We start from the raw sequence: 60,948 nt of genomic DNA on the forward strand, positions 1-60,948 counted from the left end.
CTGCATTGTACAAATACCTTTCTTCACTCTTTCCTCACACTGAGAAGTAATTACACTTGTTTTCCAACTATTTGGTACAGTTTACTGCTGCTTTTCACTGAATTTTCAGTGGTTTCTAACACTGTGCTATAGTGTGCTTACTGCTCTATTTCAGGGATTTCCCCGCATTGTACACACACCTTTCGGTACTCTTTCCTTAAGTTGAGAAGTGATTTCCACATGTTAAGAAACTATTTTTCCAGTCTACTGCAGCTTTTCAGTGAATTCCTAGTGGTTTCTTGGACTGTGCTGCAGTGTGCTTTATGCTCTCTACTATGGCTTTTCCCATATGTACAAACTGCTTTCTGCACTTTTTCCTGATGTTTACGAGTGATTTCCAGCTGTTTTGCAAGTATTTTGTACAGTTTAGTACTGCTTTTCAGTGAATTCCCAGTGGTTTCTAAAACTGTGCCATAGTGTGCTTTCCGCTCTTTAGTACTGATTTCCCCACATTGTCAAACACCTTTCCAAACTCTTTCCTGATGTTTAGGAGTGACTTCCACCTGTTTTATATTGTACAGTTTAGAGCTACTATTCAGTCAATTCAAAGTGGTATCCAACAGTGTGCTATAATTTGTGTACTGCTCTTCCTCACTGATTTCCCCTCATTCTCAAACACCATTCTATACTCTCTCTACATCGTCAAAAGTAATTTTCAGTTTGGAAGATGGCAACTAGCAAGAAGGTAGGGAGGGAGAATGTGTGAGAGAGTGAGGGAGCGATAGAGGAGTGTGTGGACGTGTATGGTGTGTGTGAGTGAGAGCTAGGGCCAGCTAGATCCTACAGGTCTTTCAAGGGGCTGCCAAACCTGGTAGTCTTAGACGGCGAAACCTCACTGCCACTGCAAATACTCTGGGGAGGACACTGCCAGCACAGAGACCACGCCATCTTGAAGAACATAACTGCTTGAGACTAGGATCCTAGCCTCGCCACTACCCAATCTGGTCTCAGTCGCAAACCAGGACTCCTACAGCCAGTTGGGTAAAAGACCTGTGACCACAGCTGCAGACGCACAGACACCAAGACCCCAGGCACCCCGGCCACAGATTTCTGTGAGTCACAAAGCCAACTCCCTTCCCCTCCAGCCCCGTGGCAGTGGCATAGAAAGTGCCAGACCCTCTCCGTTCAAACAGACCTCCTGCCCACACACAACAGCAGCAGCTCTACCTGAATTTGAGCCTGGTGTGCAGACACAGAAAGTTGTTTCCTGCGACCAGAATCCGTGCACAGGCAGGGAGGCTGTGCTGAATTTGAGCCTGGGGTGCGAACTCAGGGAATTTGTTTTCTGCAACCAGAATCCGCACCCAAGTAGGGAGGCTGTGCTGAATTTGAGCCTGGGCACGCGAACTCAGGGAGTTTGTTTCCCATGATCAGACCCCGTGTCCACACAGGGGGGCAGCGCTGAATTTGAGCCTGGGTGACGGACACGGAGAGTTTGTTTCCCACAGAGCACATCCGTGTGACAAGACCTCACACCCACACTGGGCGGCAGTGCCACCGGACTTTGATTCAGGGCAAGCGCACATAGAAGGCTGTTTTCTGCAGCACAGGAGTGGACCTCCTGCTGACACAGTGCAACTGTGCAACCCAGTCCCCCAAGCAGTCCGGCAATGCTGATTCTCCACGCAAGAGGCAGAACTGAGCACCAGTGACTTAACTCTGTTTCCCATTGCATGCACCTGAAATCCTTGATTCCCAGTGCATTCACACTAAGAGCTAGTGACTCCAATTCTTGGCGCATGCCCACACAGGGACCCTGATTCTTGGTACGAGACTGCACCAAGCAACAGAGACTCTGATACTTGATTCTCGGCGCAGACACAGGGGGTCTATGACTCCTGACATGCACTAGGGTGCCGGGGTCCAACCCCAGCAGGTCCAGGGGTCCCCAAAGGTGTGGATGGAGTCGGCGAAGAAGGAATGACACAGAGACAGCGTTCAGTTGATCAGCAGCCTAGCCAGGATCTCTAGCCAAGTTCTGGTCTGGATCTCCAGCAAAGTTCTGCTGTTTATTGTCTTGTTACATCCGTATTTATACCAGTTGATTTTAATCCTGTCAATTTCTATTACAAAGGTTAGGGCATTTCTTATCTCCATTCCAGGGAGTAAAGATTAGGTAGCTTAAGCATGATTGTTTGTAGTTAAAGTGATTAATTACCCGCCTGGCACTTAGTTAAGGAGTTTCATCCCCTCCCTAACTTCAGGGGAAAATCCCTACCTGGGGAAACAACCTTTCTCGGAGAGGTGACCTTGGTTAAAACACACAGCGCTAAGGGGAGCAAACATATTAAGAACAGTATGCTATATACGCCAGGTCCCTTGAAACATATGCTGTGCAGATGTTTCTTTCCTGCAGCGACTGTGTCAAGCAGCAAGGATGGACCGGCTTCCGGCAAATTCCCCCTTTTTTATTTTTTAAATGATAGCGCATGCAAATCAGTGGCCACCTCTCAGATTGGGCCGTTTAAGACTCGGAAGAAGACTGGCAAGCAATGACAGTGAGCATAACTATAAACATAGTGGATGGAGCGCACAAGGAGCCCCATTCCTTTAGAAGGTTGCCAGCCTCTTCAGTCAAGGGATTACAGCTGTCCTCAAGTTGTTGGTTTGATTGTCTTTGTTGGTCTGGTTAGCGGGCGGCATCACTGGCGACGGGCTTCCCGAAGCGTCAGCGAATTGAAGGGCTGCATCAAAGGGTCCATCAGGGCCGTGGTTGATGGTGGTGTTGGTGTCCGAGGAGGAGTAAGTTGTGCCCTCTGGGTCAGCTGATATGGAAGATGGAGGGTAGTAGAGAGAAAAAGAAGAGAAAGCAAAAGAACTACAAGGCATGGAAGTGTTTAGAAAAAAGAGGGAGAAGAAATGGAAGAAGGCAGCATCCTGACACAGCCCTTTCCTTCAGCTGACCCTTTCCCCGTGGTCCAAGGTAGAAATGGGAAACAACTCCTGTTGCAGTGAGAGGGCAGCTGCTGTCAGCCAGTCTCTGTCTTTACCTGTGTCCTGATATGAGCTGGGCATGGGAAGCAGGAAGCAGCTATGGGGACAGGAGACCTTCCTCAGAAGGGGCAAGTGTTCAAGCCCCTGCACCATTGGGGAAGGGGGTCTGTGCCCCACCTTTGTTGCACCCCAAGTTTTCTCCTACTGGCCCCCGACTGTGCCTGTCTTAGGTTGCCCCACCCTGTGGAGTCTTACCCGTCTTTGACTACCAGCCATCTCTGGGCCAAGTAGGGTGATGTGAGGTTCAGTTTTGTCTCCTTGATAGCCTATGTCCCTCTGGCCTCCATGACCAGCAACTGCCTTTGGATTCCCTCGCCTGCTGGCGGTGCTCTGGCATTGATCATAGGGAACCCAGGTTTCTTCTCTAGAGAGGGCCCAGCTTATGCCATTGGGCCAGAGACAGATCCATGGTACCAGCCACCATGAGGCTTCAACCTCAGCATGAACAGAGAGCTCAGGCAATAGCTATGGGCAATTGGATTGTAAGAAGAGGGTCCCTCTTGGCACAAGGGTAACAGGGGCCAATACAGGACAAAGGAGAGTCCTGGAACAGGGCTTTCTCAGCCCAGGATGTCAGGCTCTTGGCACAAGACAACTCCATGTATGGGGCATATACCAAACACCCCTAGTCACGGCATAAAAGGGAGGTGCCCTTCCTGGAACAGTAGGGTAGGGAGATTCTAGAAAAAGCTGTGTTCAGGAAAGAAGGAGAAAGGCCAAAGAACCAGCAAACAAGTAGTTAGATTTTTAAAAAAAGGAAAAAAGAAAGGAGATGTGGGGCAAAGCTGGGACATGTGGAAAGACAAACCGGAGGCACATGTGATCCTCCCAATGGACAGATTGTTCCAGCTCAGGGCTGCACATCTGCTGCAGACGGGCACTGGTCAGGTGTGCTATGATGAGGCAGAGATGGCGGGCGGTGAGACATAAGGTCGGACTAGATGGTCTGGAATCCACACAGGTGAGTCTGCGTCCTGTGGAAATATACAAGCATATCCTCTCCCCTGGGTTAAAAGTACATCAGGTCCCTTCCAGGCTCCTGTAAGCAAGTCTCTCCATTTGACGAGGGCTTTAGGTTTAGTTAGATCAGGGTTCCAATGCCTTGCCTGTACATCGGGGAATTTCCCTCAGAATCTACATTTAGTATATTAATTACAAATTGAGCATGTTGTAGAACATGATGAGGAGAGGAATATTTAAACTCATTTTCTTGTAATTTTTTAATTTGTGTTTTTAAAGTTTGGTGAGCCCTTTCTACTATTGCTTGGCCTTGAGGATTGTAGGGTATTCCTGTAGTGTGTGTGATGCCGAATGTAGAGCATAAGTTTTTAAAAGCTCTAGAGGTATAGGCAGGCCCATTGTCAGTTTTAAGTGCCCTTGGTATTCCTAGGTAGGAAAAGCATTGGAATAGATGTTGACTTACATCTTTAAAGGCTTCTCCTGTACGTGCAGAAGCAAGGATAACATGAGAAAAGGTATCAATACAAACATGCACATAGCAAAGTTTGCCAAAAGATGGGACATGAGTAATATCCATCTGCCATAAGTCACAGGGTCTAAGTCCTCTTGGATTAACTCCAGTAGCAGGGCTAGGAAAATGAGTAGGACAATGGGCGCAGTCACGCACAATACTTCGAGCAGCTTCTCTAGATATGCGATAATATAGACGGAGAGCAGAAGCATTTTGATGGTGAATGGCATGAGACCGCCGGGCTTCTTCTAGAGCTGTACAAACTACTGGGCGAGTTAGTAAATCCGCCTGATAATTTCCTTCGCTTAAGGGTCCTGGTAGGCAGGAATGAGCTCTAATATGTCCAATATAGAAAGCCTTTTCTCGTTTGTGAATGCAAGTTTGTAGCTGAGTTAACAAAGAGAAAATGGCTGTTCTTCCTTGTGGGAGAGAGGCGGTCTCAATATGAGGAAATAATTTAACTATATATTGAGAGTCAGTGTACAAGTTAAAGGGAACCTGTTGCAATTGTTCAAAAGCATAAATGACTGCCAAAAGCTCTGTTCTCTGAGCTGACGTCTCTAGAGTTTGTTGAACATGGGTTGAGTCAATGATTGTTACTGCCCTACCATTAGAGGAACCATCTGTGAATACTAAGGAGGCAGTAGGTGATAATGGTTCTTTTGAACATTTAATAGGAAATATAAACGGATGTAGGGAGAGAAATTGCAATATAGGTGATCTTGGTAAATGATGTAAAATTTGTCCTGGGAAGTTACCTATAGCTATTTGCCACTCTTCTTCAAATTGTAATAGTGTGTCTAATTGTTCTCTTTTATAAGGTATTATTATCTCAGTAACTTCTCTTCCAAAGAGTTCGATACTGCGTCGTCTACCTTTGATAATGAGAGTGGCCACTAGGGAGGGATAGGGTGGTACAATCTTCCTAGGAGTAACAGGTAAATGTATCCATTCTAATGGTCCTTCCTGCCACAAGCATCCTGTAGGAGTATATTTAGTGGCTAGAATAATTAAAGGCCAAGATTTGGAATAATCTAGATACTGTAGTTGCTGTTTATTGATGGCCTGTTCTATTTTTGCTATAGCCTTTTCTCCTTCTACAGTTAATTGTCAGGGAGACTTAGGGTTAGAATCTCCCTTTAAAATGTCAAATAGAGGTTTTAAGTCAAGAGTGGTTATTTTTAGATATGACCTGACCCAGTTGATATCACCTAATAGTTTCTGATAATCATTCAATGTGTTTAAATGATCTTTTCTTAATTGTAGAAGCTGATGGGTGATAGTAGAGGTATGTAATATTCTGCCTAAGTATGAAAAAGAAGGTTCAGTCTGAATCTTTTCTGGGGCTATTTTTAGACCATGTTCTTCTAAAGCAAGGACGGTCTGAGTAAGAATTTCCTGTAAAGTAGCCCGATCTTTATGAGCTAGTAAAATATCATCCATATAATGAATAAGATATAGATCTGAAAACTTCTTTCTAATAACTTGCAATGCCTGATCTACAAACTTTTGACATAATGTAGGACTATTTTTCATCCCTTGTGGGAGAACCTTCCATTGATATCTCTGATAAGGCTGTTTAAAGTTTTCTGATGGTATGCTGAATGTGAATCTTTGACAATCAGCTGGGTGAAGAGGTATAGTGAAAAAGCAATCCTGTAAGTCAATAACAACAACAGAATACTCCTGTGGAATTGCCACAGGGGAGGGCAATCCAGGTTGTAAGGAGCCCATATCTTCCATGGTGGCATTTATGGCTCTTAGATCTTGCAAAAGTCTCCACTTGCCTGATTTCTTTCTTATTACAAATATGGGTGTGTTCCAGGGACTATTTGATGGCTCTATATGTCCCTCTGCTAATTGCTGATCAATTAATTGTCGGGCTGCTGATATTTTCTCAGATGTTAAGGGCCATTGCTCAACCCATACTGGTTGTGACGATTTCCAGACTATGGGATCAACAGTCCTAAGTGCAATGGCCCCAATTACAGATCCTGTCGAGGAGTGTGAGGTATTACTTTCCTTTCCTAATCCCTTTCCTGGATTAAATCTCGTGTCTAGCATCTGTGATGTTACTTTATCACTGGGGCTATATAATAGAACTCCCATTTGAGACAAGATATCTCTTCCCCATAATGTAAAGGGGATAGTCGTAATTACATAGGGACAGAATGTTCCTGAATGTTGATCTTCATCAGTCCAAGTTAGAATCTGAGAACTCTTTTTTACATTAGATGCCTTGCCTAGTCCTACTAGGGAAGTGGAGGTGGTGTGTGTGGGCCATGAAGAGGGCCAATCCTTCTCTGCTATGCAGGAAACATCTGCTCCTGTATCCAATAGACCTTCAATTGGTTTTCCCTGAATTTGTAAAATTTTTGTAGGTCTAGTAGCATGGATTTCTTGTATCCAAAATGCTGCATCACTAGATCCAAAGCCTCTGGCCCCTCTAGCTTCCTGGGTAACAGCTGTCCCTATTTTATGTATTGGTAACAGGATTAATTGGGCAATTCTCTGGTTGGGCTGAATCTGTATAGTTGTGGTGGGTGGGGAAAGTAAAATCTGTATTTCTCCTGTGTAGTCTGCATCAACAACTCCTGGGATGACTAAGATCCCCTGTAACGAGGTGGAGCTCCGTCCTAATATTAAACCTACGGTTCCCTCAGGCAGCGGCCCAGACACTCCTGTAGGAATGGCTGCTACTGGCGAGTCTGGGGTTAGTACTGCATGGGTGGTTGAGTGGAGGTCCAATCCTGCACTGCCTGGGATTGCCCTGAAGAGGTCACTGACTGATCGAAATCAGGAGAGGGGTTGAAGGTTGATGCCCCTATTATTGTAGGGGCCTGGGGCTGGCCCCTTCTCAAGTTTCCCAATTGAGGTGATGGGATATAACCTCCTTGGGAGCTATTTGTAGAGTTTAAAGGCCGACCATTTTTATGGTATTTTGATCTACATTTCTTTGCCCAATGGAATCCTTTCTGACATCGGGGACAAACGGTTTTTGGAGGATTAATATTATTCCCTGCTGTATTTCCAGGCTGTCGAGGAGCTTGCCATCTGGCCTGAGTATTATTATTTTTATTTGGGCATTCTCTGCTAAAGTGCCCAGATAAGCCACAAGAGTAGCAGTTCATATTTCTTTTATTACCTGTATTATTGCTGGCTTGTCCTATACCCTGTACATATTGAGGGTATGTCTCCCCTTTGAGAGCTGCAGCTATAGCTACACCCTGTATAAATGCTGGACTTACATCAGCACACTGTTTTATAAAATCATTTATAGTTCCTGTTCTGCGAATCGGCCTTAATAAAGCCTGACAGGTATTATTAGCATTTTCAAAAGCCAGTTGTTTGATTAGGATATCGGCTGCCTCTTTGTTATTGATTACTCTCTTGACTGCCTGTATGAGGCGAGAAAGGAAATCCTGATGTGGTTCCTCGACCTTCTGTTTAACCTCTGTAAGGGTGGTTGTTTTTCCTGCTGTATAAGGTAGGGATTTCCAGGCACTTACTGCACAACCGGTTACTTTGGTAAGTGCCTCTGTGGGCATATTCATTTGCTCCTCAGCCGTGTTAAAATCACCTTCTCCTAATATCATGTCTAAGGTTATTCCTTTTCTGGTTTTTTTGCTAGTGGCTACAGCTTTCTTAGCAAGATCTTCATATTCAGTTTTCCATAATAAGTAATCGCCTCCTGAGAGACAGGCTTTACAAACCTGTGACCAATCATAAGGAGTCATCCATTTACTGGCTAGGGTTTCTACCAAGGTTTGTGTGTAAGGAGCTAGAGGTCCATATTCAGAGCAGGCCAATTTTAATTCTTTAAGTACTTTGTAAGGTATAGGCTCCCAGGTGGGGTTTCCGTCCCCACCAGACTCATTCTCATATGCAACTGGGAAGCAGAGTGAGAATTCAAGATCTCCATTAGCTTCAGCTTCTCTTATCGCCTTTTGAAATTTAGACATGGAGCTCATAGGAGCCACAGGACCTGGTTTAGGCTTCCTTTCTAATTTGGGGAGCCTGTTTTGAATGGGAGGGCCACTCTCCTCTCTACTGACTGGAAAGGACCAATGTTCATGTTTATGATATTTATTCTCCTCCCGATCAGTAGGCATAGCTAAATTGCTTTTAGATTGAGCTGAAGACAATGATGATGTATCCTCTCTGGGTGGAGCCGAGGGACTATTTAAATTTTGAGAAAGTTCAACCGTTTTTGCCTCTGGTGCCAAGGTGTCACAGATTGAATCCCAGAGGGAAAAGAAACATGGCAGGACCTTCTCAGATCCATGGTGTTTCTTTAATTGCTTTCCTACTTCAACCCAAGATTTTAAATTAACAGTTCCATCCTCTGGAAGCCATTGACATACTTCTTCTATAAAACTTTCTGTCTGACTGGGAGTAACCTTAACTCCAATTCTGCTAGTAAGCATATGCGTTAAAAGATTAATACAGAATCTTTTTTCTTTAGACTCAGTATGACCCATCTTGTCAATCTAAGTTCTGTACTAACTACCCGCTTACCCTACTTATCCTCTATAGGGGGGGTCTGAAGCACCCTACGGTGCAGTCCTATCCGTCCCAAGTACGGGAGGACTTACCTAAGGGAACCCTGTTCGGGCGCCAGATGCCGGGGTCCAACCCCAGCAGGTCCAGGGGTCCCCAAAGGTGTGGATGGAGTCGGCAAAGAAGGAATGACACAGAGACAGCGTTCAGTTGATCAGCAGCCTAGCCAGGATCTCTAGCCAGGATCTCCAGCCAAGTTCTGGTCTGGATCTCCAGCAAAGTTCTGCTGTTTATTGTCTTGTTACATCCGTATTTATACCAGTTGATTTTAATCCTGTCAATTTCTATTACAAAGGTTAGGGCATTTCTTATCTCCATTCCAGGGAGTAAAGATTAGGTAGCTTAAGCATGATTGTTTGTAGTTAAAGTGATTAAATACCCGCCTGGCACTTAGTTAAGGAGTTTCATCCCCTCCCTAACTTCAGGGGAAAATCCCTACCTGGGGAAACAACCTTTCTCGGAGAGGTGACCTTGGTTAAAACACACAGCACTAAGGGGAGCAAACATATTAAGAACAGTATGCTATATACGCCAGGTCCCTTGAAACATATGCTGTGCAGATGTTTCTTTCCTGCAGCGACTGTGTCAAGCAGCAAGGATGGACCAGCTTCCGGCACTAGGGGACTCGGATTTTTGGCACACGCCAGCGGGGTCTCTGTTTCAGCGTGGCGCAGGCAGGGTTCCTGATACTAGGTGCGCAAATGAGGCCACACCAAACACCTATGACTCTGATCCTGGGCGAAGGTGGCTCTCACCAACTCACGGCAGATACACGTCTTGGTATCAGAGCTCTTCAGTGACACTCAGGGGTGCGAAGCTCCCACTGCACACAAACCAGGCCCCCACAACTCGACGTTTGAACCTTCTGGTGATAGTCAGAATGGGGAGACAACAAAAAAATCCCCAGAGGCAAGAAAAAGAGGAATTGCCAAGAAAAGAAATAAGTGAAATAGAAGCATGCAACATGACAGAAAAAGAATTCAGAGTAATGGTCGTACAGTTCATACACCGGATGGACGAGCATATCAACAACCTATGCAAAAATCAAGAAGAAATGAAAAGTGATATAGCTACAATCAAAAACACAATGGAAGGTTTCAACAGTAGACTAGAAGAGCAGAGGACCAAAAAAGTGAGTTAGAAGATAAAGTACAGAAACAAGCCCAATCTGAAAAGCAACTGCAGAAAAAAATTAAAAATCAGGAGGAGAGCCTAAGGGAGCTTTGGGACAATGCAAAGCAAAATAACATACATATAATAGGGTTGCCAGAAGGACAAGAAAGCAGCAAGGATTAAAAAATCTATTTGTAAAAATAATGACAAAAAATTTCCCTAATATGGGGAAGAAAAAAGTTACACAAGGGCAGAGAGTCCCAAGCAAGATGAATCCCAAAAGACCCACACCAAGACACGTCATAATTACAACAGCAAATGTTTAATGACAAAGAGAGAATCTTAAAGGCTGTAAGAGAGAGACAGAGTTACCTACAAAGGATCCCCCATCAGATTATCAAATGATTTCTCAACAGAAATGCATCAAGCTAGAAGGAAATGGAAGGAGGTATACAAAGTGATGCAAAGCAAAGGACTGAATCCAAGAATACTCTATCCAGCCGAAACCGGTTTGGCTCAGTGGATAGAGCATTGGCTTGCAGACTGAAAGGTCCCAGGTTCGACTCCGGTCAAGGGCATGTACCTGGGTTGCGGGCACATTCCCAGTAGGAGATGTGCAGGAGGCAGCTGATCGATGTTTCTCTCTCATTGATGTTTGTAACTATCTCTCTCTCTTCCTCTCTGTAAAAAATCAATAAAATATATATTAAAAAAAAAAAGAATACTCTATCCAGCAAGACTATCAATCAAAATTAAAGGGGAAATCAGGAGCTTCACAGACAAAAAAAAGGCTAATGGAGTTTATCACTACCAAGCCAGCAATGCAAGAAATGCTAAAGGGAATGCTGTAAAAAGAAGAAATAAAAAGGTAAGCAGGAACAAAGGCACAAAAAATAAAAATGGCTACAAACAAGTACCTTTCAATAATAACTTTGAACATAAATGGACTAAATGCTCCAATCAAAAGACATCAAGTGGCTGAATGGATAAAAAACATGACCCATATACATGCTCTCTACGAGAGACCCACCTCCAAACAAGGGACTCACACAGACTGAAAGTGAAGGGATGGAAAAATATCTTTCAGTCGAATGGAAATGTAAAAAAAGCTAGGGTAGCAATACTTATATCTGACAAAATAGACCTCCAAGTAAAGTCCATAACAAGAGATAAGGAAGGCCACTTCATAATACTAAAGGGATCAATAAAACAAGAGGATATAACCCTGATAAACATACATGCACCCAATACGGGAGCACGAAAATACATTAAAAAAAAACAAAAAACAAAAACTCCTGGAAAATATCAAGGAAGAGATTGACCCAAACCACTATGCCCAATTAATACTCAACAAAGAAGGCATGAACATACAATGGTGTCAAGACAGTCTCTTCAAAAGATTGAGTGGAGGGAGAACCAAGATGGCGGCATAGTTTAACGCCGGAGTTTGCTGCTTTGAACAACTACTTCAAAAGTGAAACCAAAAAACGGAAGGGACATCACCCAGAACCACAGGAACGCTGGCTGAGTGGAAGTCCTACAACTAGGAGGAAAGAGAAACGCATACGGACACTCAGAGGAGGTGCAGTGCTGAAGTCAAATTCTGAGGTGCGGAGTGCGCGGAACGGGCTGGCGGCGAAGGGCGCGGTTGGCGTTTTCAATCGGGAGGGAGTCGCAGACTCTGAGCTCCAGATACAGGTGAGTCTTTAGGGACCCAGACTCAAACGGGAGAAGCGGGACTGTCTGGCTCAGTCAGAGCGAGTGCAGCTTTCTCTCCGAGGTTTGCAGCCGTTGCTGGGACTCAGAGAGGCAGAGCCCCTGGGGACAGGACTGAGAGCCGCCATCACTGCTCTCTCCGGCCCACCCTGTTGATCCTGTGTGACCCGACCCGCCCAAGCCCTGCACAAAGGCATTTGCCGGATAGCCTCAGGCAAAGGCTAGATTAGCACCTCCCTAGAGGACAGAAGTTCTCTCACTGCTGACACAGCTGATTCTCATAGCCACTTGGCCTGGAGGTCAAACCCTCCCTGGAATTAGCTACAACAATCAAGATTTAACTATAAGACTGCGAACAAAGACCACTAGGGGGTGCACCAAGAAAGCATAACAAAATGCGGAGACAAAGAAACAGGACAAAATTGTCAATGGAAGATATAGAGTTCAGAACCACACTTTTAAGGTCTCTCAAGAACTGTTTAGAAGCCGCCGATAAACTTAATGAGATCTACAAGAAAACTAATGAGACCCTCGATCTTATATTGGGGAACCAACTAGAAATTAAGCATACACTGACTGAAATAAAGGATAATATACAGACTCCCGACAGCAGACCAGAGGAGCTCATGAATCAAGTCAATGATTTGAAATGCAAGGAAGCAAAAAACACCCAACCGGAAAAGCAAAATGAAAAAAGAATCCAAAAATGCGAGGATAGTGTAAGGAGCCTCTGGGACAGCTTCAAGCGTACCAACATCAGAATTATAGGGGTGCCAGAAGATGAGAGAGAGCAAGATATTGAAAACCTATTTGAAGAAATAATGACAGAAAACTTCCCCCACCTGGTGAAAGAAATGGACTTACAGGTCCAAGAAGCACGGAGAACCCCAAACAAAAGGAATCCAAAGAGGACCACACCAAGACACATCATCATTAAAATGCCAAGAGCAAAAGATAAAGAGAGAATCTTAAAAACAGCAAGAGAAAGAAACTCAGTTACCTACAAGGGAATACCCATACGACTGTCAGCTGATTTCTCAACAGAAACTTTGCAGGCCAGAAGGGAGTGGCAAGAAATATTCAAAGTGATGAATACCAAGAACCTACAACCAAGATTACTTTATCCAGCAAAGCTATCGTTCAGAATTGAAGGTCAGATAAAGAGCTTCACAGATAAGGAAAAGCTAAAGGAGTTCATCACCACCAAACCAGGATTATATGAAATGCTGAAAGGTATCCTTTAAGAAGAGGAAGAGGAAGAAAAAGGTAAAGATACAAATTATGAACAACAAATATGCATCTATCAACAAGTGAATCTAAGAATCAAGTGAATAAATAATCTGATGAACAGAATGAACTGTTGATTATAATAGAATCAGGGACATAGAAAGGGAATGGACTGACTATTCTTGGGGGGGAAAGGGGTGTAGGAGATGCGGGAAGAGATTGGACAAAAATCGTGCACCTATGGATGAGGACAGTGGGTGGGGAGTGAGGGCGGAGGGTGGGGCGGGAACTGGGAGGAGGGGAGTTATGGGGGGGGGGGGGAAAGAGGAACAAATGTAATAATCTGAACAATAAAGATTTAATTAAAACAATAAAATAAATAAATAAATAAAAAAGACAGTCTCTTCAATAAATGGTGTTTGGAAAATTGGACAGATACATGCAAGTAAAATGAAACTTGACCACCAACTTACACCATACACACACACACACACACACACACACACAAACCTCAAAATAGATAAAGGACTTAAACATAAGACGGGAAACCATAAAAACACTAGAGGAATCTACAGGCAGCAAAATCTCAGACATATGCCAGAGGAATTTCTTCACTGACACTGCTCCTAGGGCAATGGAAACTAAAGAGAAAAAAAAAATGGGACTACATAAAAATAAAAAGCTTTTGCACAGCAAAGGAAACCATCAACAAAACAACAAGAAAGCCCACTGCATGGAAGAACATATTTGCCAATGTTATCACCAATAAGGGTTTAATCTCCAACATTTACAGGGAACTTATACAACTTAACAAAAACAATCCAATCAAAACATGGGCAACAGACCTAAATAGATACTTTTTGAAAGAAGAAAGAAGGAAGGCCAAGAGACATATGAAAACATGCTCAAAGTCACTAATTATCTGAGAGATGCAAATCAAAATGACAATGTGGTACCATCTCACATCTGTCAGAATGGCTATCATCAACAAATCAACAAATGACAAGTGTTGGCGAGGATGCGGAGAAAAAGGAACCCTCGTGTACTGCTCATGGGAATGCAGACTGGTGCAGCCACTGTGGAGAATAGTATGGAGTTTCCTCAAAAAACTAAAAATGGAACTCAAATTTGACCCTATGATCCCACTTCTAGGAATATATCCCAAGAAACTAGAAACACCAATCAGAAAGGATATATGCACCCCTATGTTCACAGCAGCACAATTCACCATAGCTAAGATTTGGAAACAGCCTAAGTGCCCATCAGCAGATGAGTGGATTAGAAAACTGTAATACGTCTACACAATGGAATACTATGCTGCAGTAAAAAAAGGAATTCTTACCATTTGCAACAGCTAGGATGGAACTGGAGAGCATTATGCTGAGTGAAATAAGCCAGTCAGAGAAAGATAAATATCACATGATCTCCCTCATTTATGGAATATAATGAACAACATAAACTGATATACAAAAACAGATCTAAAGACAGAGAAGCATCGATCAGACTGTCAAACCTCAGAGAGAAGGTAGGGGAGGGTGTGGGTAAGGGGGAGAGATCAACCAAAGGACTTATATGCATGCATATAAGCCTAACCAATGGACACAAACAGGGGGGTGAGGGTATGAGGAGGTGTTGTGGGGGAATGGGGGAATGGGGGGATGAGGACACATGTAATATCTTAATAAAGAAATTAAATAAATAAATAAAAGTTAAAAAAAGTAATCTTCATGTGCTTTCTAACTATTTGGTATAAGTTAGAGCAGCTTTTCAGTGAATTCCTAGTGGTTGCTAACACTGTGCTATAGTGTGCTTGCTGCTCTATTTAAGGGATTTGCCCGCCTTATACAAACACCTTTCTTTACTCTTTACTCACATTGAGAAGTAATTTACAACTGTTTTCCAAATATGTCGTACAGTTTACTGCTGTTTTTCTGTGAATTCTCAGTGGTTTCTAACACTGTGCTTTAGTGTATTTACTGCTCTATTTCACAATGTCCTCACATTGTACAAACACCTTTCTGTACTCATTCCTCACATTTAGAAGTGATTTCCACATGTTTTCCAACTATTTTGTACAGTTTACTGCTGCTGTTCAGTGAATTCCTAGTGGTTTCTAAGACTGTGGTATAGTGTGCTTCCTGCTCTTTACTGGGGATTTTCCCTCATTGTACAAACAGCTTTCTGCACTCTTTTCTGAAGTTTAGAAGCAATTTCCACCTGTTTTGCAAGTTTTTTGTACAATTTAGTACTGCTTTTCAGTGAATTCCCAGTAGTTTCTAACACTGTGCTATAGTGTGCTTTCTGCTCTTTAGCACTGATTTCCCCTCATTGTCAAACACCTGTTGTCTACACTCTTTCCTGATTAGAAGTGATTTCCACCTGTTTTCTAACTATATTGTACAGTTTAGAGCTGCTATTCAGTGAATTCACAGTAGTGTCTAACTCTGTGCTAAAGTATGCTTTCTGCTCTTTTGCACTGATTTCCCCTCATTATCAAACACCTTTCTATAATCTTTCCCTATGTTGAGAATTGATTTCCACCTGTTTTCTAACTATATGGTCCAGCTTAGAGCTGTGCAGTGAATTCAAACTGGTTTCCAAGAGTGTGCTATAATGTGCGTACTGCTCTACAGCACTGATTTCCCCTCATTCTCAACTTTCTATGCTCTTGGAACTGATTATAGTATTATCCTTTCTCTAACTTTTAGTTCTTGTCTGTTGAGTAACAGCCTTGACTTGAACACTCTAGTGGGGTAAAGAGAATCCATAAACCCATTATAATTTTTTGTCTGCCAGTGACTTCCGCTGCAGGAAATAGGTATGGGGGTCCTCAGAATATCCTAAATGATCATACAAGCTCAGGCCCCAGAATAATTCTGGATTTACGGCCAGAAGAGACACTTTTCATCTTAGTTAACTGCACTCTCTCCCATGACTATGAAAGCGGTATTTCTGTCCCAATACTAATTCCACCTCAGAGTTTCACAACAAATGACAAAAACCTACGAAATTTCATATATCACGGCACATGGCCTCTTTGGAGCTCGTACAGAGTAGTTCTCTAAACATTGCTGAAACTTAAATAATACATACTGTGAACAGAGATAATATATTTTTTTGTACAAGCACAACAAAGTCCTCCTCTTTGTGGTGAGCATTGATCTCACCAATAGTAGAGGCACCAAACTTCAAATTAAAACCACAAAGTCAACTACACTTACTTATAAGGCCTAGGTCAGCAATACAAAATAAGTCAATATTGAACAAACAGTGATTTTCTGCAATCATGCTGTTTCTTCCAAAGCACACAAAGTTTGGTAACCGACCATATCCATTTACCTCTCCATGCTAACAGTTCACAACTTTCCTTTCAAATCATCCCAGGCAGTGAATAGAACCAAAAATTACAGGTATAAAAGAAAAAATACCTTTACAGAAACAAACTAGAGCAGAGGACAGCAAGCAGTATGCAGGTTGATGAATTAGAACCTGACACAATTCATCACAGCATATGTGAGAACCACATAGTCCCTGACAGAGATAGGACTTCTTAGCTGAGGACAGGTGCTCTGAAAAAACCCTGGGTTGCGTGCATTCCCTAGTGAGAGATAAAGGAATGAAGATACTGCTAAGAGCTCAGAGTAATTATTTCCTCAAGCACACGTAAGAACACCAAAGTTATTTCTCCTGAGCACACAGATGATTGACTGATGCACATCCTTCAGGTCGTAGAAGTGAAATTGATTCAGCCAAAAATATTCAGTGATATTAATGGGGTATGAGGTATGGGCAGATTGGGAAATGAAGATTCTTAAAGTCTCACTTGTACCTGAAACATATGAGGAATCTCTAAGAGTGTACCAGTATATATACTAATAAAAGCCTAGGTGGTCCTCATGCCCTCACACGATGCCCTCACGTCATCACAAGATGGCCACAAGACGGCCACCACAATATGGCTGCCCTCACAGGATGGCAGCCACAAGATGGCTGGCAGGGGTGGGCGATCAAGCCAGTAGGGGAGGGCAGTTGAGGGCGAATGGGCCTACAGGGGAGGGCATTTGGAGGCAACCGGGCCAGCAGGTGAGGGCAGTTGGGGGCCATCAGGCTGGCAGAGGAGAGCAGTTGGGGACAACCAGGCCGGCAGGGGAGGGCAGCTGGGGGCAAGATCAGGCGGGCAGGGAAGCAGTTAGTGGGTGATCAGGCTGGCAGGCAGAAGTGGTTAGGAGCAATTAGGCAGGCAGGCAGGCAAGTGGTTAGGAGTCAGAAGTCCCAGATTATGAGAGGGATGTCCCAGATTGGAGAGGGTGCAGGCCGGCCTGAGGGACACCCTCCTGTGTAAAAATTTCATGCACTGGGCCTCTAGTCCTATATAATATAGAGATATGCAAATTAACCCTCGTGCCCTCACAAAATGGCTGCCTACAACCAGACCAGCAGGAGGGTTAGTGAGGGACAATCAAATGACTGAACAGCAGGCTGCGTGGGGCAACCAGGGCGGCAGGGGAGGTTAGTGAGGGACGACTAAATGACTGAACAGCAGGCTGCGTGGGGCAACCAGGCCAGTGGGGGTGAGGGTGACCTGGCTGGCGGGGGGGGGGGGAGCATTGGGGCAACCAGGCCGGCAGGGGGTGCAGTTAGGGGCGATTAGGCTGGCAAGGGGGGCACTGAGGGGCAACTAGGCCAGCGGGGGGCGGGAAGGGGCAGTTGCAGCTGACCAGGCCAGCAGCAGGGGACAGTTAGGGGCGACAGGCTGGCACACAGAGGCAGTGAGGGGCAATCAGGCCAGTGGTGGGGGCAACCAGGAAGGCAGGCGTGCACTTAGGAGCCAGCGGTCCAGGATAAAACAGCAGTTGGACATTCCCCAAGGGGTCCTGGATTGGAGAGGGTGCAGGCTGGGCTGAGGGGACCCCCCCCCCCCCCGCGCCCTGCATGAATTTCGTGCATCGGGCCTCTAGAGTTTCTATAAAAGGAGATGATATTCAGGTAAGAAAGTCCCAAAGTATCTCCTTCATAAAATATTCTCTGCACATTTAAGGCTTTTCTGCATTGTGAATTTTCAGATGTCTAACCAGGATATGTTTGTGGATAAAATATTTCCCACATACATTACACTCATATGGCTTTTCTCCAGTGTGAACTCTGTGGTGTTGAATGAGGTTACAATTTTGACTGAAGAACTCCCCACAATCACTACACTGATACGGCTTTTCACCAGTGTGAATTCTTTTGCGGTTAAGGAGTTGAGTACTGTAACTAAAAGATTTCCCAGAGTCACCACATTGATACGGCTTTTCACCAGTATAAAATCTTTTGTGGTTAAGGAGTTTACTATTGTACCTGAAAGACTTTCCACATTTACTACACTCATATGGTTTTTCTCCAGTGTGAACTCTATGGTGTTGGTTGAGGTTAGACTTATATCTGAAGGACTTCCCACAATCAGTACATTGATACGACTTTTCTCCACTGTGAACTCTCTGATGCTCAGTGAGAGTAGTGATTTACTTAAATGACTTCCCACAATCAGTACATTGATACGACTTTTCTCCACTGTGAACTCTCTGATGCTCAGTGAGAGTAGTGATTTGCTTAAATAACTTGCCACAATAACTGCAGTCATATGGCTTTTCTCCAGTGTGAACTCTGTGGTGTTGAATGAGGTTACAATTTTGACTGAAAGATTTCCCACATTCACTACATTGATACGGCTTATCACCAGTGTGAACTCTTTGGGGGTTAAGGAGTTGACTGTTGTACCTAAAAGGTTTTCCACATTCACTACACTCATAAGGTTTTCCTCTAGAATGAACTTCTTGAAGTTCAATGAGATTACAGCTTATGCTTAATGACTTACTGCTATCAGTACACTCATATGGCTTTTTTCCAGTGTGGACTTTCTTTTGGGTAAAGAGGAGATTCTTATGCCTAAATGATTTCCCACATTCACTAACTTCAAAAGGTTTTTCAACAGTATGAACTCTATGGTGTTCAGTGAGAGAAGAACTTTGATGAAAGGGCTTTCTACAATCATCCCACCCACAGGAATTTTTTCCACTGTGAACTCTCCTATGTCGATTGAGGTTAATGTCACACCTAAAACCTCTTCCATATTCTTATACTCATATTTCACTTCACCAAAGCAGACATCCTGGTGTTGAACAAATTTATGTCTGTAGCTTGCAGCATTTTTACGTTTGCCTTACTGGTGATTAGTAATTTTCCACTGAGAATTTCTGTGAAAACTCACTACCACTGTGTGAGGCTTCCTGTGCTAAGAGGTGCCTGGGGCTGCAACAGGCCTGAAGTGGCTGAGAAGTCTTTCCCAGGCTCACTAGTGGTTGAAGGCACCCCTAAGATGTAGAAGGTGCACCTGCTCACAAACAAGGCCCTGTCCATAGCTTCTTTCCAGGACTTGTCTCCACTGACATCCCTCTGTTGCTGGTGATGGTTTACATGGAAACTGAACCTCTAACACGTGTCACTGAAGAAGGCTTTCTGTTCAAAGTATGCTGCTTGTAACTCAGTCAGGTGCAGAATATCTTTTAAAACTGAGAAACACCGCTTACAGAGATAGGTCGTCTGGGCTGGTGGAGCTGTCTTAGAAGCCATGAATTTTGCTCCCACTTGTACAGATACACTCTCATCAGAACAGGCCTCTTCATCATACATTTTATGCCAACATCCTGAAAACAGAAATATGGTGAAGAAGTAAATGTTGACCAGTGACACAGGGATGTCCCATTACAAAAGTGTGTTGTACATATTACCTTGGCTTCATGCAAATGGCTGAAAATAAAAGATTTCCAGGAAGGATTTATAGGCTACTGAAGTTCTGGCTACTGAAGATCAAGAACAAGGTAGACCTCAAATGAAATATGACACAAGCATGGCAAGCACCACATGGAACAGAAAAGGGATCACCTGCTCATTCCTCTGCTATCAGCATTCAGCAGAGCTTGTCTGCTGGTAACATGGGCAAGCTGTGCAGAATGTTGGGTACACCTTATCCCAAGTAAAATTTAATAAATGAATAGCTTGTGTATGAGGTCTACTTAAGCAAGTATGCACATCTCATAACACATGCACAGGTCAATGTTGGAAAATACTGCAGAGAAAGCCTTGCAGGGGCCAGGTGATGCAAAAAGGCCAGAAAGTAAAGGTAGCCAAAAGCCAGGAAGTCACAGATGAAATGACAAGTCAGCAAAGTTTCATGTATGGGATAGAAAAGGTAGAAATGAGCTGCTGCCAGTGGCACTTGCACCGAAACATTGATGGAAATTAGCAGGTCCCTTGTATGATCTGAACACAGCCCTTATGTCATACTTTTCCCAGTTGCCACTCAACGGGGCCAGATCTCCTCTGAAATCATGCTGCATGTTCACCCTGTAAAAGAAACCAGTGTTCTCCCTGCACTTTCTGAGGTACAAGTATGTAAAACCTAAATATTCAAAGAATTAATGAAAGACCTCAGAGGTGAGCAGCCAGCACTGGCCCAAGCAGCTCAGCATGCAACAGTATTCAGGGAAGAGAATACTACAAATAATGGAAGGAGAATATCACAATAATCACCCATGGTTCGTTTAAATGAAGACCATAACCAGGCTCAGGCAGTCACCAATGACCCTTAGCGGGAGGAAGGGTACAGAAGTAGAAGCCATGGATCTGGACATAGTCACTCCCCCAGGAAGAGGAAGTTAAGGTGGGTCCCTTTAAACTGTCTGCAAGACTCATGACTTCCACACACTTCCTGCACTCTCTGAGGCAATGGGTGTTAGGGGTGTTTGGTGAGTCCATTGTTCAGGGCTCTCCACACAGCTCAGCACATGTATCCACAGAGAGCCCATGGTTTGGCTGTGGAATAAAGAAAGTTATGTCTGGAAAATAAAGGAAGAGGGGCCACCACATCAGGACACTAGAAAATGTGAAAATCTTACCTACAAGTGCAAACACTTACAGCATCACATTGCAGTATAGATGTCTCTGATCCTCATCAAGGAGCCCCCATTCCTTCTGAGAGAAGGCAATGGCCACATTATCAAAATTCATATCCTGTTATAATGGGGACAGTTCAGCCCATGATCAGCATCTCTCCTATGATTTTCTGTTCATCATACTGCCCACCCTACACATCCATCCTTCCCCTCTACTACCTTTATCAGAGTAGTACCACGCCTTAGTCCAATCAAAGTAACTCTCCCCTTATATGCCAACTGATACCACATCTACCCACAACAATAAAGTTTGATGAGCAAATAAAAGGTATCTGAATCCTGGGCCTCACATATAGGTCACACAGCCTCTTCTCAATACAGCTGAGGGAGAAATGTTGGCCATAAAGAAAGTGTGATTGATTTGACACTGGTCTTAACAGGCATTCCCCATGTAGTGCCCCAGAATATCCCTCCAAGTCTCAGAAAAGTATGGGATCACACTTCACTCTTTGGAACTCAAGCCTAGGATTCTGAGTCCATCACCTTTCACTAATAGTCACATAATTCTTCGAAACACACTCCTCTCACAGCCTCTTTCCCAGAGTTACAATTTCAAAAATAACACCAATATGCCTTGTTGTGGTCAGGATTTTTCCTAATCACCTTCTTTTCCAAAATTCTAACTCACTACTTTATAATGTATTCTCTCCTTTCCGCTGCCTTCCCTATACTAGTAAGGATTTTCAAGCCCAGGAGACACTGATGTATGCTATCGTGTTCCTAATGATCACTGTATCTGCCCTCAACAACTGACAGGTGTGCACATCTATAACACCTAAGCTCTGGACATAACATGTAGCATGACAATACACCTCTTTTCAGACAATTACACTAAAATTCCACATATTAACATCCAGTCACCACCAAAAATGAATTCACCTTTCATTCACTCTTAAGTCAATTTCAAGGCCCTGTGACCATGAATTAGCATACCCTCTCCAACTGCACATCAGTCTTTCTACCACACCTCTCTCGCACCTGCACTCCAACAGCCCCAACCACCATAACCATCTCCTTGACCTCCTACTCATTACTCAGCATGTGTGGCTCAGAGAATGAATGCCTGGCAAATTCAAACTGGATGAAGTACTACCCCAACTACTACTAGTCCACACTCATAGAGGCAGCCTTGCATCCTGCTCCAAAGCCCTCCCTCCCTGATTGGGTTTTACTTCAACCTCACCTAATGAAACCACATCAGCTCACAGATATCCAGAGCCCACCTTCACTGGTGCTGCACTTGATGTCCCTTCATGAGTCCCAGCCTTCATAACTCAAGTCTCATAGCTTGTGTCCCTCTAACCCAGTGGTTCTCAACCTTGGCTGCACATTAGAATCACCTGGGAATCTTTTAAAAATCCTGATTTCTGGTCCTCATCCTTCGGAAATTCTGTTTCTTTGTTACTAATGGTGTGGTCCCACCCCATAACAAAGAAACAGAATTTCCAGAGGATGGGGCCCAGAAATCAGGATTTTAAAAAGATTCCCAGGTGATTCTAATGTGCAGCTAAGGTTGAGAACCACTGCTCTAACCCATGCCCAGTGAGTCTTACAGATGACCAAGGCAACTGAGGTACCTGCCCTTGACTGGAATTGAACCTGGGATCCTTCAGTTTGCAGACTGATGTTCTATGCACTGAGCCAAACTGGCCAGGGCCCTGCTGCTGGTTTTTAAAAATTGACATTAAGTACCTGAACCTAGGAAGCAGGGTAAGGGGCATTCCCGGGGAAGGTGGGAGGGGTGGGGAAGAAGGAAATTCAGGGTGTCAGTGCCTTCAATGGCAGAGGGTGAGAACGGGCCACATGCAGTGAGCACAGGCTTCCAGCAGAACCTCCCACAGGGTGCACCTGGCCCCAGCGTGGGCATCTCACCTCTGGACTTGGCTGAGGAGGTGGTGGTCAGGTCGAGTGCTTTGGGACACCTTTTCAAGGGCTGCGGCATGAAGTCATTTCCGCCCAGAGAGGAGGCAGCCTCGATTCTGTAACACACACGTAGGAAGATGTGTCGGCTGAAGCCAAATAGCCTCCCACACACCCTGGTTCTGCCTTGAGGAGCCTACACACTAAGGGGTGTGACTTTTACATCCTGACTCTGGAGTAGCCCAAAGTGCTAGAGGTGACACCCTGAGATGTTGCTGTTCAACCAGGTGTTGGAAGAGCATCTATTGTGAAGTTGGTCTTGGCAGTGGGCAGTGGTCACCCGGGAGTTAAGCTCCAGCAGGACCCTGCCAGTGGGAAGGGCTTACCTTCTTTGTGACTAACAGGATCCTGTCAGTGGAAGGGGCTTAGGTCATGTGGGAGGAGCTTAGCTCATAAGGGCGGGGCATAATGCCTGTGTGACCAGCAGGACACTGTCAGTGGGAGGGGCTTAACTCCTGAGGGACCAGCAGGATCCTGTCAGTGGGTGGGGCTTAGCTCCTGTGTGACCAGCAGGATCCTGTCAGTGGGAGGGGCTTTCATTTTCTGTCTCTTTCTCCCGGAAACAGAGACAGAAAATGAAATGCTGCCCCCGTGAGTTCCCAGTGACCACCGACTACAGAGGGGACAACTTGCTGACCCAACACCACTTTTCCCTTTGTCAGAAGGGCGTTGATATAAGCCAAAACCCTTGAACATTTATTCATTATCCTAGTCCTGTATAAGACAATTTTCTATTATCCAACCCTGGCCAACAGGGGCAGGTTTTTTTGTTCACCCCTCACTTTAATGCACAGGGTTACCATGCATACTCCATTGGATATCACTCATTTTCAAAAAAGTCTAGAGCAGGCAGGCCTGCGTGGCTCAGCAGTTGAGCATCAACGATGAACCACGCGGTCAGGGGTCGATTCCCCTTCAGGGCAAATGCCTAGGTTACAGGCTCCATCCCCAGTGGGGGGCGTGCAGGAGGCAGCCAGTCCAAGATTCCACTCATCATTGATATTTCTCTCTCTCTCCCTCTCCCTTCCTTTCTGAAATCAATAACAATATATTAAAAAAAAAGAATGGGACAATGGGATGGGGGAGTTGGAGAATCAGAGAGCCAGAGAGAGTGGTTCCCACTGGTTCTGATCCCACATCAGAACGGGTGGGGGCGGGAGGCTCTTACCGCATCCTCAGCTTCCTCTGCAGTGGCTGCAGGATGTTGGCCGACTGCTGGTGATACTCTAGAGCCGCCTGGATAAACAGCGCCAACTGGCCAACTTGCTCTACCTGCAGGGAAGGGGACGTTATCCCTGGCGGCCAGAGCCCGTGGGAGCCGGAGGCAGACATGAGCCCAGGGACCAGGCCTTGCAGGGAAGCCGCATCAGCCTCGGCTCATTTAATATCACAAGGAGCAGGTGATCATCACCCAGGTCCAGGTGCATAGAGCTAGTGATGCCGGCCGCACATGTGCACATTGAGTTCTGATTATAAATGTGCTTTAACTCAATCAAACGCCGATTAGCCCACGGAGAGGATATTCTCGGGAGATTTTCTTTTATGCTATAAAGTTCATCAATCGGAGAGCATCAGCCTGGGGACCAAAGGGTCCCGGGTTGGATTCTGGTCAAGGGCATGTGCCTTGGTTGCAGGCTCCTCCCCGGCCAGGCCCAGGTTGGTGCTCCTGCAAGTGGCAATTAATTGACGTTTCTCTCACATGGATGTTTCTCTCTGTCTCTCCCTCTCGCTTTCACTCTCTCTAACAATCAATGGGAAATATTCTTGGGCGAGGATTAACCAAAAATGAACAAATAAATAAAATAATGTTTCTTTAAAACAATTAAGGTTCATCGTCCATCGGAAACAGAGATCAAGCTTTTTCTATGACAAGGGGAAGCGACACTGAGCGAATGAACGGTTCCCTTACTAAAGTGTCTCTTTGTGTCCTTTCTACTTAAGTCCAGTCAGGAGACTAAGTACATCCTGCTCTTCTCAGACAAGTGGGACCTAGTGCAGCGCCTCCTGTAGGTTCTTGCCGCTATGACAGCCTTCCCTAAGACAAACAGCTGAAAGGAATAAATTCTAAAGATGGTGGCATCTCTCTTTCCCATCATCCAGACATTTGTGGAAGCTGTGACCAAATATCAATGGACACACAAAAAAATCACATCAGCCCAGCCGGCATGGCTCAGTGGTTGAGCCTTGACCTAGGAACCAGGAGGTCAAGGTCCAATTCCCAGTCAAGGCACATGCCTGGGGTGTGGGCTTGCTCCCCAGTATGGGGCGTGCAGGAGGCAGCCGATCCATGATTCTCTCTCATCATTGATGTTTCTCTCCTTCTCCCTTCCTCTCTGAAATCAATAAAAATATAAATATATTTTAAAAAATCAAAAGGTTAAAAAAAAAAATCAAAAGGCCATGTCCCCTAAGGAAGCCCTGGAAATGCATCATTTGGGGGAGAGGAGTCTCCAGCAGGCCCACCAGCTGCCCAGGTTCCCCACCTGTCCGAGGTGCTGCCATGGAAAAGAGGGGCTCACTGAGCTCATTTCTGGGGGCCACAGAGGCAAGCTCACTGGCTGGAGGTGCTGGGGGCCCCCAGCACAATCCCACACACTCCAAATCCAAACAAAGACACAAAACAGGATAAAACCCCACCCCCTTCCCCAGCTCCCCAGAGCCTCTGCATCACTTCCTTAGTCCCCTTGCTCATTGGCTGTGGGCAAAGCTGGCCCTGTGACTCACCCCACAACACCCACCAGGACAGGTCTGCCTCAGAGAACCAAAGTGGCTCCATTTGTGCTCTGGCCAGTTTGGCTCAGTGGATAGAGTGCCAGCCTGCAGACTGAAGGGTCTCGGGTTCAATCCCCAGTAGGGGGCATGTAGGAGGCAGCTGATCCATGATTTCCTCTCATCACTGATGTTTCTCTCTCTCCCTCTCCCTTCTTCTCTGAAATCAATAAAAAGTACCTTATAGCCCTGAGCAGTTTTGCTCAGTGGATAGAGCATCGGCCTGCGTACTGAAAGGTCCCAGGTTCGATTCCGGTCAAGGACATACACCTTGGTTACAGGCACCTACCCAGTGGGAGGTATGCAGGAGGCGACTGATCTATGTCTCTCTCTCATCGATGTTTCTAACTCTCTCCCTTCCCCTTCCTTTCTGTGGAAAATCAATAAAATATATGTTTTTTTAAGTTAAAATAAAATAAAAAATACATTACAAAGTGGCTTCATTTGGTGTCACACACCACGCTTTCTCTGCTATGTGTTCACTTTCCTTACCCACTTAGACCATTTCAACCACGGATTCCCAGGGCAACTCAGACACACCAGGACGGGCATCGGAACAAGGAAACCGCACCACATGCGTATGCCAAGTCTGTGGGGCAAGAGCACACGCTGGGCCTCAAGGTCAAAACCCAATACACAAAACATAGACAGCCTGGACCCTGTGAAATCCTATGGATTTCTTCAGTTTCACCTCTTTGGCTCTGACACATACTTTTTATTTTAATATATTTTTACTGATTTCAGAGAGGAAGGGAGAGGGAGAGAGAGAAACGTCAATGATGAGAAAGAATCTTGTATCGGCTGCCTTCTACATGCCCCCTACTGGGGATTGAACACACAACCCAAGTATGTGCCCTTGACCAGAATCGAACCCGGGACCCTTCAGTCTGCAGGCTGGCGCTCTAGACTGCCACCTCTGTCCTCAGGAAAGCGAACTACTATTTTAACACCCACTTCGCAATATGCATGGCACTGCAGTAACGTGAAAAGGAATCGTGGAAGAGAACTAAATGAACATTCTTTTTGTTTTGTTGTTTTTAATTGAACATTCTTTTTGTTTTGTTGTTTTGAATCCTCACGTGAGGGTATTTCTTCTATTGGTTTTTAGAAAGTGGGATGTGGGGCGCGGTTATGGTGTTTTGGCCAGGTTCAAGCTTCGGACTAATGAAAGGACAGGGTCCTCTCATTGCCACGTGCAAGTCCCAGCTGGAGGGCAGGGCTCTCCCAGCACAATTATAGCCAACGGCTGTGGTTGTAAGCTTGAACCTATGGTCCAAAGACGTAGCCCCACGTGCCTTGTGATAGAGTTCGGGTGCATGTAGTTGAGTGAGGTTGAAGCTCATGAGAATGCTGTAAATAATGTGATCACGCCCCTACTTTGCCTCATGGCATCTGCTATAAAATAAAGGCACAGCTTGTGGGCGCTGTCGTTGTCTCATCAGGGAGCAGCGTCCCACCGAGACCCAGCTATTATTCTCTTCTATGTCTTTCCTTAATCCTTTCACCCCCCACTCGGGATCACCCTTGGTCGTGCTGACGTGGCACAAATGGTGCCCGACCAGGGACTGAGTTCTGGAACCAGGGCCTGAGTTTTGGCCGTAAGAAGTGACGTCTGAGCAGGCCCCTTTGGCTATAACAAATGGCGAGACACAAATGGTGTCCAAACAGGCCTGAGTTCGGGGGAATTTTAAAAAGGTGGTCAGGTGAAAGGAGGCTCCAAAGGTGTGCGCATAAGGTAAGCTCAAAAGAAAAAAAGAAAGTAAGCTTAAAGAGCAAAAGTGAGATAAGGCCAAAAAACAAAAAGGTGGGGAACCGAAGTGTGGTAATATTAGCTCGGTGTAAAATATGCGAAATACAGGATCACAAGATAAAAATATATATATATATCTATGCTTAAAGCCATGCTCAGAGCATGAGGCTGTTCCGTAAAACAGCAACAGCTCCTTGAGTTGTTAAATATTGTAAAGAAGATTTGTCCTTGGTTTCCTGAGGACGGAGAGGTAAATATAGAAATATGGGAAAAGGTATGGAAGCAACTTAAAGATTGCTATATAGCCGGAGGCCCAGAGAAGATTCCTAGTTCTATCTTCAGTTTGTGGTCCATGATTCGGGACCACTTGGAGCCCCTTCTGGAGGGAGGATGGAAGAATGTGGCAGGAGATGTAAGACAAATAGTAGAAAGTGACCAGAGGCTGCCGATTCCACTTATACCTTCTGCACCTCCATTACCTCCTCCAGTCCCTGGGGCTAGCATTCCTATGGGGGAAAGCCCTCTGGATAAGGTGCTTCCTCCCAAAAAAGAAGGAGAAAAGGAGGAGGCAGAGAGGGAACAACGCAGGCAGGACTGGGATGACGGGGGTCTAAGACAAGCCTTCGGGAAGCTTACTATTACTTGTAAGCCTCTCAAGTCGCCTTCTAAACAAGCAAGAACAAGAGTGGGATCTCTGTCTCTATTCCAGTGGTCTCTGTATGAGGCTAGGCAGGCTGGGGAAGACACTTCAGGATTTAGTAGCCGAACTCTTTTTTTTTTTTTTTTTTTTTTTAAAAATATATTTTATTGATTTTTTACAGAGAGGAAGGGAGAGAGATAGAGAGTTAGAAACATCGACGAGAGAGAAACATCGATCAGCTGCCTCCTGCACATCTCCCACTGGGGATATGCCTGCAACCAAGGTACATGCCCCCGACCGGAATCGAACCTGGGACCTTTCAGTCCGCAGACCGACGCTCTATCCACTGAGCCAAACCGGTTTTGGCTAGTAGCCGAACTCTTAAAATGCAATTACTAAAACAAAAAGGGGGAGAAGAGGTTGTGTTTGTGTCTTTCCAGAAGGAGCAGTGCAGCCAATTTGGGTGCCAGAATGGTATGTGTGACACCACAATGGACCCAGAGAAGCTCCTTGTCCCACCGAGAAACATTGCTGTGTCTATAGTTTTGTTAATAACCAGAAGTTTGTTTTGATGTTTTGATTATGTTGAATAATTTATTTAGAGCTTTTTGGATAAAGTAGATAGGCGTGTTTAAAAACGAAAGTAAAGGGGGCGCTGTGGGGCACGGTGATGGTGTTTTGGCCAGGTTCAAGCCTCAGACTAATGAAAGGACAGGGTCCTCTCATTGCCACGTGCAAGTCCCAGCTGGAGGGCAGGGCCCTCCCAGCACAATTATAGCCAACGGCTGTGGTTGTAAGCTTGAGCTTATGGTCCAAACACGTAGCCCCACGTGCCTTGTGATAGAGTTTGGGTGCATGTAGTTGAGTGAGGTTGAAACTCATGAGAATGCTGTAAACAATGTGATCACGCCCCTACTTTGCCTCATGGCATCTGCTATAAAATAAAGACACAGCTTGTGGGGCTGTTGTTGTCTCCTCATCAGGGAGCAGCGTCCCACTGAGACCCAGCTTTCATTCTCTTGTCTGTCTTTCCTTAATCCCTTCACCCCCCACTCGGGATCACCCTTGGTCGTGCTGGTGTGGCACAGTGGGGGGGGGGGGAGAGAGAGAGAGAGAGAGAGAGAGAGAGAGAGAGAGAGAGAGGTACATCGATTGGTTTGTCTTCGCACACGACCCAACCAGGGCATGGGATCAAGCCTGCAATCGAGGTATGTGCCTGAACCTGGGACCCTTCAGTCCACAGGCCTATACTCTTTTCACTGAGCCAAACCCACTAGGGCTAAATGAACATTCTTTGAAACACTATGGGGTTGGGATGGGCGGAGGGGACATCAGCAGCTCTTCTCTCTCATGTGGCTAAAATACAAGATTATGTCATGGAGAGATGCATTTGTCATTAGTCACTTCCTCCCTTACTGGCTGACATCAGGAAAGACATGCATCCCTGGTCCCCTTCCAACGTGGGCTGTGCACACACATAGTAGGTGCTCCCTGCAACCAGGGGAGAGGTAGTTACTAAGCTGAGTCACTTGTCATGTGGAGGCCCCCAGCTGTGTCCAGGCCACGAGCAGCCAGCTGTGTGTTGTGGCCTCTGTTTCCCAAACCACACTTAGAATGAAATACCTGGACACGGCCGCATGGATCAGTGGTTGAGTGCCAACCTAGGAACCAGGAGGTGACAGTTCGATTCCAGTTAGGGCACATGCCCGGGTTGTGGGCTCAATCCCCAGTAATGGGCGTGCAGGAGGCAGCTGATCTATGATTCTCTCTCATCATTGATGTTTCTCTCTTTCCCTCCCTTTCCCTCCGAATTCAATTAAATAGATCTATATATATAAAAGGCTAAGTGACTGACTGTACATCTGTCCGACTGACTGGCCAGTACATATGACATGCACTGGCAATTTAAAAATAAATGTTGACTGACGCATGCGCAATACATATAAAGCTCTCGCTGGTGCCAATCGCATGCGTGTTTTAATTTTATAATACTATATTATATATACTATTTTGACATGTAATTATTTGCAGTAACATAAATACAGCATGAATCTTTCTTCTAATTAATTTCCTCTCAATGTGCATGAATCCATGCACCCAGCCACAAGTATATAAATAAAAGAAATTTCTGGAAACTTTTATAACAACAAAGGCTCCCAGAGCTTCCCCTCAAACACACAGTCAATGTTTCCATTCCCAGGAGGGTCTCCATGGAGTCAATACTTACGTCATTTTCTAAAAAATTAAACATGCACCTCTCCGCCAAGTCCTTGGACTCCTTAAACTTTTCCATTGCTTGTGTGATCTCATTGTCGGGGATCTTTCCAACGTGCTTCCTTTTATAATCGTAGTCCAGGCGGCGGCCCTCCAGCCTCTTCAGGTGGTGCTGAGGGAGAGGAGACAGACCTGGAGCTGCTATCTCGGCAAGTGACACAGGGAGGCCTGCCGCACCTCTACAAGGAAGGTCATTACTTTTTCTCGGCCTACATTTTAGGGGGCAGGGACCCAATTACTTTTCTTTTTGGTGGGCACCTTAGCATCTATTAGAGGCTTCTTTCACTATAAATTATCAAGGAATATTTACAAAATGAACAAATGGATGGGTGGATAGATGATAGCATAAATGGATGAATAGATTGATAGATGGATAGATGATAGTATAAATGGATGAATGGATGGATGCATGGAGGGATGATACCATAAATGGATGGATGGATGGATGCATGGATGGATGGGACAGATGGATGAATAATAGCATAAATGGATGGATGGATGGATGAATGGATGGATGGATGGATGGATGGATAGATGGATAAATGAATAATAGCATAAATAAATGGATAGATGGATGATAGCATCCTAATAAAAGACAAAAAAGGTAATTAACTGTACCTCTGCTACGCTTCCCATTGGCTAATCAGCGAGATATGCAAATTAACTGCCAACAAAGATGGCGGCCGGCGGCCATGCAGCTGAAGCAAGCAGGAGGCTTGCTTGCTCCAGTGATGGAGGAAGCCAAGGTTCCCCACCTGCCGTGGCCTGCTCTAAGCTCCGAAAGCAACAGCTCCAAAAGCAACAAAGTTTCAATTATAGAAGCTAAACAAATCCCAGATACCTGCTTTCAGCCAGCCACAGCCTCCGAGCTGGAGCGAGCAGGACGGCAACAAAGTTTCAATTATAGAAGCCAAACAAACCCCAGATACTTGCTTTCAGCCAGCTGCGGCCTCAGAGCAGGGAGCGCCAGTAACGGCAACAGAGTTTCAATTATAGAGGTAAATAAATCCCAGAATAAAAAGAAAAAAAGGAGAGGCTGGGAGCTTCAGTCACAGGCCAGCCTGAAAACGGCCCTCTGCCCCTAACCCAGACTGGCCAGGCACCCCAGTGGGGACCCCCACCCTAAAGGGGTTGCAGGCAGCCTGAAAACAGCCATCAGCCCCTCATCCAGGCTGACCAAGCACCCCAGTGGGGACCCCCAACCTGAAGGGGTTGTGACCAGCTGCAAACAGCCATCAGCCCCTCACCCAGGCTGGCCAGGCACCCCAGTGGGACCCCCACCCTGATCCAGGACACCCTTCAGGGCAAACCAGCTGGCCCCCACCAGTGCACCAGGCCTCTATCCTATATAGTAAAAGGGTAATATGCAAACTGACCCTAACAGCAGAAAGACTGGGAATGACTGGTCACTATGACACACACTGACCACCAGGGGGCAGACGCTCAATGCAGGAGCTGCCCTCTGGTGGTCAGTGCGCTCCCACATGGGGGAGCTCTGCTCAGCCACAAGCCAGGCCGTTGGCTGCCAGTACAGCGGTGGTGGTGGGAGCCTCTCCTGCCTCCTCAGCAGCGCTAAGGATGTCCGACTGCAGCTTAGGCCTGCTCCCTGCTGGTAAGTGGACATCCCCTGAGGGCTGCCGGGCTGCCAGAGGGATGTCTGATTGCCAACTTAGGCCCAATCCCCTGGGGAGCAGGCCTAAGACAGCAGGTGGTCATCCCCCGAGGGGTCTGCAAGAGGACATAGGCCGGCCTGAGGGACCCCACCCTCCACCCGAGTGCACAAATTTTTGTGCACTGGGCCTCTAGTCCTATATAATAAAGAGCTAATATGCTAATTAGACCGAACAGCAGAATGACCATCCAAATGACATTGACATTCCAGACGACTGTCTGGACAAGCTTCCTGATGAAGTTGGGGCTGTGAGGGCTGGCTGAGGGTATGAGGGCTGAGCCCCTTGCACAAATTTTGTGCATTGGGCTTCTAGTAAATGGATGGATGGATGGATGGATGGATGGTAACATAAATGAGTAGATGGACGGATGGATAATGACATAAATGGATGAATGGATGGATGGATTAAATGGATGACAGATAGTTAATATGGAACATAAGGACACAATATTGTCACTCAGATTCCATTTTCAAAGTTCTTTACAGGACCCCTCACCAGCTCTGTTAATGTCCATAATTTCCAAACAAATTATCTATACCAAAAAAAGGGATATGTCTTCTGGCACTATTGTCAAATCCTTATTAAGAAGCAGATGATAAAAACACAAATCTCTAGTATCTTCTAGAGCAAGCATGTCAAACTTGTGGCCCGCGGGCCACATGTGGCCCACAACGAATATTTTTGCGGCCCAGCCAATATAAATGTTTTGATAAAAATTTCGCAACTTACCTTTTACAATATCCTGTTAGAGATAATTCTTAATAACGAACTACAATGTTTGTTAATGACTGATTACTATCATCGTTTTGCATTCATTTCCCTTATGTAGCTTACGCGCAGGCACACCATTTCTCTCCACTGATACTAGCAGCAAATATTTTAGCAGCCGGTGGCCACATCATTAGTCTCGGACTGAGTTCTTTAGTGTTCACAACAGAAAATATCTCGCTTTCAGAGAACAAGAAAACTGGATTTATTTGCATTACGCTTATTCATTTATGCAGTTATTCAGTGCCTGCTAAGTCAATGTTCAAGAAAAAAATATTAATTTTTATTAAAATGTTCTATTATTTTATGTGAATGATGACTCATTTATTTCAGTCCTTTGTATTCAACATGTCTCTATCGAAATAAACCTACGTTTCTATAAAAATTGAAGCTTTTTTCTTTTTTTTTTTGTGGCCCACATATACTTAAACCTTGTTTATTTGGCCCGTGTTAGCTTTGAGTTTGACATGCTTGTTCTGGAGTACTTATATGTCTTCCATAAGGCTCCTCAACAATTACAGAATGAGTTGAGTAAACACTACCATGAACGAAACACACACACCCTCTTTTATGTGAGCTCCATGTGGCCATTTTAGAAAGCTTTCCAAATATAAAATGAAGTCCTGGAAATTAATGACCACGTGTGCCATGTATTCAAAGAGGCAAGGAGGCCAGCCATTGTGGCTCAGTGGCCAAGCATTGACCTAGGAAACAGGTCACAGTTTGATTCCCATGCCTGGGTTGTGGGCTCAATCCCAGTAGGGGTTGTGCAGGAGGCAGTGGATCAATGATTCTCTCTCACATCATTGATGTTTCTCTCTCTCTCTTAAATCAATAAAAATATATATTTTTTTAAAAAGATGCAATGAGCCCTAACCAGTTTGGCTCAGTGGATAGAGCGTCCGCCTGCGGACTGAAGGGTCCTGGGTCCGATTCCAGTCAAGGGCATGTACCTTGGTTGCGGGCACATCCCCAGTGGGGAGTGTGCAGGAGGCAGCTGATCGATGTTTCTCTCTCATCGATGTTTCTCTCTATCCTCTCCCTTCCTCTCTGTAAAAAATGAATAAAATATATATTTTTTAAAAGAAGATGCAATGAGTATGTTATGATTTTCATTGTCGAAAACCCACTCCACAGTTTTAGAATCATTTGCTGTGAGTAATGGCTGTGGAAATAAGTACCTTTAGCTTGGTTTCTTGCTGGCTTCAATAAGCCACAGGCTAGCCCTAGCCTGTGTGGCTCAGTGGATAGAGCATTGGCCTTTAGACCTAAGGGTCTCACGTTCCATTCTGGTTGTAGTCTCCTCCTCAGCAGGGGTACTGGTCAGTGTGTGAACAGAACGCAACCAGGCGATGTGTTTTTCTCACATGGATGTTTCTCTCTGTCTCTCCCTCTCTCTTCCATTCTAAAAACCAATGGAACAGCCTTAGCAGGTTTGGCCCAGTGGCTAAAGCACTGGCCTGTGGACTGAAGGGTGCTGGGTTCAAATCAGCCAAGAGCACATGCCTGATGGCAGGCTCACTCCCCAGTGCGAGGCATGCAGGAGGCAGCCGATTAATGATTCTCTCTCCTCACTGATCTTTCTTCTTTATTTTATTTTATTTTATTTTTTTTATTGCTTAAAGTAATACAAAGGGTATTACATATGTGTCCATTTCCCCCCCACCCACCCTAGACAGTCCCCTAGCCTCCCCTATCCCCCAGAGTCTTATGTCCATTGGTTATGCTTATATGCATGCATACAAGTCCTTTGGTTGATCTCTTACCCCCCTACCTCCTGTCCCCCAACCCTCCCCGGCCTTCCCGCTGCAGTTTGACAATCTGTTTGAGGCAGCTCTGCCTCTGTATCTATTATTGTTCAAAAGTTTACAATGGTCTCTATTATCCATGAATGAGTGAGATCATGTGGTATTTTTCCTTCATTGACTGGCTTATTTCACTCAGCATAATGCTCTCCAGTTCCATCCATGCCGTTGCAAATGGTAAGAGTTCCTTCCTTTTTAGAACAGCATAGTATTCCATCGTGTAGATGTACCACAGTTTTCTAATCCATTCATCTACTGATGGACACTTAGGCTGTTTCCAGATCTTAGCTATGGTGAATTGTGCTGCTATGAACATAGGGGTGCATATATCCTTTCTGATTGGTGTTTCTGGTTTCTTGGGATATATTCCTAGAAGTGGGATCACAGGGTCAAATGGGAGTTCCATTTTTAGTTTTTTGAGGAAACTCCATACTGTCTTCCATAGTGGCTGCACCAGTCTGCATTCCCACCAGCAGTGCACAAGTGTTCCTTTTTCTCCACATCCTCTCCAGCACTTGTCGTTTGTTGATTTGTTGATGATAGCCAGTCTGACAGGTGTGACATGGTACCTCATTGTTGTTTTGATTTGCATCTCTCGGATGATTAGTGACTTGGAGCATGTTTTCATATGTCTCTTGGCTTTCTGAATGTCCTTTTTTGAAAGGTGTCTATTTAGGTCCTTTGCCCATTTTTTGATTGGATTGTTTATCTTCCTTTTGTTAAGTTGTATGAGTTCCCTATAAATTTTGGAGATTAGGCCCTTATCAGATATGACATTGGCAAATATGTTTTCCCACACAGTGGGTTTTCTTGTTTTGTTGATTGTTTCTTTTGCTGTGCAGAAGCTTTTTATTTTGATGTAGTCCCATTCGTTCATTTTCTCTTTAGTTTCAAGTGCCCTAGTTGCTGTATCAGTGAAGAAATTGCGTCGGCATATGTCTGAGATTTTGTTGCCTTTGGATTCTTCTAGAATTTTTATGGTTTCCTTTCGTACATTTAAGTCCTTTATCCATTTTGAGTTTATTTTTGTGTATGGTGTAAGTTGGTGGTCTAGTTTCATTTTCTTGCATATATCTGTCCAATTTTCCAAACACCATTTATTGAAGAGACTATCTTGGCTCCATTGTATGTTCTTGCCTCCTTTGTCAAATATTAATTGAGCATATTGGTTCGGGCCGACTGATCTTTCTATCTCTCCCTCTCCCTTCCTCTCTGAAGTCAATAAAAATAAAAATATCTTTTAAAAATTAAAATTAAAAAATCAATGGAACAAATATCCTCGGATAAGTATTAAAATAAATAAACACCTTTACCTTAAAAAACACACATGCACACACAAAAAAACTACAGGATTAAGGGCTCATGGGGCTCCTGCCCAGGGGGCCAGGTGAACATCACTGAGTGATTATCTGTTTCGCCGCTCACACTAAGATGATGCTTTCACTGGGTTCCTACAGAGACATGTCCCCATGGTTTTAACTACAAACATCATTTTAAGTAACAAAGCGGGGGTTCACAGCCGAGAAAACTTACCGAAATCTGATTTAAATCTTCATCGTGTACTAACTGGAGTGGATTAATAAAGGTTTCCTTGACGTTAATATCAAAGGATTCTTTCACCTCCGCCATCAGCTTCATAGCTTCGCCCATATCGGTCAGTGCGCTGCCTGGCACAGAAAAACAAATAAAAAGTGCTTGTTCACAGAGCGCACGGAGGTTGGCGGCGCTATTCACTTCTTGCCCAAGGTATGTGGGTGACGGTTTATTTAACAAGGTCTTTACTCAGGGACTGACGAGGAAAAAAATACAAACAAAAACTTCCTTTTTTTTTTAAACATATATTCATGGATTTCAGAGAGGAAGGGAGGGAGAGAGGGAGAGAAAGACAAACATCAATGATGAGAGAGAATCATGGATCGGCTGCCTCCTGCATGGCCCCTACTGGGGATCAAGCCCACAACCCAGGCATGTGCGCTTGACTGGAATTGAACCGTGACCTCTTGGTTCTTAGGTCAAAACTCAACCACTGAATATCCTATATAATAAAAGGCTAATATGCCAGTAGACCAGTGGAACAACAGGAACAACCAGTTGCTATGATGTGTGCTGATCACCAGAGTTCATGTGTGGAACATGGAGGGCATCATCCATGGCGGGATGGTGCAGCAGGTGAGCACCAGACCAAGGCAGGGTGCCAGTCACTGTCATCAGGACAAGCCGCTGGTAGTTACTAAAAATTCTTTGCTCCTGCGTGCCGCAGTCCCACCTGGCACTCACGCCTACTGCCAGCGCTGGCCACACTCACACCCACTGCCAGTGCTGGAGCCACCGCTGGCACCCACAGCTGGTGGCCGGCGCTGGTCCTCATCGCTTGGTGCTTTCAGCAGGTGCGAGCAGTAGCTTCCAGCAGCAATCACCCCTCAGGGCTTCTCAACCTCCCTCTGCTCCTGAGGGGCGATCCAGGCTGGCAGCTGCAACTCACACCGCTGCCGGTGACAGCCCCACTCCCATCCGCTGCTGGTGCCAGAGCCGCCGCTCGCACCCACTGCCAGCGCCAGCCCCAATCGCTAGGCGCCTTTGGGGGCTGTGGCAGGAGGGGCCGGGAGGGGGCATGGAGGATGGGCTGAGACCCACCCCTGTGCCCACTACAGCCTCGCAGCCCACAGTTCCTTTCAAGGTGCACAAATTCGTGCACTTGGCCCCTAGTTACAATGATAATAATTAAAATCCTTTTTTTCTTGAAATAGTAATGTTTATGGCATGTACTATTATATTTAAGATCGTTTTTCTTGCCCTAACTGGTTTGGCTCAGTGGATAGAGTGTCGGCCTGCAGACTGAAGGGTCCCAGGTTCGATTCGGGTCAAGTGCATGTACCTTGTTTATAGGCACATCTCTAGTAGGCGGTGTGCAGGAAGCAGCTGATCGATGTTTCTCTCTCATCGATGTTTCTAACTCTCTAACCCTCTCCCTTCCTCTCTGTAAAAAATCAATAAAATATATATTTTTTTAAAAAAAGATCGTTTCTGCCAGAACCGGTTTGGATCAGTGGATAGAGCATCAGCCTGCGGACTCAAGGGTCCCGGGTTCAATTCCGGTCAGGGGCATGTACCGTGGTTGCAGGCGCATCCCCTGTGGGGGGTGTGCAGGAGGCAGCTGATCGATGTTTCTCTCTCATCGATGTTTCTGGCTCTCTATCCCTCTCCCTTCCTCTCTGTAAAAAATCAATAAAATATATTTTTAAAAAAAGATCGTTTCTCTTGAGATACTAATGCTTATTGGATGTAACATTGTTATATTTAAAAGATTTTTTCTTGTAAAAAAATGAAACTCAACAACTGAGCCTCGCTAGCCGGGCTAAAAATAAAAACTTTCTACATTTCTTCTCTACTCCCTCCTTTTCTACATCAAACTCACCTGGCAGCTGACATACCGAGGCACTTTCCAATCTGGCCACTAGATGGAGATAAAGATCAAATTTTTTTAAAAAAAAAAAACCACAATGTGTTTTTGTCAACTGGCCCTAGCAGTGGTTCTCAACCTTCCTAATGCTGCGACACTTTAATACAGTTCCTCATGGTATGGTGACCCCCAACCATAAAATTATTTTGCTACTTCATAACTGTAATTTTGCTACTGTTATGAATCGTAATGTAAATATCTGATATGCTATATGTGTTTTCCGATGGTCGCAACCCACAGGTTGAGAACAGCTAGGGTTTTTAGAAGCTGCAGAAAAAAGTCCCTCTTTGTAAACAACAAAAGGATTGAGTCCTCCTCAGGGCTAAGCACCAACAATGAAGATGACAATAGGAATGAATAAACTGTCTCATCTCAGCTTTTGCTGCCAGGTCCTCCTGGGGCCGCACCCTGGATCCTTCCAAGGGCAAGGCGACCTGATCCTCCCTGGTGTGGAAGAAGCCTGGCAGTGTCACATGGGTAGCTCCCAGCAGGGCGGGCAGCCATGCTGAGTGTGGACAGCGAAGGGTAGCTCTTCCTGAATGACCCCCAGTACCTGGGCAACAGCTAATCCACATTAATTTGCAAGTGGGCGACCTTGAAGCTGTGCACAATGAGGTTGAAGATTCTCTTTAAAACATTTCCCAGCCCTAGCCGGTGTTGTTCAGTGCGTAGAGCGTCGGCCTTCAGACCAGAGTCCCAGGTTCGATTCTGGTCAAGGGCAAGTACCTGGGTTGCACACTTGTCAGGCAGGGACCTGGCCATGAAGGAGTCAACCAATCGATGTGTTTCTCTCACATCGAAGTTTCTGTCTTTCCCTCTCTCTTCCACTCTCCTTAAAAATCAATGGGAAAAATATCCTCAGGTGAGAATTAACAAAAACAAACAAAAAAATCTCCTGGCCAGCCTACATGGCTCAATGGTTGAGCGTCGACCTATGAACCAGGAGGTCAGGAGGTCACGGTTTGATGACTGGTCAGGGCACATGCGCGGGATCCCCAGTAAGGGGGCACACAAGAGGCAACCAATCCATGATTCTCATCATTGATGTTTCTCTCTCCCTCTCCTTTCCTCTCTGAAATCAATCCAAAAAAAAAAAAAGAAAAGAAAAAAGAAAGGCTTCATGTATAACCTATAGGCGGTACAGGCAGTGTCCCACCCTCCCGGCCCTGTGCACTCACCGAAGATGGAGTCCTCGCCCAGCTCCTGGCCGTACTTGAGCATGCAGTCGCCCAGCAGGCCCTCTGGCTGCAGGCACTCTGAGGCCTTCCTCTGATTGTGGATCTTCAACATCGGGCTCAGCATTCCCAGCTTCGCTCTGCATGCTTCAAGACAGGGTCATTTGTAATTCCTTCAAGGGACAAGGCAGAGGGACAGGCACAGAGCATGCAACAAATGCAGCTGGCAAGATCAAGGGCACCCTCGGCAACATGTCAGAGACCCGAGGTGCCAAAGGGCCCCAGTGACCTATTTAGTCTTTCCCGTGATTGGCAGATTTGTCAACCAGGTGGGTGCCTACTGATTGGTTGCAGTCTCGTGGGAAATGGAAATTGTGCACACCTTGCAACCAGCCTATATCAGGACCTCGCTCTCTCTTGCTCTTCCTCTCTCTCTCTCTCTCTCTCTCTCTCTCTCTCTCTCTCTCTCTCTCTCTTCCTCTCTCAAAATTAATCTATACCTAGCCTGTATGTCTCAGTGGATAGGGCACTGGCCTGCCTGCGGACTGAAGGGTCCCGAGTTCGATTGGGGTCAGGGGACATGCCGAGGTTGTGGGCAGATCCCCAGTGTGGGGCGTGCAGGAGGCAGCCGATCCATGATTCTCTCTCATCATTGATGTTTCTATCTCTCTCTCTCCCTCTCCCTTCCTCTCTGAAATCAATAAAAATATATTTTAAAAAGTAAATGAGCCCTAGCCAGTCTGGCTCAGTGGATACAGTGTCAGCCTGCAGACTGCAGGGTCCAGGGTTCGATTCTGGTCAAGGGCACAATCCTTGGTTGCAGGCTCCTCGGCCCTGGTCGGGGCACATGCAGGAGGCAACTCATCGATGTGTTTCTCTCACATCAATGTTTCTCTCTGTCTCCCCCTCTCCCTTCCACTCTCTCTAAAAATGAATGGAAAACTATCCTTGGGTGAGGATTAACAACAACAAAGATAAGTAAAAAAGGTGGAAATGACTAAATAAGCAGAAAGCATTTACAAAACGCTGAGTAGGTTTCTGAAGAGTCTCCTACATGTCTTTGCTGAGCAGTGCCCAGCTGCTGGCCCAGGAGCCCTCCCAACGGGTCCCAGGATTATCCACTCTGCACTCATCAGCCCAGGCAATCACAGAGTCACTGGAGAGTAGACATCCAAAAACCGAATTTCGGGCCCAGCTGGTGTGGCTCAGGGATTGAGAGTCAACCTGTCAACCAGGAGGTCACGGTTTGATTCCTGGTCAGGGCATATGCCCAGGTTGTGGGCTCGAAACCCAGTGGGGGGCATGCAGGAGGCAACAGACCAATGATTATCTCTCATCATTGATGTTTCTCTCTCTCTCTCTCCCTCTCCCTTCCTCTTTGAAGTAAATAAAAATATGTATATGTATTTTTAATTAAATCTTTATTGTTCAGATTATTACAGTTGTTCCTCTTTTTTCCCCCCATAGATCCCCTCCACCCGGTTCCAACCCCACCCTCCGCCCTCACCTCCCCCACCACTGTCCTCATTCATAGGTGCACGATTTTTGTCCAGTCTCTTCCCGCATCCCCCACACCCCTTTCCCCCACAAGAATAGTCAGTCCACTCCCTTTCTATGCCCCCAATTCTATTATAATCACCAGTTTATTCTGATCATCAGATTATTTATTCACTTGAGTTTTAGATTGACTTGTTGATGGATGTGTATTTGTTGTTCATAATTTGTATCTTTACCCTTTTCTTCTTCTTCCTCTTCTTAAAGGATACCTTTCAGCATTTCATATAATACTGGTTTAGTGGTGATGAACCCCTTTAGCTTTTCCTTATCCGTGAAGCTCTTTATCTGACCTTCAATTCTGAATGATAGTTTTGCTGGGTAAAGTAATCTTGGTTGTAGATTCTTGGTATTCATCACTTTGAATATTTCTTGCCATTCCCTTCTGGCCTGCAAAGTTTCTGTTGAAAAACCAACTGACAGTCATATGGGTACTCCCTTGTAGGTAATTGACTGTCTTCCTCTTGCTGCTTTTAAGATTCTCTCTTTGTCTTTTGCTCTTGGCTTTTTAATGATGATGTGTCTTGGTGTGGTCCTCTTTGGATTCCTTTTGTTTGGGGTTCTCTGTGCTTCCTGGACTTGTAAGTCTATTTCTTTCACCAGGTAGGGGAAGTTTTCTGTCATTATTTCTTCAAATAGGTTTTCAATATCTTGCTCTCTCTCTTCTTCTGGCACCATTCAGATGTTGTTACGCTTGAAGCTTTCCCAGAGGCTCCTTACACTATCTTCGTATTTTTGGATTCTTTTTTCAGTTAGCTTTTCCGGTTGTGTGGTTTTTGCTTCCTTGTATTACAAGTCTTTGACGATTCTTGCGATCCTCTGGCCTGCTGTTGGGAGTCTGTATAATACTCTTTATTTCAGTCAGTGTATGCTTAATTTCTAGTTGGTCCTTTATCACAACATCGAGGGTCTCACTAGATTTCTTGAGGGTCTCATTAAGTTTATGGGTGGTCTCTAGAAAATTCTTGAAAAACCTTAAAAGTGTGGTTTTGAACTCTATATCCAGTAATTTGCTTTCCTCCATTTCTGTCACTTGTGTCCTGTTTCTTTGTCTCCGCATTTTTTATGCTTTGCTGTGTCGATAGAGTGGCTTTCTGTGCTAAGTGTCCTATAGGGCCCAGTGGCTCAGCCTCCCCAATTACCTGAGGTAGACACTCTTGGTGCACCCCCTTGTGGGCTTTGTGCACAGTCTGGTTGTAGTTAAGCCTTGATTGTTGTAGGTAACACTGGGAAGAATTGACCTTCAGGCCAATTGGCTGTGAGAATCAGCTGTGTCTACGGTGGGAGAACTTCTGTGCTGAAGACACCCTTCTGGGGCAAGACTTGCTTCAGTGGGGCTTTGGTGCTCACTGAGTCTGCCCCCTGAGTGTGTCCCTAATGGATCTGAGGAGTTGTAATTGGATGGTCCCACTCTGACCACTGGGTACACTGGCTCTTCGACGTAAGGAGGTGCTAATCTAGCCTCTGCCTGAAGCTACCCTGCAGAAGCCAGCTGTAAAGCAATGCAAGTTGTCCTGGGGCCTAAGGCCAGCTGCAGTTTGTTAAGTAATTTTCAGATTACAAAGGGCTGGGCCTTTCATATGCAAAAGTCTTCGTGCAAGGCTTGGGCGGGGCATGGTCCCAGGGGATCAACAGGGCGGGTGGAGTGAGTAGTTATGGCTGCTCTCAGTCCTGCCCTCAGAGGCCCCGGCAATAGCTTCGAGCGCCTCGAGAGAAAGCTGCCCTCGAGTTCTGACCGATGCCAGACAGTCCCGCTTCTCCTGTATGAGTCTGGGTCCCCAGAGACTCGCCCAGAATTGGAGCTCAGAGCTTGAGACTCACTCCCAATTGAAAAAGACAATCTTGTCCTCAGCCGCCAGCCCCTCTCTGCATGCACCTCCACATCTTTGTATTTCACTTCTGCACCGCACCTCCTCTGAGTCTCGGTATGCTTTTCTCTTTCCTTCTAGTTGTAGAATTTCCACTCATCCAGCCTTCCTGTGGTTCTGGATGAGGTCCATTCCATCTTTTAGTTGTATTTTAGAAGTGGTTGTGTGAGGCAGCAATCTCTGGTGTTTACCTATGCTGCCATCTTGGTTTCTCCAATAAAAAGATATTTTTAAAAAAACACACCCAAAACCACATTTCATGATTGAAACCCTTAGGGCATTGTTTCTAGATCACATCGAGGGAGGGCCCAGCTGACGTGGGTGGTCAGCGTGGGTCACCGTGAATGGGCCATAGGACAGTTCCAGAAATTGTCCCATGTTACCTGGATTGGGCTGAATGTATTCTGTGGCTTTCAAAAGAATTTCTGTAACAGCTTTATTGGTGATATCTATTTTCTAAAAAAAAAAAAAAAAAATCACATAAAATGTTGGTAAGTGACAAACGGTGAATTCACAGGAAGGTGAATTCACAGGAAAACACAGACATGATTTTTGACGGTGACAAAGGGAAGGAAACAAAGGACCTTGGCGATTCCTGGGGGCCCCAGGGATGCTCCAAACAGGGGACCAGGGACAACATCACAATCATTTCTGTTAAGGGTCCTGACATGCCCTGGCTGGTGGCTCAGTGGTTTGGAGGGTCATCCTGGACACCGAAAGGTCACAGGTTCAATCCCTGTGACCTTAGGGTGCATATGGGAGGTAGTGAGGTGTTTCTCTCTCATGTTGATGTTTCTCTCTTACTCTCTTTCTTCCTTTCTCTCTAAAATCAATAAAACATATCCTCAGCTGAGGATTAAAAAAAAAACACATTTTAAGAAATATATATATATTTTTTATTGATTTCAGAGAGGAAGGGAGAGGGAGAAAGAGAAACATCAACGATGAGAAAGAATCATGGATCAGCTGCCTCCGGCATGACCCCTCCTGGGGACTGAGCCCTGACCTGAATCAAACCGTGACCTCCTGGTTTAGACCAATCAGGCAAAACACATTAAAAAAAAAAAAAGAGAGTCCCATCATACTTCCCCAACGCTCTCATATGCATGAATGTTCTGCATAACTGTCACAACAGAAATGCAAGGTGAGCAGGGCTGGGTGTCACCCTGTGTCATAGTCAGAAAAGATGAACCTGGAGGACAGTGCCAGGACCTGGTGATGCACCACACAGCTGTTGTGCCCAGGGAATGCACCAAGGGCTTCCATGTGGGGCATCAATATGTATGCATATGAGGATCTCTGCCCAGAAACACACTCTTGACTCTCCAAGGCACATAACCACAATGCTTGGGCTATTTAACTGCTTGTCAAGACTGCCCATCTTGTCCAGCCAATGTGCCTCAGTGTTTGACATCGACTGACCCATGAACCAGGAGGTCACAGTTTGATTCTCGGTCAGGACACATGCCAGGGTTGTGGGCTTGATCCTCAGTGAGGGGCATGCAGGAGGCAGCCAATCCATGATTCTATTTTATCATTCATGTTTCTATCTCCTTCTCCCTTCCTCTCTGAAGTCAATAAAAATATATATCCTATAAAATAAAGCCTAATATGCAAATTTACTGAATTTTCAGAACCACCAGCAGAACGACCGGTCACTATGACACGCACTGACCACCAGGGGGCAGATGCTCAACGCAGTAGCTGTCCCCAGCCCACAGGCCCCAGGCCACCCAAGGCGGTGCCAGCAAGGGCCCCCTGATCACCCTGCCAGTCGCCCCACACATTGGTCCTGATCACCGGCCAGGCCTCGGGACCCTACTTGTGCACAAATTTTGTGTACCAGGCCTCTAGTATTAGATGGAGAAAAAAAAACTGCCCATCTTTCGAACATCCTGAGTTTTGTCCACTAGAGGAAACCAGCAAGCCGTATCCAGGATCCTTCATAATCAAGAGTCATCATTTGGACTGAGACCTGGGAATAAACTGCCTTTTGGGTTTCAGGATGCACTCCTGTGTATGAGCATCCTAGACTCCACTCTCTTCCAAGGATCGGCATGTCTCATCTCACAACTACAGTCAAAATTTGTTTCCTTTTTTAAAAAATTTTTCCCACCAGATTTCTTTCTCTCTTTTTTAAAAAAAATTCATTATTGTGGAAAGTAAAACATATGTCCCCTTTTTCCCCCATTGCACCTCTCCAACCCACCTCTGCCTCCTGACTCAGGCCCTCACCACCCCATTGTCTGTGTCCCTGGGCCATGCACAAACGCATACAAGGTCCTTGGTTGATTACCTCCCACCACCTACCCTCCCCTGCCTTGCCTACGAAGTCCCACACTCTGTTCCATGCTTCCCTGTCTCTGCATCCACTCTGATCATCAGTTTATTTTGTTACTTAGACTCCACAAAGGAGTGAGATAATGTGATGAGAAACATTCTTCACACAATTGACATTAAAATGCTCTTACCCTTTCTAAATCAAGAAAGTGGTCATCTAGTTTCGTGCCTTCAATGTCATTTATTTTTTCCCTAATTAGCTGCAGAAATAAAGACAAATAATTATAATATATGATTTGTGATCACAGTATCTGAAACAAATTAACTCTCACAGACACACACACACACACACACACACACACACACACAAACACTCTCAGATTCAGCTTTTTTGTATTTGTTTTTTCTTTGTTTTTTAAATGTATTTTTATTGGCTTCAGAGAGGAAGGGAGAGGGAGAGAGAAACATCAATGATGAGAGAAACCATGAATCAGCTGCCTCCTGCATGCCCCACACTGGGGATGGAGCCCCCAACCTGGGCATGTGCCCTGACTGGGAATTGAACCCAGACCTCCTGGTTCAACAGTCCACGTTCAACCACTGAGTCACTCTAGCCAGGCCTGTTGGATTTTTTTTGGACTCAGTTCTTTAAGAAAATTACTGGAAGGAGTAACCATATCTGAGGACATATTAAGGTACACAATATCACTCGCTCAACAGATGTTTATTATGCTCCTACTATAGGTGAAAGCACATTTAGGCTCCAGTAGAAACAAAAACAAATAGATTGCCCATCTGGTGTGGCTCAGTGGTTGAGGGCCAACCTAAGAACCAGGAGGTCACAGTTCCATTCCCAGTCAGGGCAGATGCCCAGGTTTCAAGCTCGATCCCCAGTGTGGGACATGAAGGAGGCAGCTGATCCATGACTCTCTCTCATCATTGATGTTTCTCTCTCTCTCTCCCTCTCCCTTCCTCTCTGGAATCAATAAAAGTACATTAAAAAAACAACACACCACCCTGACCAGTTTGGCTCAGTGGATAGAGCGTCGGCCTGCAGACTGAAGGGTCCCAGGTTCAATTCCGGTCAAGGGCATGTGTAGGCACATCCCCAGTATGGAGTGTGAGGAAGCAGCTGATAGATGTTTCTCTCTCATCGATGTTTCTAATTCTCTATCACTCTCCCTTCCTCTCTGTAAAAAATCAATAAAATATATTTAAAATACACACACACCAACAAAACAAAGCAAAAAACAACCAAAAATAAAACAAATAAGAGGGACCCTTGTCATCCCTGAAGCCAGAGTTCCATCAGAGTTGCTATAAAGACATTCAAGTAAAGAACGAGGGACAATGAAAACGATGGAAGAGACTAGTCTTTGATTCATACTATTGCAATCATCCCCTATGATGGACATTTCGGGGACTCCCCAGAGGGATTCTGAGAGCCTGGGAGGTGGGGGTGGGGATCACTGGGGGCCTGGCTCCCAGGAGGCGGGGCATCTGAGCTGGCTTGTTAAGGAAGGAGGGCATTTAAAGGGCAGCCTGGAGGGAAAGGTCTTCCAGCAGGAGGCAGGAGGAAAAACAAGGCTGTGAGGCAGAGTTTCTGGGTCTTGGCACTTGGATACTTAGACCTAACATTCTTTTTTAAAAAAAATATTTTGACCTCATCTCATGTTCTTCCCTGGACTGGAGCTTTGCATCCTCAGCTCCCGAGTTCTCTGGTCTCTGGACTCTGAATCACACCACTGACTTCCCTGTGTCTCTGGCCTGCAGGAATAGATTTGCTAAGAAGTGGATAAGAACTTCTATGAAGAGAAACCAAGATGGCGGCATAGGTTAACGCCGGAGATTGCTGCCTCGAACAACCAATTCAAGGGTACACCTAAAAGACGGAACGGACATCATCCAGAACCACAGGAAGGCTGGCTGAGTGGAAATTCTACAACTAGGAGGAAAGAGAATATCATACCCAGACTCAGACGAGGCGCAGTGCTGAAGTGAAATACTCAGGTTCGGAGTGCGCGCGGAGCGGTCTGGCGGTGGAGGGCGCGGTTGTTGTTTTCAATCGGGAGGGAGGTTCAGACTCTGAGCTCCAGACCCGGGCAAGTCTCTAGGACCCAGACTCAAACGGGAGAAGCGGGACTGTCTGGCTTCGGTCAGAACTCGAAGGCAGCTTTCTCTCCGAGGTTTGCAGCGGTTGCTGGGACTCTGTGAGGCAGAGCCCCTAGGGACGGAACTGAGAGCAGCCATAACTGCTCAATCCGGCCCGCCCTGTAGATCCCCGGGGACCCGCCCCGCCCAAGCCCTGCGCAGAGCCATTTGCCGGATAGCCTCAGGCAAACGCTAGATTAGCACTGCCCTAGAGATCCAGCACAGAAGCTCTCCCACTGCAGACACAGCGGACTCTCATAGCCAGTTAGCCTGGAGGTCAAATCACCCCTGGTATTACCGACAACAATCAAGGCTTAATTACAACAAGACTTTGCACAAAGACCACTAGGGGGTGCACCAAGAAAAGATAAAAAAATGCGGAGACAAAGAAACAGGACGCAAATGTCAGAAATGGAAGATATAGAGCTCAAAACCATACTTTTAAGGTTTCTCAAGAACTGTCTAGAAGCTGCTGATAAACTTAGTAAGGCCCTCGAAAAGACTGGTGAGACCGCCGATAAATGTAGTGAGATCCTCAAGAAATCTAATGAGACCCTCGATATTATGACAAAGAACCAACTAGAAATTAAGCATACACTGACTGAAATAAAGAATATTGTACCCAACAGCAGACAAGAGGAGCGCAAGAATCAAGTCAAAGATTCGAAATGCGAAGAAGCAAAAAACACCCAACTGGAAAAGCAAAATGAAAAAAGAATCCGAAAATACGAAGATAGTGTAAGGAGCCTCTGGGACAGCTTCAAGCATACCAACATCAGAATTATAGGGGTGCCAGAAGATGAGAGAAAGGAAGATATTGAAAACCTATTTGAAGAAATAATGACAGAAAACTTCCCCCACCTGGTGAAAGAAATAGACTTACAGGTCCAGGAAGCACAGAGAACCCCAAACAAAAGGAATCCAAAGAGGACCACATCAAGACACATCATAATTAAAATGCCAAGAGCAAAAGACAAAGAGAAAATCCTAAAAGCAGCAAGAGAAAGAAACTCAGTTACCTACAAGGGAATACCCATACGACTGTCAGCTGATTTCTCAACAGAAACTTTGCAGGCCAGAAGGGAACAGCAAGAAATATTCAAAGTGATGAATAGCAAGAACCTACAACCAAGATTACTTTATCCAGCAAAGCTATCATTCAGAACTGAAGGTCAGACAAAGAGCTTCACAGATAAGGAAAAGCTAAAGGAGTTCATCACCACCAAACTAGTATTATATGAAATGCTGAAAGGTATCCTTTAAGAAGAGGAAGAGGAAGAAAAAGGTAAAGATACAAATTATGAACAACAAACATGCATCTATCAACAAGTGAATCTAAGAATCAAGTGAACAAATAATCTGGTGATCATAATAGAATCAGGGACATAGAAAGGGAATGAACTGACTATTCTTGGGGGGGAAAGGGGTGTGGGAGATGCGGGAAGAGACTGGACAAAAATCATGCACCTACGGATGAGGACAGTGGGTGGGGAGTGAGGGCGGAGGGTGGGGTGGGAACTGGGAGGAGGGGAGTTATGGGGGGAAAAAAGAGGAACAACTGTAATAATCTGAACAATAAAGATTTAATTAAAAAAATATTTTTATTGATTGCAGAGAGGAAGGGAGAGAGAGAAACATCAGTGATGAGAGAGAATCAGAGATCAGCTGCCTCCCGCATGCCCCCTACTGGGGATGGAGCCGGCAACCCGGGCATGTGGCCTGATAGGGAATCAAACCCTGATCTCCTGATTCATAGGTCGACCCTCAGCCACTGAGACATGTAGCCGGCCGGGCAACCAGAACTTCCTTTGTGGTGGGAGCTGGCCTGTGCATTGTGGGATGGTTAACCGCCTCCCTGGCTTCCACCTACTAGATGCTGGCAGTGCCCACACCCCCTCGTGACAACCAAACAACTCCCCAGGCCCTGGCCAGGCAGCTCTGTTGGTCAGAGCATGGTCCCCACACACCAAAGTTGGGGGTTGGATCCCTGGTCAAGGCACAGACAAGAATCAACCAATGAGTGCATCCATAGGTGGAACAACAACTCACTGTTTCTCTCTCTCTCTCTCTAATCAATACATTTTTTAAAGATGTCTGCAGCCTGAAAGAACAAAGCAGAACTATTTCCATACTTGTAGAGCTGGGTCTTCAGCCTGACCGCCCCCCGACTAGGAGTGACCACAGGAATGCCAGTAATATCCTAACTCCCCAAACCACCACCTGAGTGGGCCAATGAAGCTCCTGGAAGGCCGCTAAGGTCCTAATAAGGCTATACCATAGGATGTTCCCTATGCGTCGCTATTGACCAATCTTGAAATAGTGGGGGATGGCTCAAACCTCAGAATGTGTTGGTCACTTCCTGACCATTGTGCTGTAAGACCCTGCTGAAAAACCCTGACTAAAGTGACCAATCTCTGTAACCCACGTCACTTACCTAAGCCCACCTAAATGACTAGCCCTATATAACCTTTGTTCTCCTGGGGCTCGCGCTCTCTCGTCTTGCCGCTGCGTCGGTAAAGAGGCTGGGGGAGCCAAGCCCGGGCTTGAATAAAGACTCTTTGCTTTTACATCGGACGTGGCTCCCTGTTGGTCAATATTTGGGGACCCCGAAATCTGAGCACAACATTTGGGGGCTCGTCCGAGATCCCCAAAACCCACAAGGGACCCCGATCCGGAGAGTCTGACTGACCGCGGTAGGTGTCTGTGTCGTTGTGTGTTCTGTTCTGTGCAAGCTCGTTTCTGAAATCTGTAGTGCCCAAAGCGGTCTAGGTGGACACACTGGGGGACCACGGGCAGGAGCAGTTGGAGGACGCTCCGATCCTCCATCTGGAGGGGCGCGGAAACCCCTCACAAGGGGAGTGGGTTCCCCTCGAAAATCTGAGACGAGGTGGGCCGCTCCCGCCAGTTGGCATACGGCCATCGTCTAGCTTTCAGTTTTGTTTCTGCGGGGTCGGAAGGCTGTTCTTGAGTGTCTTTGTCTGTTTTCTGTGTTTTTCTGTCTAACTTTGTGGACTTACTGGACAGACGTTACGGGACAGACCCAAACTACTCCTTTAAGTATTATGGTTGATCATTTCAAAGAGGTTAAGGGAAGGGCTAACAACCTTAGTGTAAAGGTGCGAAAGGGCCGTTGGCAAACTTTCTGTTCCAGTGAGTGGCCGGCTCTCAATGTTGGGTGGCCGCCAGAGGGGACTCTCGATCTCCCCACCATCCGCCGGGTCAGAGAAGTTGTCTCTTGGCCGAAGGGGGGTCATCCCGATCAATTCCCTTACATTATTACTTGGCAGGCCCTCGTGGAGGACCCGCCCTCTTGGCTCAAGCCCTTCCTAGCCCCGCGCCCTCCGGAGCCAGAACCCATTCTTGCCTTGCAGAAAGTGGAAAAGAAGAAGGAGAAGAAGAAAGCCACCCTGCCGTCAGCTCCAGCTCCCCTCTACCCGGTTTTGCAGGTGGGAACTGGAGAAGAGTTAATTTTTCCTCCCCCGTATCAGCTCCCTAGGATGCCGGAGAGATTCAATCCTGCCCCGCTGCGGGAAGCGGGCAGAGTTCTGGAAGCGGCTGGGGGCAAAGTTCCGGGAGCAGCCGGGGGCGGAGTTCCGGGAGCGGCCACAGTTCCGGTGGGAAGCCCGCCTCTCACTAGACAAAGGGCTCAGAGGGAGCTGTCCGTCACAGCCCCCGATTCCACTATCAAGACCCTGCCCTTACGAGCTACGTGGCCCCCGGATGCGGACGGCAATCAGTCCCATCACTACTGGCCTTTCTCCAATAGTGACCTTTACAACTGGAAGGCACAGAACCCTAAGTTCTCCGAGAAGCCAGCAGGGCTCATTGACCTATTAGACTCTGTCCTTTTCACCCACCAGCCCACATGGGACAACTGCCAGCAGCTTTTGCAGGTCCTGTTCACAACGGAGGAGAGAGAGAGAGAGAATCCTCAATGAGGCCCGGAAAGTGGTTCCAGGCGTGGACGGGAACCCAACCACCAACCAGGCCCTAATAGATGTTTCTTTTCCCTTAACCAGGCCTGAATGGGATTTCAACATGGCAGAAGGTAAAGAGAGGCTCCGGGTCTATCGCCAGACTCTAATGGGGGGTCTCCGAATGGCTGCTAGGAAGCCCACCAATTTGACCAAGGTAGGGAATCTATAGCAGGAAAGGGATGAGTCTCCAGCTGCCTTTTTAGAACAGATCATGGAGGCATACCACACTTATACCCCCATGAATCCAGAGGCTCCTGATAGTAAAGCAGCTGTAATCATGAGTTTTGTAAACCAATCGGCTGCAGACATTAGAAAGAAACTGCAAAGAGTAAATAGATTAGGAGAAAAGAGTTTGCATGACTTGCTGGAAGTAGCTGAGAAAGTGTATAACAACCGGGAGCCTCCTGAGGATAGGCAGGCCCGCGCCATGGTGACTGCCAGTGACAAGCAGACCCGAAACCTGGCCAAGATTCTGCTAGCCACCACCGCAGACTCCCCTGAGGAAAGGACCCGCCGCCTTCGCCAACTTGCCGATGACCAGGAGCGAGGTAAGGGGGCCGCCCAGGGTGGGAAAAAGAAGCTGCAGAGGAATCAGTGCGCTTACTGCAGAGAGATAGGACACTGGGTCCAAGAATGTCCAAAAAAGGCCGGCAAGAAAGGAAGCAAGGCGGACCGAGTGGGAGTCTTAGAGCTGGAGGAGCTGAGTGATTAGGGGAGTTGGAGTTCGGATCCCCTCCCCGAGCCCAGGGTAACTCTTAGAGTGGAGGGGACCCTGGTTGACTTCCTCGTTGACACCGGAGAACAACATTCGGTCCTCCGCACACCTCAGGGGAAGCTAGCCAACAAGAAATCCTGGGTACAGGGGGCAACTGGCATGAGCCAGTATTCATGGACTACCCGAAGAACGGTCGATCTAGGAATGGGCCAGGTATCCCACTCCTTCATGGTGATACCGGAATGCCCCTACCCCCTATTAGGACGGGCCTTGCTAACCAAGATTGGAGCCCAGATAACTTTCAGACAAGGGGGGCCCCAGGTCACCGATGGTAAAGGCCACCCCATCCAAGTTCTGACTCTAAGACTGGAGGATGAGTACGCCTCCACCAGGGAGCACCCCCAGTAGAAAGCAACATGGATAGATGGCTACAAGAATTCCCCATAGCCTGGGCGGAGATGGGGGGGGGGTGGTGTAGGACTAGCTGCCCACAGGGCCCCAACCCTGTAGAGCTAAAACCAGGAGAAGGCCCAGTAAGAGTCAAGCAGTACCCTATGTCTCAGGAGGCCCGGAAAGGAATCCAGCCTCACATTCGGAGACTGCGAAGCCTAGGGGTACTGGTTCCGTGCCAATCTGCCTGGAACACCCCCCCTCCTGCCAATCAGGAAGCCTCACACGAATGACTCCGGACCAGTACAGGACCTCCAGGAAGTAAATAAAAGAGTCATGGATATACACCCAACTGTTCCAAACCCATACACTCTCCTAAGCTCTTTGGCACCCTCTAGAGCAGGGGTGGGCAAACTTTTTGACTCGAGGGCCACAATGGGTTCCTAAACTGGACCAGAGGGCCGGAACAAAAGCATGGATGGAGTGTTTGTGTGAACTAATATAAATTCAAAGTAAACATCATTACATAAAAGGGTACGGTCTTTTTTTTAGTTTTATTCATTTCAAACGGGCTGGATCCGGCCCGTGGGCCGTAGTTTGACCATGGCTACTCTAGAGTCTGGTATACTGTATTAGACTTGAAGGATGCCTTTTTCAGCCTGCTGCTGGTGCCTCAAAGCCAACCCTTGTTTGTCTTCGAGTGGCATGACCCGGAGGAGGGCTACAGTGGACAATTAACCTGGACGCGATTACCCCAAGGGTTCAAGAATTTGCCTACCATCTTCAACGAGGCACTACACGAGGACCTTGGTGAGTACAGGAGAGAGAACCCTGGTTTCCCCCTCCTTCAGTACGTAGATGACATCCTGATTGCTGCCGATACCACCAAAGACTGTGAGCAGGGGACCAGAGATCTGTTGGCCACCCTGGGAACCTTAGGGTACCGGGCCTCTGCAAAGAAAGTTCAAATATGCAGAGAGAGGGTGAGTTACCTGGGATACATCTTGGAGGGCGGACAGTGGCAGTTGTCTGATGCTAGAAAAGAGACGGTCTTGAAAATCCCTACTCCCACCTCCCGGAGGGAAGTGAGGGAATTCCTAGGATCGGCTGGCTACTGCCACCTCTAGATACCAAGTTTTGCTGAGATCGCCAGGCCCCTATATGAAGCTACCAAGGAGGGAAAGGCGTTTGAATGGACTGAGAAAGAAGAAACAGCCTTTAATCAAATAAAGAAAGCCCTTTTAGCTGCTCCAGCCCTGGGCCTGCCAGACATTACAAAGCCCTTTCGTCTCTTTGTAGACAAACACAAGGGAATAGTGAAAGGGGTTTTAACTCAGGCTTTAGGCCCCTGGAGCCGCCCAGTAGCATACTTGTCTAAAAAGCTAGATCCAGTAGCCGCCGGCTAGCCGCCGTGCCTAAGAATCATTGCGGCAACCGCGCTCTTAGTCAAGGACACCGACAAATTAACCCTGGGACAGGAAATCTGGATCACAACCCCACATGCTATTGAGGGAGTCCTAAAACAGCCTCCTGATAGATGGATGAGCAATGCACATATGACCCACTATCAAAGCTTGCTACTCAACTCTCCTAGAGTACGGATCCATCCCAGTGTGGCCCTCAACCCTGCTACCCTGCTGCCTGACCCCAACTTAAATGCCCCACTACATGACTGTGCGGGAATCCTAGAGCAGGTACATGGACTTCAGAAGGACTTGACCAATTGGCCCTCCCTGATGCAGAGGCCACCTGGTTCACGGACGGAAGCAGCTTCGTGTGGGATGGGTGCAGGTAGGCGGGTGCAGCAGTGGTCACCGACACGGACACCATGTGGGCAGAGGCCCTGCCCCCTGGGATGTCAGCTCAGCGAGCAGAACTCGTTGCACTCACTAAGGCACTGACACTGGAGGCTAGGAAACAGCTTAACGTTTACACAGACAGCCGTTATGCATTTGCTACGGCTCATGTCCACAGGGCGATCTATCAGGAGAGAGGGCTATTAAAAGCAGAGGGACGGACAATAAAAAATAAGCAGGAAATTCTCGACCTGCTTGCGGCCTTGTGGCTCCCTGCTAAACTAGCCATTATCCACAGCCAAGAGCACCAGAAGGCAGATGACCCAGTGGCAAGAGGTAACCAAAAGGCTGATCAGGCAGCCAAGGCAGTGGCCTTCACTTCGGTCCCCACCATGGCCCTACAACTACCAGACCCTAGGGACCCAGTTTTACCAGATCAGCCTGGGTACTCCCAGGAAGAGCTGTAGCGGATCAGGAAGCTTCCCCTCACCCAGGAAGTGAAGGGATGATGGTACACACCAAACAAGGAACTCATACGACCAGACTGGCTTGGGGTCACAGTGTTAGAATGCATGCACCGATCCACCCACCTAGGGGCCCAGAAATTTAAAAACTTAATCCAGCATGCCAGGATCAGGATTCACCAACTAGACTCCAAAATAAATCAAATTGTAACCTCCTGTAAGACCTGCCAACTCACAAACACAAGAGCCGGGTCAGTTGGAGAAGGAATCAGGCTCAGGGGCACCAAACCGGGAGCACAATGGGAGGTCAACTTCACCAAAATTAAACCAAGCGAGTATGATTATAAATATCTTTTAGTGTTCATAGACACCTTCTCTGGCTGGGTAGAGGCATACCCAACCAAGCATGAAACAGCTCAGACGGTGGCCAAGATACTACTGGAAAACATCTTACCCAGGTATGGTTTTCCTGCTATGATAGAATCCGGCAACAGACCAGCTTTTATTTCACAGGTAACACAGGCAATAGCCAAGGTTATAAGGGCAGATTGGAAATTACATTGTGCTTATAGGCCCCAGAGTTCAGGGCAAGTAGAAAGAATAAATAGAACTCTAAAAGAGACCCTTACCAAATTAACCATGGAGACTGGCGGGGACTGGATGGCTCTCCTTCCATATGCCCTTTACAGGGTGAGGAACTCCCCCTACATCCTGGGTCTTACCGCTATGAGATCATGTTTGGTAGGCCCCCCTATCATTCCTAACCTCAAAGCTGAACTTCTTGCTGAGTTTAAAAATCAAGAAATATCTTTTCTCTTAAAAGCACTGCAGAGGGCACACGAGGACATTTGGCCGCGCCTCTGTGCTGTCTATGAGGCTGGCCCAATCCCGAGGCCTCATCAGTACAAGCCGGAAGACTGGGTGTTCGTCAAGAGGCACCGCTGGGAGACCCTCGAGCCACGTTGGAAGGGCCCCTACGTCGTCGTGCTGACTACACCCACCGCTCTCAAGGTAGACGGTGTCACGACCTGGATCCATCACACCCACGTCCGCCCAGCCAACCCCACTGCAGTCCAGGAGGACTTCATCGCGCAATGGAACATCAAGACCAATGCAACCCGCTCAAGCTCAAGCTACAGCGTGCTCGACCTGCCTGATGCTGGTAACCTTGCTCGTGATCACTCCTGCCACCGGGAGCCCACACACTCCCTATAATGTTACCTGGCAAATTATAGACACCAAATCAGGGGTGGTTCTCAGTCAGACTTCTCAAATCCATCCCAAAAACACTTCGTTCCCTGAACTGTGGGTGGACCTCCTGACTCTCTTTCCCAAAATAATCTAACCCAAACCATACTGTAAATCTGCTGGAATAGGCACAGGGATTTGGAACTCAAAACCATTAAGAACCGCCTATTTCTACATTTGCCCCGAGCCCTCGCGAACTCGGTTCTGGGAAAACAACCCTTGTGGAGGCACTGGAGACTATTTCTGTGCTTCCTGGTCATGCATCTCAACTGGACACATTTGGTGGGAGGCCCCGAGAAAGGGTGACCTGATCACCGTTGGATGGCCGTCTGCCCCACCTTGTCCCCATTTTGGCCGGGTCTACTGCAACCCCATGAGCATTTCCTTCACGGAAGAGGGAAAAAAGACTACCGGATGGGACACCAGAAAGACTTGGGGACTCCGATTTTACCAGTGCAGAGAATTTGGAACGGTGTACATTACTGACCTTGGAATGTTGTTCACCCTCCGGGTCCAAAACACTCCCCCCCACCATCACACCCCTGTAGGAGTAGGGCCCAACCAAATACTGGCTCCCCAGCCTCGGCCTACCACACCCCAAGTGTCCACGCCTGGAGAAACTTGGACCCCAGCATCACAGCTCTTTACCCCACTTACACCAACCACGGGGAACCTGGCCCTGAGTTATACCTTACCGTCTAAGGTAAACCCCCTTTAGAGCATAGTCATAGGGGCATATTATGTTTTGAACGCCTCTAGGCCCAACCTAACCGAATCTTGCTGGCTCTGTCTAGATGTCAAACCACCGTACTATAAGGGCATCGCAATTAAGGGCAATTATACAGCAGCCTTGACTGCCAACTCCTGCAGGTGGCAGCAAACTGCTGCAAGGCTAACCCTCCAGGCGGTGATAGGGCAGGGAACTTGTATAAGCAACGTACCCTCTGAACAGTCACATCTCTGTAACAAAACTCTGGCTACCCCTAGGGTGGCAGCATATCTTTTGCCCCCTGAGAATGCATGGTGGGCCTGTTCCAGTGGCCTCGCTCCTTGCGTCCACTTCTTAGTCCTTAATTCCCAAAAAGAGGGTTTCTGCGTACTTGTGCAGTTAATCCCTAAGTTAATATACCACTCAGAAGAAGTACTTAACAAAGTAGACGCTATTAACACCCGAAGTAAAAGGAAGCCTATTACTGCCCTAACTGTGGCAGCCCTCTTGGGACTAGGACTAGCAGGAGCTGGAACTGGAATATCCTCGCTTGTCATACAAGACAAGAACTATGAAACCCTAAGAGCAGCCATTGACTTAGACATAGAAAAAATTGAAAAATCCATCACCCATTTGCAAGAATCCCTCACTTCCTTATCTGAAGTAGTGCTCCAAAACAGGAGGATTGGACTTGCTATTCATGCAGCAGGGGGATTTATGTGCAGCCTTAGGGGAGGAATGTTGTTTTTATGTTAACCATTCAGAAGTTGTTAAAAAATCCATGGCCCTTATAAGGGAAGGACTGCAGAAGTGAAAGCTAGAGAGAGAGCAATCTCAATCTTGGTATGAATCCTTGTTTAATTGGTCCCTGTGGTTAACCACTCTTATTTCCGCCCACATCGGACTCCTTGTAATCCTCCTAATGTTGTTGACTTTCGGCCCTTGTATTATTAACAGACTAGTCCAATTTGTCAAGGAACGCATAGAAATAGTTCAGTTAATGGTTTTACAAGCCCAATACCGGCCTCTAGCAAAGGAGAACAAGGTAGAGATGCAGTCCATCTCATGATTGAGCCGTAAGCTCCAAGACAAAGGGGGAATGAAAGAACAAAGCAGAACTGACTATCTCTATACTTGTAGAGCTGGGTCTTCAGCCAGACTCCCCCACCCCCCCACTGGGAGTGACCACAGAAATGCCAGAAATGTCCTAACTCCCCCAACCACTGCCTGAGTGGGCCAATGAAGCTCCAGGAAGGCAGCTAAGGTCCTAATAAGGCTATACCATAGGATGTTCCCTATGCGTCACTATTGACCAATCTTGAAATAGTGGGGGATGGCTCAAACCTCAGAATGTGTTGGTCACTTCCTGACCATTGTGCTGTAAGACCCTGCTGAAAAACCCTGACCAATCTCTGTAACCCACATCACTTACCTAAGTCCACCTAAATGACTAGCCCTATATAACCTTTGTTCTCCTGGGGCTCGCGCTCTCTCATCTAGCGGCTGCGTCAGTAAGGGCTGGGGGAGCCAAGCCCGGGCTTGAATAAAGACTCTTTGCTTTTACATCGGACGTGGCTCCCTGGTGGTCAATATTTGGGGACCCCAAAATCTGGGCACAACAAGCCCTGGCCCATGTGCTCAGTGGTTGGAGCATCAACACATGTGCCAAAGGGTCACAGGTCCCATTTTCCATTAAGGACACATACTAGGTTGCAGATTCAGGTTGGATCCCCTGATTGGGGGGAATGTGGGAGGCAATCAATCGATGTTTCTCTCTCTCCCCTCCTCTTTTCGTTCCTCCCTCCCTCCTTCCCTTCCGCTCTCTCTAAAAACTCAATGGAAAAAATATCTTCAGGTGAGGACTGAAGAAAAAAAATGCCCTAATAGAAATTATTAAAAATTCTTTTTTAATTTTTTTATTTTATTGATTTGAGAGAGAGAGAGAGAGAGAGAGAGAGAGAGAGAGGCAGGAGGGAGGAAGGGAGAGAAAGAAGCACTGATTTGTTGTTCCACTTATTTATGCTGTCATTGGTTTATTCGGGTTCTGAGAGGGGATTGAACCCAAAACCATAGCAACTGAACTACCTGGCCAGAACATAAATTATTTATTTAAACATAAAAAAATTAATTTAACAATAGAAATACAACACATCACAACCTATGGGGAATGCAGCAAAAGCAGTATTTAGAAATCAACGTAGGACCCCAAATTCATTTCTAAAAAAAATCCAACACTTCACTCAAAGTTTCAAAGTGACACAATGTCATTCCGACTGAGTGACCAAACACCTGACAGCCTGCCACCTGCACCACTAAGCAGACACAAAGGTCAAAGGTCAAAGCCTCCACCTGACAGTTCCTAGGTGGCTCCCTGAGCTGCAGAGGTGGAGGCAGAGGCCCTAACATGGCGATGAGACAGGCACTTTCCCACAAGGGAGGCAGAATTTGCCATCGGAACCCTGATCCGAGGCAGCAAATGACAGGGGTGAGAAGGCACCACAGCCCTAGTTGGTTTGGCTCAGTGGGTAGAGCATCGGCATACTGAAGGGTTCCGGGTTCGATTCTGGTCAAGGGCCACATACCTCGGTTGCAGACTTGGCTCTCTGGCCCCAGATTGGGGTGCATGCGGGAGGCTACTAATTGATGTATGTTTCTCACATCCATGTTTCTCTCTCTCTCCCCCCTTCTACTGTCTCTTAAAATCAATGGAAAAATATCCTCGGGAAAAGATTAACAAAACAAAATGTCTAAGAGAGACATCTACCATTTATTTCTTAATATATTTTTATTGATTTCAGAGAGGAAGGGAGAGGGAGAGAGAGAGAAACATCAATGATGAGAGAGAATCATAGATGGACTGCCTCCTGTATACCCTCTACTGGGGATCGAGCCCACAACCCAGGCATGTGCCCTTGACCAGAATTGAACCTGGGATCATTCAGTCCACAGGCTGACGCCCTATCCACTGAGCCAATCCAGCTAGGGCAACATCTACCATTCTTTATTACCCTGCTCCCTCTTATGATATTAAACCCAGCCAAATTTCTTCACCAAATCTGCAACATTGCAAGATTATGGGTGCTTAAACCAAACCACCTCATCACTTAGTCTAGTATTTCTCCAATACCAATGATTTCCTAACATTTTAACCAGGGGTCCTCAAACTACGCCACCGGCACCACCAGCACCACCAGCACCACCAGCACCACCAGCACCACCACCAGCACCACCCCCACCACCCCCACCACCACCACCACCACCACCCCCACCCCCACGCCTCCAGGCCAGTTTTCCTGCTTCCTCAGCACAGAACGCCCTTCCTCCTTTCCTCCCAGCCCCCAACCCCCAATTGCTCCTCCTACTTCATTCTCCCACGACCAAGACGAAGCCTCCTCCTCCTGGAAGTTTCCAGAACGCCCCCGCGGTGTTGTCTGTTATCCTCTGCGCGTGCGTGGAGGTGTGTCTAACACTATTGACTCACCCGCCTAGGTGTCCCCCCACCTGGGGGCCAGGCCCGGGCGACCTGGAGAGACCAAGTGGGAGGAAGGACGGCGGTGGGAAACCTGGCCCAGAGGGAGGCACAGTCCAGCGGGTCCATCGCGAGGCGCACGCGCGTGGAGCGCCGAGCCCGAGGAGGGCAGGACGCGGGGTCCCCGGCCCGCATATGCCCGCGGGGACCCCCAGCGCGTGGGAGGGGGAGAGGCACGAGCGGGGTCCCCGGTCGCCCCCCTCTCCGCGCGGAGACGCTGCGGCCCGCCACATTCTCAGCCCCGAGACCCTGACTCCACCCCCGCGCACTCTAGGCGGGCAGATCTGGAGCCCTCAGGTCCCGGAGCGTCGGGGACCCAGCCCCCTCCTTTCCCGCGCCCCGCTCCGCGCCCCCACCTGGCTGGCTTGGAGTATCTGTTTCTTCAGCGTCCCCACCGACAACGATGGCGGGCGCCCCCGGAACTGCGTCGTGTCAAAGCTGGGCCGGGACTCGCGGACGCGCAGCGCCGGGGGAACGGGCGCCAGGGCCGGTCCCCCGGCGCTGGGCTCCGCCGGGCCCGCCTCCAGGGCCGCGGGCACAGCCACGGCCTCGCCGGGGTCACTCCAGCACCCGCGCACCAGGGCGGTTGGCAACACCGCGTTCCAAAGCCCCCAGCGCAGCCCATTGGCCGAGCCGCGGCGTATGCAAATGAGGCCGCTGGCGCCGCCCCAGCTATATTGTTGCGTGGAGACTGGGAAGACCCGCCTGGGAAGCGGGGCAGGGGATCGGGGGAGGGGGGAGGGGGGAGGGCAAATCGCGCTTTTGGTTGCCCGCAGGCTGAGATGCGCCCGCTTTGTGATGGCTGTGGGTGGGGAGACCGGCACCACTTATCCGCGCTTCTGGGACTTAACCTGGTTTCATTCACCAGCAACAGTGCCCCCCTCTGGCGCAATTGGGGAAGGGACGCTCTAAGAGGTGC

The 60,948-nt window shown here is 46.8% G+C and overlaps 1 protein-coding gene across 1 annotated transcript; it reads right to left on the reverse strand.

The window, feature by feature from the left end:
* Positions 1-19,782: 19,782 nt before the first annotated feature.
* Positions 19,783-60,599, reverse strand: LOC308535771 (endophilin-A3-like). The gene is made up of 10 exons (XM_081114778.1): positions 60,386-60,599; positions 45,242-45,310; positions 43,154-43,226; positions 39,352-39,495; positions 36,247-36,380; positions 30,421-30,579; positions 24,203-24,306; positions 22,987-23,093; positions 21,078-21,172; positions 19,783-20,506 (listed from the first exon to the last, which is right to left on the reverse strand). The coding sequence occupies exons 4-9, from the start codon at positions 39,473-39,475 to the stop codon at positions 21,159-21,161; spliced, it is 642 nt and encodes a 213-aa protein (XP_080970904.1). The 5' UTR covers positions 39,476-39,495; positions 43,154-43,226; positions 45,242-45,310; positions 60,386-60,599; the 3' UTR covers positions 19,783-20,506; positions 21,078-21,158.
* Between the last annotated feature and the right edge of the window lie 349 nt (positions 60,600-60,948).

This window comes from Myotis nattereri (genome assembly GCF_964212035.1).
Source record: "Myotis nattereri genome assembly, chromosome: 21".
NCBI lineage: Eukaryota > Metazoa > Chordata > Mammalia > Chiroptera > Vespertilionidae > Myotis > Myotis nattereri.

What these genes read in the sequence shown, in the direction of transcription:
- LOC308535771 (XM_081114778.1), bottom strand. Translation starts at nt 39,475, where the DNA reads ATGCTGAGCCCGATGTTGAAGATCCACAATCAGAGGAAGGCCTCAGAG. An exon ending in GGGCGAGGACTCCATCTTCG is followed by an intron (nt 36,381 to 39,351) that starts GTGAGTGCACAG and finishes TTTCTGTGCCAG; the next exon opens with GCAGCGCACTGACCGATATG. An exon ending in TTAATTTTTTAGAAAATGAC is followed by an intron (nt 24,307 to 30,420) that starts GTAAGTATTGAC and finishes CCTTCCCTGCAG; the next exon opens with GTAGAGCAAGTTGGCCAGTT.